Genomic DNA, 72,089 nt, shown 5'->3' with positions numbered 1-72,089 from the left:
ATGATCATCATGCACGAGTTTGTGTCATACTGATTGGAGTCCTTTTGATTGAGAGTTCCTGTAGTGGAACATCTCTTGGTGACACTCCTGCATGACAAAATTTTCCTTGTATGATAGCGACATCACCTCTTATGTACATCATCGTTATTGACAACACTTAATGCAACAACCTACACCATCTTGACACTGGGGCCTAGAGACATAGTCCCTCCCGGACGAACTTCGTTATCAACATCTTATGTTTTCATGTGTTGATGAATGTCATGTTCCTGTTCTTTAGAGTATGCAGATGTATTCATTTATGTTCTTTTAAAAATGCAATTTAACACATCATGAAAGTAAAAGGTCTTGGAAGGGTCCTTTGTCATACCCGGACCCAGATCAAGTGGTATCAGAGTGGTCTTTGCGTGGATGTGAATTGTAGCATGAACAATGGAATGTGCAGTGACAGAGGATGAAAAAGCAATGTATGAGACCATGTTCAAAATTTCCCAAAGAGTGGAAATAATGTATGAAACTCTACAGAAAGAGACAAAGGAAAAGGAGCGATTACAGCTTTAGTTGCAAGCCACAGAAGAGGCCTTGGAGAATTGAAGCACAACAACCAAAGTATTCAAACAGATAACGCTGAATTGAAGATGATTCTACATGAAGAGTAAGAGGAGAAACATAGTTTGCTACGACAGCTGCAAGAAAAGGACGAGGCCTTGGAAAAGCTGTAGCGTGACCCATTTGAGGTAAAAAGTAATTCTATAAGTTCATGTATGTGTCCTGATGATGATTTCGCTGTTTTCGAAAATCATACCATAGGAATTGGCTCCAAACTATTGAAGAAAATGGGGTATGAAGGGAAAGGCTTGGGCGGTAATAGCCAAGGCATTGTCGACCCCATCAAAATAGAAGAATTATCCCATTAGACAGGACTTGGGTATGTCAGAAAGAAAGTTGGTGAATGCATTGAGGCAGCTAGCGAACCACCAACAATAGATGATGAGAAGTCCTCATCAGTTCATTCCAAATCGATATAGGAGGTAAAAGATGTTGATTTCCTTTCGATTTCATCGTCACATAGTATGATTTCTATTGGAGATGTGGAGATCCCAATTACAAGGAAAAACATGAGGCTTCTTACAAGGATGAGGCACAAGGAGGAAAAAGAACTTGGTGTTAATAACCAAGGCATAACTCAACCATTGGAGGTTGTGTAGAGACCTCAATTTGCAGACTTGGGATACACCAAAGAATAATTCTCGAAGGTGTCATATGCTTCCGAGACATCATCAAAATCGTCGAGGAAAGAGAACTATGGGAACACTTCCCCATCATCACATAATAATGTCCATTGCAAGGAAAGAGCTGAGGCAAGCTCTCATCGCCATACTTACAATAGAGACAACAAGGAAAGGTATAACCAGTTTCGATATTCGAATGCACATTTTGATTATAATCATGTTGTTAAAGATGGACGTAAAACATGGCATCAAAAAAAATGTACCTTTTGTGGATTACATAACCATACATTTTCTAAGTGCTGGAAAAGAATAGCAGCACAAACAAGGAGGAGGCATGAAAGACCCTCTCAACAGCATGTAAAGAAACATGTTAAGCAGATCTGGAGGAAGAAGATGTATTACAGTCATTGTGATAAAAGTAGCCATCAAAGAGCCACTTGTTGGAGGCTCCATCCAGAGCAGCGCCTTAAAGACAAACTGTCGGTGCATGAACCAGATGAAACGATTGTTTGACAAGAAAAACCACCACAAAGGGGTGACCCATTCACATTGATAAGTGAAAAATGGTTTCTAAATATGTTGTCTTGTCATGGTCATGCTTTTGTAAATCATTTGTTGCATTTCAAAATGTAAAAGTGATGATGTGTTTTCCATCACCTGTTTAGCAACAATGATGTCTGGTCTTATTTTGAGTTGCATGATAAACTGTGAAAATGATGTTTTGATTCCATCACTTGTCAAAACAAAATAGTGTTTTGCCTTATTGTTGTAAATCATGTGCTGCATGTTTTCCATCACTTGTTGGAGCAACAATGATATGTTGGCCTTGTTTTCATAGTTGGGGTATTGTTTCCATCCTAATGTAAATTTGACCACTGAGTATGTGTTATAAACTTGTGGCAAGTGTGGGACACTTGGGTCATTAGTTGGTCATGAAAGTCAAGCATGTAATTTGTAAAACAATGTACTACAAGTTGTAGAGGTTGTAGGTGTCGGCTCATCGCTTAAGGCTCCGAAGAACAAAGGTGAAGGAGATGGAAGCGAGACCTTTCAGGATGCTTGTGGTGCAGACAAGGTACAGAGAAGTTGCAGATTATTTTTCATGCTTTTGGAGGACCAAAAGCTCCTCAGTGGGGAGGATTGATCCAGGTGGCTCTAGGGACACACACAGGACAAAGAGGGATGATGGAAGCATGAAAATCAAAGTGATCGGAATGCTTTCGAACCAAGACCAAAGCATAGATCTCATCGTCCTGATCACGACTGTGTGAATGGTTTGTCAATTCGAGCTCGTATGAGGGAGAACGAGCCAGTCAAATTTTTGGTTGACTTTTGCTGACTGGGCAGGCTTAAGGAGGTAGCATTTTGGACAAAATCAAACCACCGGATTCTGGCCGACCTGGGCTAGATTCCAGGAAAATTTGTGGCCTATTTAATTTGACTCCTTCAGTCAAATTTTGGAATTTTCTAAACGACCTTATTACTAATAAAAAATAAAAAATAAAAATATATAGGAGGTGGTGGGCCACCACCCCCACCACCCCACACCTCACCATAGATATATAAACCATATGTAATAAATTGAGGAGGCTGGTGGGAGTTGAACCCACGGCCGGCGGGAGGTCCGGCCCTGCCCACACGGTGGCCCAACAATACACCAAAACCAATGCGCCCATGTATAACCAACATACCACCTCCCAAATAAATCAATGAACCCAAAAGAAATTTAATGTGCCAACTCTATGCCATTTTTAATGACGGTTATGGCTAAAATTATAACCATACACCCAATCATAAAATCAAAAGGATTTTTTCATGTTAATTTGGGAGGGGCGGGATTTGATCCCCTGACCCCTCCTCAACAAATTGCTTTATTTACCATTACACCAAATGAAGTTTGGTTGACAACTTTGCGCAAAAAATCTTATATAAACCTTCATTTACCCAGTGCACCCAAGCATGGAGGAACCAAAAGCGGGCATGGAATTCGAGGCAATATTTTTTTAATTAATTTATTCGCAGGTGGAACCATGACTAAGCAAAATTTGCAGGAGGGTGAACTTTTTGCAGTGTCCAAATTGGACAAATTTTATGTTGATTTTACACCTCTCAGCGACACAAACCCAATGGCGCAGTTAGTTTCTTGATATGAGCATCCAATTTGCAGAGGACCCAGAGGAGGGAATCTTTAAGGAATCTAGGGGGAATCTAAAAGATTCCTTAAGCCCCAGATTTCCACTTTCTTAGAATTCAGAAATTTGACAGTCGATTTTGCACTATTCGACGCCAAAAATCTGATGGTGCGTTTAGATTTTCCATTTGCTCATTTCATTTTTCGGCCAATTTTTCTAAGTGGAATGCATTGAAGTGCGAGAAGTCATTTCCATGCGATTTGACACCATGAGATCGATGGTCTGACTAGCTTCAGCAATTTGACATCCTCTTCTTCAGAGGCCCTAAGATGTGAGGTATATGCAATGTGTTCATGTACTTCTTTTTGCTATGCATTGTGCTGCACAGATCCCTATTTGATGTTTGATGTGGGATCTTGTCTCTTACTTGTTTTCATGATTCCTACTTGTTGTGATGCAGAGTCATCTGTGTGATGTACTTGTTGTCATGACTCGTCATGTGTTTGAGATCACTTTTTTGTATGTTGATGGGATACTCATGTGTCGCCATGTATGTTTGCATTGAGATCCCTTTTATGCCATGTTGGCGGGATGCTCATGATCATCATGCATGAGTTTGTGTCATACTGATAGGAGTCCTTTTGACTAAGAGTTCCTGTAGTGGAACATCTCTTGGAGCCACTTTTTCGTGAGGGCATTTTCCTTGTATGATAATGACATCACCTCTTACATACATCATCGCTATTGACAACACCTAATGCAGCGACCTACACCATCTTGACACCGGGGCCCAGAGACATAGTCCCTCCTGGACGAACTCCATTATCAATGTCTTATGTTTTCATGTGTTGATGGATGTCATGTTCCTCTTCTTTAGAGTATGCAAATGTATTCATTTATGTTATTTTAAAAATGAAATTTAACACATGACTAAAGTAAAAGGTCTTGGAAGGGTCCTTTGTTAGACCTAGACCCGGATCAACAGTTTTGGCGCTCCATCTCCTAGGGTTATGTTTTTAATTGTTTAAGGTTTTCCATTGTTTCTTAATAATAAATAGGCCTTTGAGCCTCATTCTAACACAATTCAGAGGCATGTAGATGCCACATCTCTTCTCAGAGATAATCTACCATCACTCGACCTAGTTTATTTCCATTATGTATATAAGCATATTTTAGTTCATTGATATTAATGAAATGAAGTGTTATATCTGCTACATATCTGTATTTATGGGTATATCTGTATTTTGTTGCATACCTGTTTAAGTTCAGATCAGTGGTATCATAGCGGTATTCTCTTTCTCTATTTTTCTTTCCATGTCCGTAATGAGGTCAGGGTATAAGGAGTTACAACTCGAATTGGTTGAACCTTTGAAAGACTAGCCTTGCAAACCCCGACGACCTCCCATGGAAAAAGTAAAGACTCAACAAGGGAGTAGGGGATCCTTTCAAAATATTGCTCGAAGAAAACATCGAGCGAGAAAGGAACACGATGATGGAAAATTTTTCCAAGATCCTTCGACGGCTACCCACAAGCGATGCATCTTCTTCCAACAACCACTCTCAAAGTGCCACTCCCTATAAGGTACAAGTTAACTTTGACATCCCCATATTTGAAGGTCAAATAGATGCGGATGTTGTAGATAAATGGCTAAATTTCCTAGAAGGATACTTTTCGGTTCATTATTTTTTCAACCAGGAAAAGATTACTTTTACACTCCTCAAAGCCGCCCCCCACATCAAATACTGGTAGGAAACCTATTGTGAGAAGACGGACAAGAGTGAACCCTCACTATTTTCAATCATACCAACTTGGAATTATTTTTGGGACACCATCAAGGAATAATATTACCCTGTTGGGAAATATGAGGATAAATACATAAAGTGGACCACACTATGGCACAAAAGGGACCAAGATGTGCCAAAGTTCACAAATATTTTTTGTACCTTTCGTACAAAGTTGGGTATCAAGGATTCTAAGTGAAATTTGGTACTCAAGTACCACCACTATATACACAAGTACATCAAGGATGAGATGGAGTTCTTGGACATCTCCTCGCTTAGTGTTGTCTATCGATACACTATCAATATCGAGAAGAAATTTAAACAGAAGAAGAAAGACTTTGAATCTGCGAATCTGAAGGAATGGAAAGGTGCCCCCAAACTGTAGAATAAAGGACAAAGACAAGGTGGGGTGACCCAAGACAACATGCCGAAGCCAAAAGTGAAGAACAACACCACAAAGATAAGGAAGGACATGGGAGAATCATGTCAGTTCCAGAAGAGCTCCACTCACAACACAAGTGAGTGTTAGGCCAAGTAGTCATTGGTGGCTGAGTTGAAGGATTTTGAATCAAATGCATGTTATGACTTTGATTCAAAACCCAATAAGGGGAATGACAAAGGGAAATAGATATTGAAGCAGATCCTAATGCTATTGTTACCACCACCAATATCCAAAAGGATGAGCTCGAAAATCCAGAGGAGGGGGAGCGCCTCTTCCACTCACAGATGTGTGTGAATGTTTCTTTGCTACATTTGACTATCAATAGTGGGAACCAAAAGAATCTCATTTCAATAGAGGTTGTGAAGCGGATGGGCCTACCAACCATAGCACACCAATAACTATACACCATCAGGTGGATTAAAAAAGGATGTGATCTCTGCCTTAGTTGGCAATGTCACCTTCCCTACACCATCAAGCTCTTCACAGTGGAGGAACTGTGTGATGTTCCTCCTCTTGAAGTTTGTGATGTATTGTTAGGCCAATCATACTTGTGGAAGTGACATATTGTGTATGAGTCTATGCCTCACACTGTTAATACTACTTTGGGAAATAATTTGTACATGATACCAGAGGTAGCACCGCCTACCTCCGTCTCTTTAATCACTGTGAAGGAATGCATTAATATCATTTCCCAGACTGAAAATTTTATTTTCCTTATGATTCGCCCTTAGGGAAAGAAGATTATTATGGCCACGAGCTTTAGGAAAGGCTCCTCCGTAAAGTAGTATCAGAAAAACAAGGTCGTGTAGGATTACATGGACATCTTCACCTCACCCATAGGGGTACCTCTACACTATCAAGTCAGCAATCCATCGATATGACCCTGGGTGTGCCTCTACCCAATGGACCAATCTCTCAATGCTATGTTCTGTAGAATGATGAAATCAAGAGGTAGATTTAGCATTTTTTGCAGAAAGGGCACATTAGTCCAAGTTCATCACCCTGTGGGAGCTCGATCGTGTTGGTAGAGAAGAAGGACAAGACCTCAAGACTCAGTATTGACTATCAGGTGATGAACAAGATCACTATCTGGAATAGTTATCCAATCCCACAGATCGATGACCTTATGGACCAGATCAAGGGGGCCAAATATTTTAGTAATATGGACTTGAAGTCTGGTTATCACCAGGTACAAATTAAACCGTTTGATGTGTGGAAAGCTACCTTCAAATCCAAGGAGGGCCTTTTCAAATGGTTGTTCATGCCTTTCAGCTAGACGAATTCCCTCACAACCTTCATGATACTTATGGACGACATCTTGCAACCCTTCACCAACTCATTTGTGGTGGTTTATTTGTATGACATCCTAATATTCAGCTAGAGTTGGGAAGAGCACCTCCACCATATTTGACAGGTCCTCCAAACCCTGCGGCAACACAAGTTGTATGACAATGTGGAGAAATGCACTTTTGGTATGACCCAGGTTCAATATCTGGGATACATCATTGATGAGCGGGGTGTGCATGTGGACCCAGCTAAGATACAAGTCATTCGAGATTGGCCAGCCCCAACTACTCTAACAGAGCTCTGCAACATTCTGGGTCTTGGAAATTTTTAATTTAAGTTCGTGTTGGGGTTCTCTCATATCACTTGGCCTTTCAGTCAAGTCACCAAGGGAGGAGTAAAAGTAAAGTTATTTTGGTATGAATCCCAACAGAGGGAATTTTCTGAGTTGAAGCATTACATTTGCTCTTCCCTAGTGCTCACCTTACTAGACCTGCAACAACCATTTGATATTGAGACAAATGCCTTTGACTATGCTATTGGTTCAGTTATTACTCAGTAGGGGAATCTAGTAGCATATCAAGACACTTTCAGACACAGTCCAAAAGTATCCCACCTATGACAAAGAGATATATTCCATTATGTAGGCCTGACGAAAATGGAAGCCCTACATTTTGGGGAAGGAAATGATCATCCACACATACCGCCAACCCCTACAGTTCATATAGACACAAGGGAATTTGTAGAATGATTGCCATTAGAAATGGTCCACATACCTACAACAGTTCCATTTGAACATTAAGTACAAGAAGGGCGGTACCAAAAATGTTGTAGATTTCCTTAGCCAACCGTCGATCATGGTGTTGACCACTGTGCTTGACTCTTGTGATCACGAGACTTCGGGGTGGCCACATCTTTACAAGAGTGATCCAGAATTTAGCAACACATACAAACACTCTTGGAAGGCAAGCGAGTTCCAAAATTTCACCTCTAGGATGCACTGTTATTCCATCTGGGACACCTATGTGTTCCTTCAAGCGAGCATACCAAGATGATTTGGGAGGCACACTACAATTAGCTCGCTCGACATTTTGGGGTAGAGAATATAGTGGCAATGTTGCAGAAGTATTTTTATTGGCTAAACCTTTGATAGGATGTTGGAAGTACATCAGATCTTGCACTGCCTGCACCATTTCAAAATCAGCCATCAAGAAGCAAGGCCTATATACTCCTTTGTGTACTCCTAGTTGACCTTGGGAATCCATCTCCATGGATTACATGTTGGGCCTTCCTTATACTAAGAATAGAAATGAATTCATTTTCATGGTCATCGACAGATTCTCTGAGATGGCCATTCTGGTGGTCTGCAAGAAGAGTATCACAGCAGAAGCCACTCCTAAGCTCTTCTTTGAACGAGTGTGGGTACACTTTGGGATCCCACAGTCCACTATCTCAGATCAGGACAACAGGTTCCTAACTACATTTTGGTCAAGTCTCTGGCCAATGTTGGATACCAAGCTCACTAATTCCATGAATTCCCACCCCCAAACTGATGGATAAACAAAGGTCATCAATAGGATGACTGTACACATTCTGTGCATGCACAACTTTAAGCATCCATGCACATGGGATGAAAGCCTCCCCTACATCCAACATAATTACCACAGATCTCTCCATAGATCAACTGGCCACAACCCCTTTTAGGTGGGGTTAGGATTCCAGACACTATGTCCCATTGATGTGGCCATACCATTTGGAGTTACTCAAGAATATTCAGCTCATGTCTAGTCCAAACATGATAGGGCTAACAGATTCATTGAGCACATTCAACACATCCACCAGTAGGTCCATGGTATATTGTACAGAGCCAATGCTAAGTACTAGTAGTGACATGATCAACATCAGGTGCCACACAAGTTTCAGGTAGGAAACAAATTTTGGTTGCATTTTCAGAAATATATCCTTACCAAAGCCCATCAGAAGCTCAGACCACTCTGATATGGGCCTTACACCATTACCAAGGTTATTGGAGAAAATATTTTTTGAGCTCATCATTCCCCCATTCCGTTTTCCTCACCCAGTGTTCAATGTGGACCGCCTTCGACCATACTTTCCACCATTACTGGACACATCAAACATTGCATAACAACTCACACCAACTGAGTTAAACCCAGATTGCATGGAAAATTCCACAATTAATTCGAACATGGAAACACCGATCAAGATAGTTGCCAATAGAAGATCCAACTGTATCGATTTGTCAAAGATGGCCAACTCTTGCACCAAGGCAAGTGGCTCACCAGGGACCCAGTTCAACAGAAGTTTCCCCACCTCATGAAGGAACTCAACACAATGGGGAGCATTTGTTCCTAAGAGGGGAGGACTGATCTAGGTGGATATTGGTGCCCACCTGCCTATTCCACTTGGACCCCCACCATTGTTTCTTTCATTTTTTCATTTTTCATAATTGTAGCATAATTTACTATTTTTGGTAGTTTTTCGAGTCCTAAACTTTCAAGGCTATTTTCAGGCCCTAAATGACGTTGTTTTGGAAAAATGAGCAAACATGATTCATTAATTGATGTTTATAGTCAAAATTGATATTCCTAGGATATATATTTCTAACAAGGTATCGTGCGCTTCAAACAGAGATCATATGCCAAAATTATGACCCTAGGAAGTTGATGTACCAATTTACCCCAACAAGGCCCATAGTTTTGGTGCTCCATCTCTTAGGGTTATTTTTTGGATATTTAGGGTTTTCCTGAATTTGCCTCTTGGTAGACCGTGCCTGGCTACAACTGATGCATTCATAAGTTGTAGATTTGGTGATATGTAAATATCTGATGGAAATTCGACTAATAAATTCACATTGTATCTTCTTGCAAAGACAATAACCGAAGTAGAAAGTGAAATATGGATAGATGATGATGATGAAGACTTTGATAATATGCAACTAGTTTATATTCTTTCACAATTATATGAAGAAGATTAGTTGACAAATTTAATGAATAATAATTCTTCTTCTTCTTACTGTGAACAAAATTAAAGTTTTCAAGAGAAATGCAATATTGAATATCTATCATCTCATCAAATTACTTTACATTCTATGGAAAAGTTTGACAATTCTCAAGTAGAATTTTTTCCAGGAAAAACATTAAATATTAACAATAACTTGGAAGAATCTCAAAAGAGAAAATTAATAAAGATGCTACAAAAACATTCCTCTTCTTATGCATGGGAATATCTTGAGATGAAATGGATTGATCCTAAAACTTGTATGCATCATATTTATATCCATGAAAATTTCACACTGGTTAGATAACCTCATAGTAGAATGAATTCGAATATGAGAGAAATTGTTAAAGAGGAATTACAAAAAATTTTGATTGTCAATTTCATTTATCTAATATCAGATAGTCAATGGGTGTCACCTTCAGTGATTGATCCAAAGAAGAATGGAAAATGGAGAGTATGTATTAATTACAGAGAATTGAATAAAGCCACATTGAAATATAATTTCCCACTACCCTTTATAGATCAATTATTAGATACCTTGGTGTTGTGTAGGTAAATACTATCTGTGGACAGAGACGATCCATCTAGACCAATGAGTGGTTCTAGCAACAAACAAGAAAATCTACAAGACACTTTCCTAGATTACAATCGAAATAAGAGAAGAGGAAGGAGACCTACCTCGCTCTGATGCTATAATGCACTCCTTTGTTGAAGATCTTAATCACTTGCTCCTAAGGCTCAGTCCCTGCTGCTCATAGTGTTTGAATACCTACTCAAGGGGCCAAAGACACAACAAGGAACAAAAGTGGAACACACATAATCAAATATAATCCACTTAACAGTTCAAGGAGCATTAAGATAAATGAAGCATTGACACAAGCATTTATGGAAAGTGAACCAGCAGTTGTATATATTAATAAACAAAAGAGAAAGCATACAACCCAGGCCTTGATGTTAGTAGCCCTCCTGAAGTGAATTTCCAAGCCCAATCTCAAGCATTCCAAGCACTCCTTCTCGGAGCCCAAGTGAATAGTATGTAGGCACTATCTCAGCGTAAGGGTGCAAATAATCAAAGACCGACCATTTGGGAATCGACGAAGGTGAATTTATAGGTAGGGAGAGGGAGTTAGGATCTCACCAAAGGTATGGGAAGGTCCCAATCTAAAGGAGGAAGCTCATAGGGATAAGATCAAAGAGTAATATTGGTAGAATTCGACCACATCCATAACAAACATCATCCAACTCGTCATTCTCGACACCTCTAGATCACAAAGCTTCTCCTCCATTTTTAGAAAACTTTCCTTTTAGGGTTAAACGCAAGTATATAGGCAAAAGCCATGTTGGCAGTGCGAGGTGCATATGGTGCAACCCACCATCAACACGAGAGGGCAGTGTCATAGTCGCGCTGACCTAGAAATTAGGGTTTTGAGCTCATTTTTCTCATGAAAGGCTCAAGGCAACTTTTCATTAGTTCTTCGAGCAGGATATGGACTACATATCAAGATGGGAACACTGCATAGTTATCAAGGTTTTGGCATTCCGGGGTATGACACAGGGAAGTGTAGGAGGTGTGACAAAACACTGTGTAATAGATGCCCCCTAAAGGATGAAGGAAGAACAGGGAATGATGCTTGAGATGTTTTACGAGCTAGTGCAAGGAATATAATAAATACCATCAAGGGACCTGCAAATCAGGGACACATAAACATATACATATCTGATACCTCTTTCATATATATGAAAACATGAATCCACAGTATGGACACAACCATATGGATAGACAAGACCATGTGAAAATATCCATGTTATGGGCGCAACCATCTAAATGAAAACGATCATCTGGAAGTCTAAGACCCACAGTATGGACGCAACCACCCAATATAAAAGGATCATCATCATCATATATATAAGGTCACATGGCATGGTCAAAGCCATCCGTATAGAGGAAACATGTATACAATCATGAATAATAGATAACTCTACGCAACCTGAGTTATATCATACAAAACTCAAGGTCTTGTGCTCTATCCCAACCCGATCAAAGTGTGAATTCTAACATGTGAATGAATGTGTCGAAGTTGAACATGATTGAAAACCACCTGATTATCGATCAATGATGTGAACTGTTAATAGGCACGAGAGAAACCACCAATAATGACAATGGCTGTCAAGGTACGATAATACAATCCGTAAATGTGAAAATGAAGATGAAGTCAAACACTCGTGAAATCATCTAATCAAAGGCCAATGATGAAAAATTGTTGTTGAATGCAAAGAAATTTTCATTAAGGCATGCAAGCTCCATGGTACTAAAAGGGAGTTTCTAAGTCATCTTCCTGGATAATGAGTTGAAGTTGACAGGAAATGACCCATCAAAGGAGGGACATAATGATTCCCTCATCATCAACACGAAACAAGGAATAAAGTGGAATAAAAGAGTATGATCTAGGATTATGGCAAAAGGTCAGACAATGTATAGGTACTAAACTATAGTAAGACTTCTCTTGATCATATTGGTGACACGACTCCAATGTGTCGAAATATTGGACTCAACATAGGACCAAGGGTCATGATGATGAAGTGGAGTAGTCAGATGAGAGGAAAAATGGATCACCCAAACCCAGAAGGACAAGTGACTGAGTGAGGATATCCCAAACCCGACACGAGAAACAGATGAGTGTCATGTTCAAGAGAGACATTCTACCTATATAAGGTATGTTTCACTTTCACATTTTCCCCACTATTTCTAGTGAGTACCCCAATTAGTTTTAATCACAAGCTTGAAGGGAGATAGCATATTCTTATCATATAAGTTCATTGTTCGAATGAATCCATCCCAATAAGTTTTATGAGTCCTAGGAAAGAGAAAATTGATCTCGTCATGGCGATAAGTCTTTCATCGTTTAATTTTTATGAGTCTGATGGAAGAGTAGCTTTGTGTCTTTTTAATATTTAGATATTTTGAAAAGAGACGAAAAAGAAAACACCATTAGGTCCCTTTTCGCAATTTGTCTCTCGAACCTGAAAAGGTAGAAAACAATATTCGAGAGAACCTCTTGACCATGTCGATCAAGGTGTTCCTTTTTCGTAAATAGTCAATCACAACTCGAAAAATGGGTAAACCTATACTAAGACGGCGTCAAGTCATTTAATTCAACGAGTTCGAAAAGAAAAGTACTCTGTGATACTTTCATCTTTTGAGAGTTAGAAAAGAGCTTAAAGATGACTCCAGGGGGGTTTACTTTTAACAAATCCGAAAAAGAGATAAAACAAAACTCATTGAATTGGTCAAGAATGATCACTGTTACCACCAAAAGATCCTATAACTACACAAAGAAAATCACACATCACTGATATCGAGAAAAATAATAAAATATTTTGGTAAAAATGTATTTGAAAAATTATAAATAGACAAAAAGTAAAATTTTTTACCATTTCACTTTGGGTAATGTGGAGAGTGCATTTTACCCTATTTTCTCTGATTCTTCACGCAAGCAGTGTGGCAGATCTGGGACACCATTTCGCAAACCATCCATTGTAGGTAAGATCTCTTCCCTTACTCTTGTTTTTCATACCATTTTTATGTCGTTTCATAGAATTTTTTACTATTTAAGAGGAGGTTTTTTCATTTTTATTATCGGAGGCGATCAACATGAGTCTAATCAGTGCAGATAAACAATCATGCTAGGTGCAGAGATAAGAATAAAACGAGAAATACACCATCTTAATTGGGTTTTTCAAAATTTCAATCCATTGAAATACTTCTAACTATTATTTATGGATTATTTGCAGGAGATTTCAATGGAGATGGCCATCGAATGGAAAGAGAAAGGCCACGAGGCTAAAGACCACCAATCTACTCAAAGCGCAACATGTATTAACGCTTTGAGGGAATGTGGATTACTTAAGTTATTTCAGACCTCGAGACTTAGAGATCATAATGATTTGCTAAAGTATCTCATAGGGTTATGGGACGTCGGTCACAAGATCTTAATTATTGGAGATCAAGAACTTGAAATAGAGATATTTGACATCTATTTCATCACTAGACTGCCCAGGAGAGGAAAGAGGATCCAACTCTCAAGAGCTCACACTAGAGGAGAAAGCACTAGCACACTGATCAGAAGGCATTGCTCGGATGCAAAAACAACCATGAGTGGAAAGGCTAAGATAGAAACCATCAACAAACTACCCTTGAGGACTATTCTACATACTAGGACCCATGTAGCTGGGGCTCAAGTGTTGCATGAGGTAATGAAATCTTAGTTCTAATACACAGTGGACTATCTCACTCCAACTGTGCTTAATTAGTGCGAAGGATCGCTGGTTAGCATGAAAAGGCAGTTGACCAAGTAAAAAGCGGGTCGTTTGAAGCAGTTTGGGTATGGATTAATCGTAGTCACATTCTTCTTGGACCATGTGCCTCTATTTTTTTACCAATGGATAGAGGTGGATGCTCCAACTCCGAGAGATCCGAGGTTACTCAGATGGGGTGAGATTATGCCTTGAGCTAGAGGAGGTCAACGAATGCATTTCCCTCCAGCATTCTTTGGTTGGTTACGCCGATAGATGATCATGGTAGATGAGTATGCCTATGTGGTCACACACTTCAAAAGAGACCCATATCTTCCTCTACTACCTGGTGCACAATTGACCGATGTAGGTGAAAACTTGCCTTTTGGGATTTTTCAAGTTTTATGATTTTTTTTGAAGTGTATTTGAGAGTTTACTTATGATAATTTTGTAGATGTATTACTAGAAATACCTCCTGGAATATCTTTGATAGCTCGGCGAGTAGCACACAAAAAAGAGGAAGAATATTCATACGAGGAAGGAGTGGACCCGGTAGTGGAGATGGAGTGAAACTCGTAAGTCCTTATGCGGGGTATTCTAGAGTACGCTACGATAGATGACATGTCGTTGTGGTACCAGAGGTACACAGTGGGAGTATCCGCGAGACTTCGTTGGTTTTTAGGACAAGTGATTAGAGATATCTCATGCTATCATGAGCATCATGTGGGCGGACAGGCTATTCCTAATCGCATTATCTGCACTATTGTAGGCTTTTAAAGCCATGTTTCTCAGAACACTATTTTTTGAGATTTTGACATAACAAACTTTGACAGACTCAATATATATATATATATATATATATATATGTTTACTTATGTGTTCATATATCATGATGATGTATTCGGTTTTTTACAAATGGCACAAATGTCTATTTAAAACATAATTTTCCAATGCATCTGTTAACATATTCAAATTTCATGGAATGTGGTGATATGTAATGTAATCAAAGTTTCTTTCTAGTAATCGAAAATGTAGATACAAGCACAAAATTTGTGGATTTATTACTAAATAATGACCATTTAATTATAGCATGATGAGTTTAGAATCTAACTTAACAACCAAATTTTTGATTCTGAGAGCAACTGCTTCTGATAACACTTCGATAACTGCACTTTACTCGGCAATATTATTAGTTGTTCATCCCAGGAAAATACCTTGTAAATTGATCAACTTGCCATTAGTGGTGAAGAGTGCCCAAGCCACAGAAGATAAGTTCTGTGTGCTATGACAAGCACCATTAGAAAAACCAACATAATGGTTTGATGACATCTGCGTGGAATGCAAAGTAAGCAGAGCAAACATGTCTGCAAAGCAAACAGTCACACCAAAACTTCAAAATCCACACTAATGAATACACACACTAATGTACAAAAGTAATTATATGGAAATCACACTAGTACTTTTTCATATAAAGCCCATTGTGCGGTTATGCTAATGCATTACCTTCGTAGTCAACCAAATCATAGGTGCCTTTTTGCAAAACTCGTTTAACAATGTATGACCCATGCCACATAGGTTCAAAATTCCCAGCTCCTAAATTATCATTGGCTTGGTCATACAACAAAACCAAGTCACCTTCAGCGAATACTCGTGGAGAAACAATTTTATCATAAAGAGATTTAAATCATTGTTTTTGTGCTTCAATAACCATCGCAACAATACGACGGGTTCATCAAGCCTCTCAAGATAACGTAAACATTCCTCTTCAAGTGAGGTATCAGGGAGTAATTTGATAGCTAGTTTTAACGAAGGAATCTCACACTCGATAGGGAGTGTCACCTCTAAACCATATCCCAACTGGAATGGAGTTAAACCAGTTGTTGTCTTAGTTGAGGTTCAGTAAGCCCAAAGAGCCGAAAACAACATGAGATGCAAGTCTTTTTTATTCTTTCTAATGGTACGTTTAAGCGGAGTAAGTAAGACTTTATTAACCACTCCAACTTGGCCATCAGCTTGTGGGTAATAAGGAGTTGAGTTGTCATCATGTAGACCCAACTTAGTAGTAAGCTCTGCCATCATGTAGTGATAAACATGGGATCCATGGTCAATGACAATGGCTTGAGGGATACCAAAATGGGATATGACATGGTTAAAAAGGAACTGATCAACAATTGTACCATCAGTAGTATATGTGGGCATCACCTCAACCCATTTAGTAAAATAGTTGACGACAACGATGATGTAGACATGCCCCTTGGCTAAGCGAGGGTTATAGGTCATGAAATAAATTCCCCATTTAGCGAATGGGCCTACGGTAACAACTGGGTGAAATGGTGCTGGTGAGGCATGCTATTTATAGTTATATATCTAACATTCATGGCACTTTTGAACTCCCAAAATGTAATCTTTGAAGATAGAAGGCCAGAAATAGCTAGTGCGAAGGATTTTTTGAGCAGTGGCATGGCTTGGCATGTGACCACCACATGCCCCAGAGTGGCATTCATTTAGGACTCGTTCAACCTCTTGAATTGTTTAACATGTGTGAAGAACAAAATCAACACCAAATCAGTACAACGTAATACAAATAATATGATGAGGTTGAGACTGATGCCAGATGTGACAATAGTCAGATCGAAAAAAATCAGATTGAAAAGTCTAGGTCTAAAGATAAACAATAATATCTCCATACCATGAGTCAAGAGTACTGATTAGAAATAAGGTTTCATGAGGAACCTTCTCAGGAAAATCAGTGGAGGTATTTTAGAAGGAAGGGTGCAGATCAATTCGGAAAAAACTAGTGATTTATTTGATTTGGCAGCAGTAAACTTCAAATCAAAGTCTTGCAGGGTAACGATCCATTCAGATTATTTTCCCCCAAGCAACTAATGGGTCAAAATATAATTCATGGGGTTACAGTTAGAAATCATTGTGGTCTTTTGTAGAAGAATATAATGGTGAAATCTTTGGACAAAATAGACTGCTGACAAGGCAAGCTTCTCGACATGAGCATATCGAGTTTCTGTGTCAATAATATTTCGACTCAAATAATAAATCATGTGTTCATTGCCATCGTCATCATCTTGGACTAGTACCATGGTAATAGTACTATCAGCCACAACCAAGTACAAGAAATAATCATGGTGGTAATCGGGGGGATGCAATAAAGGAGCACTAGTGAGTGTTTGCTTTAGAGCATCGAAATATTGTTGAGTGATTTCATCCCAAATGAATGGGATCCCCTTCTTAAGTAAGTGAGTAAATCCCTTGGAAAGCTCAGCATAATTAGGGACAAAATGATGAAGAAAATTGTCCTTCCCTTGCAAACTCTGCAATTGGTACAGGGATGAAGGAGGGGGTAGATTTAAAATAGCCTCTACTTTCAGAGGATCTATTTAGATGCCTTCTTTAGACACAAAAAAACCCAAGAGATAACCAGATTTGATGTAGAAGACACATTTATGTGGATTGAGATGAATATTATAGTGTCGACAACATAGAAACATTGTTTGAAGGTGGTCCGAAAGGTCACGACGCTTAGCAACATGAGCTGGTAAGTCATCCAAATAAGGCCAAACAATGTTTTTAATATCATGAAAGGCATATGACATTGCTCTTTGGAAGGTAGCACCAACATTTTTGATCCCGAAAGGGAGCTTCTTATAACCAAAAGTCCCCCATGGACAGATGAAAGCAGTTTTGTGTTGATCAACAGTAATATGTTAATGTGGTTATAATAAAAAAAACCATCCATAAAAGAAAAGATCTCACTCCTAGTGCAGTCGTCAATGATCTGATTAATAAAGGGAGTGGGATAATTGTCTTTAGGGCATGCACGATTGATATCGTGGTAATAAACACAAACTTGAATTGTTCCCTGCTTTTTAGTGATGGGTACGATATTGGAAACCTAGTCTGTCAATGGGATGGGGTAAATAAAACCAGCCTTTAGAAGTTTTTCAACCTCTCCCTTAATAGCAGTGGCCTTTCTAGGATGCACCAGATGGATCCATTGACGAATGGGTTTCACATTAGGATAAGTGGGTATTTCATGCACCACTATAGTCGGATCGATACCACGCATTTCCTCATACGACCAAGGGAAGATATCATGAAGTTATTTAAAAAGGTCAATGTAAACTCTCATCTCTTCTAGAGAACAAGAAACTCTGATGTGGATGTTCTTGATGATCCCAGGTTTAATGGAAATGTTGATTGGCATCGTAGTAGTAATGTTTACCATATTACCTTCGGATAGAACTTCGTGCAACAAAACATGTGTTTTAAGTGGATGCGTCGAGTTATGAGAAATAAAAGTCTCAAGACACGAAGAAATCTCATTAAGACTTGGAAGAAACGAGGAATTATGATGAGCATCATTCCAGGGAGTTTCATCAAGAGACATAACCTCAACAATACTCTTGTTGGTGGGAAATATCTTGTTCAAGGGGTTCGGAGAATCCCAAGAATCAAGTCAAGGAGATTGCGAATACACGTCTAGGTGCATACTAAGAGTAGTATGACCTTCAGAAGTAGCTTTTGAAGCCAAAATATCTTCTTGATAATCTTTTTCTAAAGGATTTAGTGACATAGCGTCACTGAAAGAATCAACCTGATCCAGAGTAGCGATGATCCATGTATCACATGAGGTTGAGATCATGTCGACTGAGGTGACATGCTGAGGTGGGAGATAAAAAGTTCCCATTAAAGAATAAACTTTAAAAAGACCTGCCCCCATGCTCTCATCGGGAATATCGGTATTTCCCACATATGGGACATTTCCATTTGAAGAACCGGAAGAGAAAAAGGCCAATTGGTTGACGGTGATGATTTTCCCTTCATGAGGAAAATAGAGCACACAAGACAAAGAGGAATCCACATAAAACATGGCTTGATTCCAACTACATCCAAGTAGAAGGTTGTAACTTAGATTTAAATATACGACTTCCACTTGTAATTTGACAGTTTTCCCTTCCAAAGTGATGGGAAAACTTGTGAGATTACAATAAGGATGGGATCCTGTGCCGTCAATGGCTTCTAAGGTGTTTAGAGACTGATTGAGAGGTGGAGAGCCAATGGCTTTCCACCATGAAATAGACATGATGCAGGAAGAAGCACCCTCATCAATGACAGTCTGATGAATCATCTTCCCTAATTTATAATGACTTGGATTAAAAAAGCAATTTGATGGGGAAGACGAGGAACATGGTTTTCCATATCAAAAGTGATCAAATTCGAATATGTAGGATCAATTCCTCCTATGGCAGATAATATTGATTTCTGCTATGTCGGACAAGTTTGGAGAACTTCGAAGGCAGATATCACTGAAGACGCTTGAGCCAGATCTTCGACAATACTGTAATGTTGACTAGCTCTAGTGTTCATATTATAAGATGACTTTTGAAGCACACATTTAGGAGGTGGTCGGATGACGGATTCATTATTAGGTCTCTCAATATGAAGAGGATCAGAAATAGGTGGAGCAATAGTAGAAAGTGTATCAGTGACTTGGTTTTCTACCATCTACTTCTGAGGAGTTTGATTATCTTTCGGCTAGGTGGAAATAGAAATAGGCACTGTTCCACTCATGTATACCCGAGAACCTAAAGAGGTAGAGGATTATGGTTGTTCTATCAATTGGTTTTGCTGTGAAGGAAAGGGATCTTTCAGTACAATCGGGGTCCCTTGAGTGCCTTTCAATAAGCGACTAACTTCCGCATGACACAAAAAATTCTTGGTATAGTGATCTTCCTCACAAATGAGGCAAGAATACGTACGCTTATGTTTGGAGACATCATCGGCAGATGACTTAGGAGGATCCTATTTTGGGGTATCATATTTTGCTTTTCCTTGACCTTTCTTTTTACCTTTTGAGGCTTTATTTACTCTGGTAGATTGAACAACATTAACCTCAAAGGTTTTACCAGGATTGGAAGATGATTTTAAAGTAGAATTGGATGTAGTATTCTAAACATATTTTTGCTTCGAAGAAGCTTTATTGGAAGTTTTAGAAATTGATCCAATAATACCATCGACAGGTGGTACACTTGGAGATTTAGAAGATGTTGGATCTGTAGATGGCCTCGAAGCATCAAGAAAGAGATCATATAATGTGCCAGATTGGGAATATACCAAATCTAAATATTGGGCATGGGAAATGGTTTGATCTTCAGTAACAAAACCTCCCATTTCTATGTTTGCAGAAATTTTGTTGATGAATGATTTGGTAAACCATTCAATTAAAAAACTCATCAATTATTTCAAACTTGATGAGGCGACGCCAATGTCTCCATTCATGGATGTGATCAAACATGTGGGTAGCAGTATCATGTTTTAGAGATGTAATCAAATGGGTACGAGTTTCATAACAAACTGGTAATTGGAAGTGGGTGAGGAAGGCCATGGCCAAAGAATTTAAGTCTGAATAGGCACCTTAAGGTAACTCAATGTACCATTTCGTGGTGCCACTTGTCAAGGTTCGTAGAAAGAGATGTAGACAAACAGAGTCGTCAACCTAGGAATTGGATGAACACCATAAGTGGTAAGTAATAACATGGGCCTCGGGGTCTTCTTTAGCTTTTCCTTTGAATTTTGGGCAATCTCTAAGAATCTTAGTAGGAACCGAAGGCTAAAAATGCGATTGAAGTATTGGATCATTAGTGAGCTTGACACATTCGACAGTTCCAACGTGGCTAGAAATGGAAATGGCGGGTTGAAAGGCATGGGAGGCCTTTGATAAGGCCCAATTTGCAGATTTCATCCTTGTTGGTATGGGTTTTCCCCCCAAAGTGGCGGATTTTGACCACATGGAGCTTGATATTGTCCCCACTGAGGGGTACCCTGACCACAAGGTGGATTTTTCCCCCACAAAGGTGGGTTTTGACCAGGGTAAGGTTGATACTGACCTACCATAGGCTATTGAGAACCATAAGGTGGATAAAAATTTTGCGCGACATATGGATTATAAGGTTTTTGCTGCATTTGTTGGTCCTGCTATTGCAGGGGTTGACCTTGTGGCTGAAAGGATTGACCTTATTGATATAGAGTTTGGTTTTGATGCTGTAAGGATTGACCTTGTAGCTGCAATGGTTGTTGGTAAGGCCCTTGCTAGTGCAAAGGTTGCCCCTCTTGTTGTAAAGGTTGTTGTTGAATAGTTCCCCGGGGAATTCCTTGCTGGTGCTGATAAGTTCCAATTGGAAATTAGACATATGCACTGTAAATAGGATTTTGACTAGGTTCCATATGAGGACCTACTTATGGAATATAAGGTGGATTTTGAAGTGCTTGTGAACCATATGGAACATAAGACTGTTGGTGGGGTATCTGGGCCAAATAAGGCTGTTGATACTGGACATTACTTGCTCCAGCTAGAATATATGATCCAACGGGATTAGGAATACCACTAATAGGTTGAGTCAATCCAACCATGTGAGGTTGTAATCCACTCACATGGGTTCCACTTGATAAAAGAGGGATATTTGGAAATTCCCCCCCATGCTACGAATTAGGTGGTGGCACATTTTGTCCACTTGATGGGGGAATTGAGGAACTTATAGATGTATAAACTGAAACTGTCAGTTGCACCAGGATTGTAGGTTGAAATGAAAGTAATGATTGTTTCGGAATAATTGGTTGAATTAGAATTGAAGTAATGATATTTTTCATAGGGATATGATAGGTCACTTTAGGAATAAACGAACCAGAAGTAGGCATAGAATTCGATGACCAAATTGGATTTTTTATAATGAAGAAGCACTAGGAGTTCCTGAAACTAGTTGATCCAAGGTCATATAACCAATGGAAGCATATGCCCATTGTTTTTAGGAGGTGGTGGAGGTGCAACACTTCCACCAAATGGATAACCTTTAGGTGAAAATTCATATTCAAATCATTATCAACACTAGGAGTGTGTGTAGCTGAGACTTCTGAAGGACCTTGAGAAGAGGCTGGAAACTCACCTTCTGAAGCCATGCATGGAAATAGTTGGCAAGGAGGAATCCAGGATGGTCATATAGATAACTCCAAAGGAATACTAGGTTGGTCGTATGGAATATAAGGTTGTTGAGGAGATATCACCAACGGATCAAAAGGCGGATTCAGAGGGAATAAAACAAACCTTTGTGGACTCTCAGGGGTTTCTACATTAGAATCGTGAGACAATGATGAGTCTTGAGGTGAGGGACGAGAAGCAAGGGGTTGGATACTTAGGAAAATTCCAAGTTCAAGACCTTGAGCTTCAAGTGACTGTGAAAGTTCAAGATGAACTCCTTGTGATGACCCTTCAGTATTAGATGATGAAGGGGAACAGTGAGGTGAACACAGTGGTTCAGTCATGATGACTTTCTCTCAAAAGAAAAAGGAGATGAGATGATTTTGTTCAGGGCTTTTAAAATAAAAATTAGGATGAACTCCTTGTGATGACCCTTCAGTATCAAATGATGAAGGGGAACAGTGAGGTGAACATAGTGGTTGGGCCACGATGACTTTCTCTCAAAAGAAAAAGGAGAAGAGATGATTTCGTTGAGGGCTTTTAAAATTAAAATTTACAAGGAATTACTCAATATGAGGTCAAGAAGAAATTGCATGGGTTCAACATATTATCATTGGTAGTTACTTTTATAAATTTAAACAAAAAATAAATCAAAAAGGGTTATAATAGGCAATAGGGTTTACCAAGTATCTGTGAACCACTATATATACATTAGCTGAAACCAATGACTTGACGTACGATGGCCATTGTCCCTGAATGTTTTGTTCGATGTATCACGTTTACAAGGTGACAAACTCGGTTACCTGTGGCTAAAATATAGAAACCTGGTGGGGTCTCCCAATATATACTCGACGGTATGAGGAGCACAAGTCTGTGTTAGCATTGTCTAATGGATATTAATCGTTCGGTGAGAGAATTACGATATACTTGCCATATTGAAGTTCCTTCGATATACCCAAAAGTACTGGAGAACCTTCGATATACTTCCGTACTGGAACGATATTTCACCCCCGGGATATAATGCAGGGAGTTAATGATATATGCTATGTTTAAAGACGCCAGAACATGTCTCTAGCCTAGACCTCCAGATATTTGCATTAAGTTACAAATTATCGTTACGTTAATTGAGGTAAATTTTAAGTTTATCTTGAATTAGATTTCAACTTTATGGCTCAATGATGTCACCTTAATTCCTATGATGCAACTAAATGGGAAAAATGAAATATTTTCATTCGATGAAAGCTAAACTAATGAGGGAAGAGAGACAATCAAACAACACATCAATCAAGAAAAATGTATTAAAACATATCTCCCTAACTTTTAGAATGCAAGATATGCAAGAATGACATTTTCATATAACTTGAAATTGCATTAGGGTTAACATTGTTTCTAGCAGATATGGTTTCTTGGGGTCTTGCCTGATCTTTTGGGAGCTTCCTCGGATGGAACGATGAACCCTAGCTTCCATGTTTCCGCCTCCATTCCTTCGGCCGCAGTGTGGCCTCTGCTCGGCCTGGCTGTTGATGGAGAAGAGCTTTACAGTCATGGAACGCGAGCTCGACCCTTCATCGATGTACAACAAGACTTCCAATTTCTTCTGAACGTCCCCCGCTCCCTTTTTTTTTTCCGTTCAGATCTCTGGGGCGGCCTGTTTGCGGCCCTATGTTTCTGCTTCTCACACTCGCCACCCCCTTCAGATTGCAAACGCAATGGTCAAGGATGAACAGGCAAATTTTTCTCGCACTTCTCCTCAGATGGCGGCTACGGGGAAGACATTATATGAGTGGGAAGGTTTCTCAACCATATTACTGCCTCTTCAGACCCCCAAAAACAGCCAATACTCTGTTTTTACTCTTCAGAACTCCCTCAGATCCCTGGATCTGCCTGGATGGGCCCTCTGGAAGCTTTACGGGGTGGAATGCAACGACAGGCTCATTAATGATGGGATTTTCCCATCATCTCCTCACTTGCCCCTGCGGCAAGCTCAAAAAAAGAAAGCCCTGCAAATCCCTTGCCCCCTCTCATCTCAGATCTGCAAAAGAAGGAGAAACCCTGAACTTCCTACCTTGTTTTAGATCCAAATCAAGATCATCTCTGGCAAAACTCTGCTACAATGGGTGAGCTCTTCAGATCTAGTGCAGGATCTCAAGCATGCTCTGGAACTCAAGCTGGGGATACCCTCGACAACTCAACGACTTCTCAACGAAGGTAAACAACTTGAGGATCTCTACCCTCTTTCTTTTTACAGCATTAAGAGAAATGCCTCTATTATTTTAGCCCTTCGTTTGAGAGGGGGAGCTGTAGGACAAACTTCCTCAACCAAGGCATTTTCATACAAAGATGTTGTCCATGCACAGAAGCAGGAGAAGACAGCTCCACCAGTACAGGCTCCCAAACCTTTTCTGGTGGACAAACTAGAGGAAACCCCCTCCATTGAAATAGAGCACCCATCGCTGGATGAGCAAACCCAAAAGTTTGCGGAGCATGGAATTATTTGCAGATTCAATGGACTATGGCCACGCACAGCAGACCTCTACCAGTGGATTCACTCTAACTGGACCAACAATTGTAAGGTTCTGTTATGCTCAAAGGGATTTTTCATTACAGTGTTTGCTTTTGAGGAGGACTACCAAAGAGCCTTAAAAGCAGGGCCATGGTTTTGGGGGTCAGCAGGTCTCTTCCTCACCCCCTGGTTCCCAGACTTTGATCCTTCAACAACAATCATCACCAAGCTCCCAATCTGGGTCAGACTTCCTAATCTCCCGTCGCATCTATGGCACTTTGTTGTATTCCAAGGGATCGACAATACTCTAGGCTGCCTTCTAGACACAGACACTTCTAGAGGGGAAAAGGGCCTCTACACCTTTGCCAGAATCTGTGCAGAAATAGACATGAGCAAAGGTCTCCCTAACAAGATCAATCTCAAAATTGGAGACTTCCATTCGACTCAGAACTTGGATTACGAGAACACAGCCTTCCGCTGCCGCAACTGCCATCACACAGGGCACCTTCAGAGCTCTTGTCCCTCGATGCCAGCCCAAAAGAACAGAGCCAATCCTAAGCAGAAATCCAAAAGCTGGAAGCCTCACGACCCTCCCCCCATGGACGATTTTGATTTCAGTTCGGATGAAGAGGAGGGGAGTGAGGAAGACGTGGAAGCAAAGATGGCACAGGATCCGCCCTCGGCTGAGCCTGAGGATCTGTCTGTCTAGCCAAACTCTCAGAAAAGGAATCATGAATCCTCCACCTCGGATTCAGATAAGGAAACCTCACAGTCAGCCCAGCTCAGTTTGCAACTCATGCCAGCTCAGCAAGGCCCACCTGAATGGGTCAAAGTTAGTAAAAAGAAAGGGAAAAAATGCCGAATAGTTGATTCCTCCCATGTTGGGTAGAATCCTATGCTGTTTTTTTGCTCCCCGGTTCTTCTAGTTACTTCCTGCTCTCTTTTATTCTCTTCTCATTTCTTCTAGGAGCCGAGGTGGATAGCCTATCCTTTCCGGCTGCCTGTGTTCTTGCTTCTCATGGCTGTAACTTCATTCTGTACTATACGTTCTCTTAATAGATTTAGTTTTTACCGAGAAATTTTAGAATGCAAGATGTAAAAAATGAAAACTACTCTTTCACTTTCACTAATGAATACAATGTGAAAATTGAATCTTATGAGAAACAAAATCACTTTCTTTCACTCCGATGCACTAATATTTTTGTTCATTAACTTCCACTTTGATTCAAAATGCAAACTAATGCATAAGTAAAGGAAAATTTGATTTAAAAGCAACTAAAATGATGATTTCATTCATTTTGGTTTCAAATAAAACAAAAATCGTTTCAAAACTACGTTAATGAATAAATCCTTTCACTTTGCTTTTCGAAACAATGAAATCAAAACAAGCATATACTTTAAGTTTCACCAAAGCAAACAATTGTAATCTATGTTTGACAATGGAGAAAAAGTATTTTTCAATGTACAAATATGATCCAATACTAATGAAAATAACTTCACAAATATGAACTGAAAGCAACTTGACAAAGGTGTCTTGGTCACAGTAAAACTCCTAAATGGAGAGAATCAATCTCACAAAGACAAGCTAAGTGATGAGTGAAGAGTAACCTATACCTAGAAACCTTAGAGGAAAACCTAACTTCAGTCACACACCAATAGAAGAAAAGAGACAATTGCAACCATTAAAGGACAACAATCAAGGAAAACACTATGAGATCACACTGAAAAAACACTCGCAGAGGTTGAGACACACTAAAAATGAGAAGAAACTCTAAACTTTTGCTAGCCTCTGGGATCAACGTGCTTGTGAAAGGAAAAGTAGCGCTGAAAGGAAATGAAGTGTGATTGTAAATCCAAAATTAGTGTTGGAAGAACTTCTGTACAACCAGAAAATGCGTTGGGCGAGGAAAAGAAGGAAAAAACAAAAAGTTTCCAAAATCAGATCAAACTCAACATTCTCAAGCAAATCCAGTGACTGTATAAACCTACAGTGATGCACACAAGCTGATAAATTGAAGGTTGGTCAAACTAATTAAAAGGGTCAGATCGAAGAAATGGATGGAAAGATTATAGCTTCCCCAGTGGAGTTTCCATTTTCTTATGTAGGTAAATCCTCTTTGCGGACAGAGGAAATACCTCTAGCCCAATGAGTGGGTCTAGAAAGAAATGAGACAATCTACAAGACACTTTTCTAGATTACAATCGAAATAAGAGAAGAGGAAGGAGACCTACCTCACTCTAATGCTATAATGCACTCATTTGTTGAAGATCTTGATCACTTGCTCCTAAGACTCAGTCCCTACTGCTCATAGTGTTTGAATACCTACTCAAGGGGCTAAAGACACGACAAAGCACAAAAGTAGAACAAGCATAATCAAATGTAATCCACTTAATAGATCAAGGATAATTAAGATAAATGAAGCATTGACACAAGAATTTATGGAAAGTGAAGCAACAGTTGTATATATTAATAAACAAAAGAGGAAGTATACAACCTAGGCCTTAATGTTAGTAGCCCTCCTAGAGTGAATGTCCAAGTCCAAGCTCAAGCTTCCAAGCACTCCTTCTCGAAGCCCAAGTGAATAGTATGTAGGAACTATCTTAACGTAAGGGTGAAAATAATCAGAGACCAACCATTTGGGAATGGAGGGGGGTGAATTTATAGGTAGGGAGAGGGAGTTAGGATCTCACCAAAGGTAGGGGAAGGTCCCGATCTGAAGGAGGAAGCTCATAGGGATAAGATCAAAGGGTAATATTGGTAGAATTTGACCACATCCGCAACGAACATCATCCAGCTCATCATTCTTGAAGCCTCTAGATCACGATGCTTCTCGTCCATTTTTGGAAATATTTCCTTTTAGGGTTCAAGGCGAGTATCTAGGCAAAAGCCATATTAGTAGTGAAAGGCTCATATGGTGCAACTCGCCATTAGCACGAGAGGGCAATGTCACAGTCACGCTGACCCAAAAATTAGGGTTTTGAGCTCATTTTTCTCATGAAAGGCTTAAGGAAACTTTTCATTTGTTCTTCAAGGAGGATCTGGATGGCATATCAGGGTGGTTACACTGCATAGTTGTCAAGGTTTTGGAACTCCATGGTATGACACAAGTGCAAGAGGTGTGACAAAATACTATGTAACACTTGGTAGGAAAGAAGTATTTTTCAGTTTTAGATGGTTTTATTGGATATAACCAAATCCAAATAGCACCAGAAGATCAATATAAAACTATGTTTACATGTCCATAGGGAACATATGCCTATAGGGTTCTTCCCTTTAGATTATGTAATGCACCTACCACATTTAAGAGAGTAGTATTAGGTGTAGTTTCTTTATCTAATTCATGACTGTGTGGAAGTATACATGGATGAATTTACTGTGTATGGTGATACATTTGAAGAAGCTATTGAAAATTGTGAAAAAGTTCTTATTAGATGTAAAGATGAAAACCTTTAATTAAGCCATGAGAAATGTTTTATGATGTTTAATGAAGGGATTTTGTAAGGTCACCATATTTCGAGTGATGGAATTAAAGTGGATGCATCTAAAGTAGAAATAATTTCTAAATTTTCAATTCTTGTTTATCAAAAAGATGTCAAAAGATTTCTTGGATTTACTCGATATTATAGAATATTCATAGAAAGTTTCACAAAAATAAGCTCTCCACTTTTCAAACTCCTTACAAAAGATTGTGAATTTGTTTCGATTTTTGATTGTCATAAAGCATTTGAGACATTGAAATAAAATATTACTGAAGCACCAATTTTAAGAGGACCTAATTGGGCTCTTCCTTTCCATATTTCTACTAATGCTTTAGATACAGCTCTAAGATATGTGCTGGGAAAAAAAATTTACTCATGGTATCTATTATACAAGAAAAAATTTGACTTCCGCATAGTTAAATTACATTATAATAGAAAAGGAGTTTTTAGTTGTCATGCATGCAATTAATAAATTTCGTCATTATATTACTAGCTATGAAACTTTCATTCAAACAGATCATTCTGCCATTATATATCTAATGAAAAAACCAATCACTAATAGTAGAATTATAAGATGGTTGCTATTGTTACAATAATTCAACATTACAATTCTTGATAGACCAGGAAAATAAAATACAGTTGCTAATTTTCTTTCTAGAATGAAAAATAATAATGAGGATGTTCTTGTAAAAGATAAATTTCCCGATGAATATCTCTTTGCAGTATCTACTAAAACACCTTGGTTTGTAGATATTGATAATTATTTGGCTACAGGAAAGTTACCTCCACAAATATCAGCCAGATAAAAGCAAAAAGTGATAAAAAGGAGTGCACCTTATCCTTGGATAGAAGGAGAATTGTACAGAGATGGACTTGATTTGATTATCTAAATATGTGTTCGAGAATATGAAGTACCTGAAATCTTGAAATATTTCCATGATGAGCCATGTGGAGGGCTTTTTTTCTGACAAAAGAACTGCTTACCAAATCCTTCTTTTGGGATATTATTGGTCATTCGTTTTCAAGGATGCCAAATAATATGTCAAAATATGTGATAGTTGTCAAATAATGGGGAATCCCATTCCATCAGATGAAATTCCTCTACAACCATAGGTACTTGTAGAACCCTTTGAGAAGTGGGCTCTAGATTTTGTTGGACCAATAAATCCTCCATCTAAATAGAAAAGGTACATACTTGTTTGCAAGGATTATGTTACAAAATAGGTAGAAGCTAAACCTATTTTATTTACAACTGAAAATGTTGTAGTTACATTTCTTTTTGAGGATATTTTTACTCGTTTTGGTGTTCCACGGGAAATTGTAACAGATCAAGGTACTCAATTTACATCCAAGTTGGTGCAAAATATCATGGAGCAATCTAAGATCAAGAATCAGAAGTCTACTCCATATCATCCACAAGCTAATGGATAAGTGGAATCCACCAACAAAGTACTTGAAGCAATTCTTACCAAGACTGTGCATTTGCATAGGAAGGATTGGGCAGAAAATATTCCAGAAGGACTATGGGCATATCAAACTACATGGATAAATACAATTAGACATACTCCTGATGAACTTGTCTATGGAAAGAAAGTTTTTCATCCAATTAAATTCCAAGTGGAGACCTTCAGAACAACAATTAAATTGGGCCTTGATCTATTATAAGCTCAGAAAGAGAGATTAGCACAAATGAACGAGCTTGAGGATATCTGGAAAGATGTTATTCAAAGAATCAACATAGTTCAGTAATGGTAGAAGTTTCCCCAGACACACAATTTTATTAATCAGAAAATAAATTACATAATAATTTTGCAAGAATTTACACCCGAACAACCAAACACTCTTTCAATGAGCTATTTATAAGCTCAATGTCCTAACTACCTCTAATTATGGATCAGTTATAAAATAACAAGTGTCCATTTACAATAAAAACTATTCAAACAATTTACTAACAATTATCCTAGATTAGAGCCTAAGATACGACACATTTGTAGAGTCATATCTTTTACAACAATATTCTAATTCTAAATGTCTACATTTAATAATTAAATATTCTAGATTAATAATTATTAATTTAATATCTTAAATTAATAATCATTTTACTCTAACCTTATAACCTATGATAATATTTTATTTTGGATCATCTAACATTCCCCCCTATGATACAAGGATACATTACAACATATACCAAGTTCATCCCTGAACATAGTAAATTTTATTCTTCCAAGAGGTTTCGTGAAAATGTCAGAGATCTGATTTTCTGAAGGACAATAAATTGGCTTGAGGATATCCTTGGCAATGAGAGATCTGATATGATGATACTTGGTGTCCACATGCTTTGTCTTTGAATGAAAAACTGGGTTCTTGGCAAGCTTAATGGCTGACTCGCTGTCAATGAATAATGACGTAGCTTCTGCCTGAGAAATGCCCAAGTCCTGCAAATTTCTGCACAACCAAACAATTTCACATGATGCTTCCCATGCTGAATGTACTCTACTTTTGTTGAAGAAGTGGCCACTATAGCTTGTTTCTTACAACTCCAAGACACTGCTGCTAACCCCATGCTCATTAAATAACTTGATGTTGATGCTCGATCATCAATACTTCTGGCAAAGTCAGCATCTGAAAATCCACCAAGTACAAAGTTTTTAGTCTTTGTGTAAATAAGACCAAAATATTTTGTTCCTTGGATATATCGAAGAACTCTTTTGGCTACATTCTAGTGGTTGTCTCGTGGTTCCTGCATAAAACGTGAAAGAATACTGATTGCATAAGATTGATCAGGGCGAGTGTTTGTCAAATAAATCAAGTGGTCAATCAACTATCTATAAGTAGTGCTGTCTACCATTCCCCCCTTCAAATTTTGAAAGTTTCAAGTTTTTCTCCATGGGGGTAAGAATGGGTTTGAAATCTTGCATTCCAAATCACTGAAGAACATCTGCTGCATACTTACTCTGAGAAATGAAAATATGATGTGGACGTTGGAAGAATTCAACTCCAAGATAGTAGTGAAGTAATCCCAAATCTGTCATCTTAAAACCTATATGTAACTCTATTTTCACCTGTGCAATATGATCATCATTGTTTCCATTAATGATCAAATCACCTACATACATAACAAGAATCACCAGATATTTTCCCTGTTGTCACACATACAAAGTATCATCAGATTCACTTCATTGAAAACCAAGTTTCCTAAGGTATTCATCCATTTTTGCATACCAAGCTTGGGGAGCTTGTTTTAACCCATATAAAGCCTTGATCAATTTGTAGACTTTATGTTTCTGGCCTTCAATTTCAAAACCTAGTGGTTGTGTCATATATACTTCTTCCTGTAAATCCTTGTTGAGAAAAGAACTTTTTACATCCATTTTATGAACTTTCCATCCTTTTTGAGTGACCAATGCAAGTGTTAATTGGATGGTGTTCCATTTAGCTGGAGGAGAAAAAGTTTCCTCATAATCAATGCCTTCCTACTACACAAAACCTTTAGCCACAATTCTTGCTTTATACTTTTCAAGTTCTCCCTTTTGGTTGTACTTAATTCTGTAAACCCATTTGCATCCTATGGGTTTAACATTTTGAGGACAATCAACAAGTTTCCAAGTGTTGTTATCAATTACTACTCGATATTCTTCAATCATATTCTGTTGCCATTATTTATGTTTTACTGCTTCGTTGTATGTGGAAGGTTCAGTAAAATCATTGGCTATCAAGGCAAAATCTCCTTCACTTCTGTGTGACTTCCTTGTTCCTATTTTATGTTGCTCATCAGGCCTTACATCTTTCAAAAGTTGAACTACCCATTTTGGTAGTTGATGCTCACTTGTTTGAGATTTCGAAAAGTCACCATCATTGTAAAGAGGATTAATGTAAACTGATGTTCGTCAATCAGTTGAAGATTCTGGAGGTGGAGAATCACTTTCTAAAGATCTTCTACTGTTGGGAGATGTGGATGAACTGCTAGAATATCCAGATGGTGTTGTTGAAGTAGATGGACTAGATGAATCATCTTTAGATGAAGGAAAATCAAGTTCATACCAATTTGGTGAATTTGGTTGACTTTGAATATTTCCTTTTCTTTGATTGCCTTTAGTTTCTAACTTTTGAAGAATATTTTCTATTTCTTCAGCACTCTTACTCTCTGTTTCATCAAAAACTACATCCCTGCTCACAATAAAAGACGACACCCTTTCTTCTCATCAGAATATCCAATCATTGTTCATTTCAAACTTCTTGAGTCAATATTATTTCTTTTTTCTTTTGGAACTAAGGCATAACATACTGATACAAAAACCCTAAGATGTTTAACTCAAGGTTTGAAACCAAACCAAGCTTCAGAAGTTGTAATTCCATCTAAAGAAGCAGTTGGAGACCTATTTCTTAAGTAGACAGCTGTATGAATTGCTTCTGCCTAATATGTTGGACTTAACTTTTTGAAAGTTAACATAGATCTCACCATTCCTAACAAGGTGCGATTCATTCTTTCTACTACTCCATTTTGCTGTGGAGTGTAAACATTTGCAAGATGTCTTCTTATGCCATTATCGCTGCAATAAGTTTTGAAATCATTTGAAGTGAATTCACCCCACTATCTATCCTGAGAGTGCCTATCTTTTCTTTGACTTCATTTTCAACAAGTTGGCGAAAAATTTTAAACTTTTCAAATGCTTCTGACTTTTTCTTCAAGAAATAAACCCAAGTCATTCTACTGAAATCATCAATGAATAGTAAGAAATATTTGCAACCACCGAATGAAGTTTGTAGTGGTCCATAAACATCACTATGAACTAGTTGCAGCAGCCTGTTTTCACGCCATGAACTTGTTGGAAAACTTTCTCGACTTTGTTTTCCATAAATGCAAGCTTCACATTTTGCATTTTCCTTTTTGAAAGTTGGAAGTCCCTTAACCATCCCTTGTTTTTGCAATTGAGAAAGACTATCAAAATTTAAATGTCCATATCTTACATGCCACAATATTATAGGTGAAATTCCTGTAGTCACTGCCCCTGCAAAGTCAGAATGCCTTGGAATAACTGTCCCTTTCATCCTTAACAATTTTCCATCTTCATAACCTGTCATCATAGTTTTCAAGCTCTATTTGACTGAATTAATCTTAACTAAGCCATCTTCCATAATTACCTGATGTCCTGCTTGTCGAATTGTGACTAAAGATAACAAATTTTTCTTAAAGGTTGGTACATACCATACATTTGAAATCATTTTCTCTCCAATTCCAAGGAGAGAAACTTTAACTGCACCTTTTCCATAAGGAGTATGTTTTGTATCATCTGCAAGAAAGATGGAATTAAGTTGGCAATCTTGAAAATTCCAAAAGAAGTCACGTCGACAAGTCATGTGCTGAGTTGCCCCTGAATCCAAGATCCAAGCATCTTCATAATCACTTTTAAGATGGGAGGAAAGTTGTAATGTCGGTGAAGAATTAAAGACATATTCTGAAATATCATCATCTTGATCATTTGCAAATTGTGTTGAGTGTTGATGAAACTTGGGGATTTTATCAATAGAAGTTCGACAATCTTCAGCATAATGTCCAACTTTGTTACATCTTCGACACACAATTTGACTTAAGTCTCTTCCTCTTCCTAGAGACTATCCTCTGCCTCTGCTTTGACTTCTTTTTTCAGGTTTTCCTCTACCTTTATTATTATTTCCTCTTCCTTGAGAAAAACCTCTTCCTTGACTGTTTCCTCTGCCTTGAAAATTACTCCTGCCTAAACTGTTGCCACTATTAAAGTTGTTTCCTCGGCTTTGGCTTCAACCACGACTTTGTACATTATGTGTTGCTTGATTCTGATTGAAATTCTCTCTACCTGTGCTTCTAGAACTGTCATTTGATGACTTACTAGTGCCGACCTCTATGAAAAGAACATCTTCATGAACTTTCTTCTTCTTCCCAATGGATTTATCATGTTGGGTCAACATGTCATAGAGCTCATCAAACTTTAGCTTCTCTAACTTTCCAATTAATTGTAGAGTTTCCAAAAAATGTGTGTAGGAAGAAGCAAGTCCAACAATTAAAATTGTGACCATAAAACTATCATCTACTTCTTGAAAACCAACATTAATGATTTCCTACTTAATATTCTTAAGTCTGGAGATGTATTCAAGGAAATCACCTCCTTATGTCAATTTTTGTTGCAACAATTTTAATTGTAGATCAACTTTCCTTGATTCAGGTTGAGTATCAAAGAAGTCTTTCAAAATTCGCAAAGCAGACCATGCATCTGTAGCATTTGCTATATGGACATACATTTCATCATTAACAGAAGATTTAATGAGAGCTAATGCTTTGGCATTCTCAACTTCCCATTTCTCTAGTGCAGCTACATCTATGGGTTTATTTGGCTTAATATCACCATCACATATATCATGCCAAAGTTCATTATAAATGAGAGTGCTTTCAATGAGGCGTTGCCATGTTTTGTAAGATTTTGTGCCTTCAAGTTTGTCGGAATCAAAAAACAAATTAATCAACTTTGACATTGTAGTGTTGAAGCTTCACACCAAGAATCAGGCTCGAAAAAAAAATATCAAGATGAGAAACACAACATGCAACACGCTACGCAAAAACGATCTATTGGGGCTTGGCCTTGATCCTCGTATAGTCGTTGAAACAAGAGAAAAATGACTGAGCTTTGTAATGGCTCTAGTCAAATTCTCAAATATTTACAAAGTAACTTTCGAAATTTGACTTTTACAATGCTCTTACAGATCCTGGTAAAAAAAATGTCACCCCCCCCAAAGTAAAATTACTTTGAGTTACAATGTGATGAACCAAAATTTATAGATTTTAAATAAAAAATCCCAACTCACCTTATTTCTCCATTACAAAAAAAAAACTTTACTTTACCAACTTTTCAAGTAAAAACATTTTACTTTCCCAATGCTGTAAACATGAGGTTGTATGCAAGAAGGCCACTGGTGGCGAGGTAGCGGTTCGAATCCTAGACCTCTTCTACTCCATATAGGGCCTTTGGTCAAATTCTTCACACACTATCTCCCGAGATGAAGCCGCCAGTTTTGGAAGATTCGAACTCCAAATCCCCAAATTATTTTCGGTATATTTGTGTTGCGTTTGATTGCAATTGGTATCTATAGGAGCAGGGGGCAGTGACCATGGCAACTGTTGGAGGATTATGCGATGTGAAATATTTTCAGAACTCAATAGAGACACTCGAGCTTGCGTGCTTTGCTGGCTTCACGTTGGCTGCTTGCTGGCTGGCTCACGTTGCTTCATGGCCATCCTTCTCAGATCTTCTGTGCCAAATTCACCGTCAAATCCACGCTTCTATGACATGTTTCCTAGATCTTTTAGCATACAGAAGGCCGGAAAGCAGTGGAGCTTGCTGGTGTTGCGGACCTATGAGGGAAAGGGACGATGAGAATCGAAACGCAGACCTCTAGCGAGGGAGATCCAACAGATTCGTAGAGGCGTCGTCGAGGCGGGGATGCGCGAAGAATGGTTAAGGTGAGAGAGATATTCACTAGTCTACCAGGAAGGGGCCTGCAGGGATGGAAAATAAATTTGTGATAACCAAACAGAGGTTCGGATTTGGATGGTTAATTGATTATATAGAACATTGGATCGATCTCCTATGTGTATGGCAATACTCCATTCCCTTCATCATTAATTTGTCGGCTTTAGTTGGGTTTTTTTTCATGTTGGGGGACACCCCAATCTCCCTTGCAATGCCTATCACCAATGTGATTACTTTTGCAACAACAGAAGTTGCAGGCTCAGTTTTGTTGCGTGAGGATATTCTTATCATGGCCAAAAAGTGTGTTGAAGCAGAGAAGATAACATAAATTCAAGACACAGGAGCAAATTTGGATAATAATAAAAAATTCATTTTCAGATTTAAAAATCTAAAATCAATAAAATAATAATTTCTTTTCCTTTTGAAAAAAACTGTTTATTTTTCATACCAATCATTTGCTGGCCAATTCAATGGAGTTTTCCAAAAACTTGTAGAGCTGGAATCTCCTCCTCACATCAGCTGCATTATTGGAGCTCTGATACGACAATAATGGCAGAAGTGTCCTCAAACACACAATTTTATTAATTAGAAAAGAAATTGCATAATAATTTTGCAAGAGTTTACACCCGAACAACTAAACACTCTTGCAATGAGCTATTTATAAGCTCAATGTCCTAACTACCTCTAATTATGGATCACTTATAAAATAACAAGTGTCCATTTACAATAAAAGCTATTCAAACAATTTACTAACAATTCTCCTAAATTAGAGCCTAAGATATGACACATTTGTAGAGTCATATCTTTTACAACAATATTCTAGTTCTAAATGTCTACGTTTAATAATTAAATATTCTAGATTAATAATTATTAATTTAATATCTTAAATTAATAATTATTTTATTCTAACTTTATAACCTATGATAAGATTTTATTTTGGATCATCTAACATTCAACAACAAATATCTAAGTGGTATGAAAAATTAATCAAAGCTAAAAAGGTCAAGCAAGGTGACTCAACTCTTCTTTTTTATTCCAAGTTCAAATATTTTCAAGGGAAACTTCAAAATCGTTGGCTCAGTCCTTATGAAATTGATACTATTTTTTATAATTAAGCAGTCAAAATCAAAACTATTGATGATGAAAAAATTACTTTCCTTAATGGTGATAGATTAAGGTTGTATCATAAACCACTAACAAAGGAATAATGTGTCAAATATTTGAAAGTGAATTTTGAATTCAAGTTGGTCAAGAAAGGAGATTGTTCTCCTCACCCTCCAACTTCATTGTAATTTATTTTCAATAATAATAATAATAATAATAATCATAATCATAATAATAATAATAATAATAATAATAATACATGAAAACCAGCTATGATGGCATGTTATATGGGAATTATTAACTGAAAACCAAGATCTTTTGGTAGTTTAGATTTTCAAAACCTCCCCTTTCTTGTCCTTATTTCTTTCTATCCTTATTTTTCTAATTATTTTTTAGGTGGCAAGTTATATTCATAAATATTAGTATTTTCTCTGATCATCGGAAGAAACGACAACAATAAAGAACTCTTCTCCTGATTAGACAAAGAAAAACTGAGAAATGATAAGTAGAAGAAAACAAATTTCTATCATTCTGTAGTCGATCTTCAATTCTACAGAAAAATTTGAATTCTACAACAAAAGAATATCAAGGGAATCACAAAAACAAAGCTATGTAAGAATGTCAAAATTATATTTCATATAGGAAGATTAGGTTTTAATTTATGGATGGTTGTATTAAAAAGTTGAGGACCTTATAAAATTGCTATCACATTCATAACCGTTATACCTTATCCCCTCATTATTACACTGCCAATCATATCAAGTATGATCAGAATCAAACACATGACACCAATCCTTTGAAATTGGATCTGGGAAATTGTGGAAGGTACAATCAGGACACAACACAATTTCTTCCATTAGTTCCTTATCTTGTTGTCTTTTAACTATGTTTTGTATTAATTTCACTCACTTCCAATTTTCATTTCACTCATTCCATTTCTCAAAGCCTCCATTATCCTTGTCGAAAGGAAACAATCAAGGCCAAGACTTCTTCTCACCATGGGAACACTTGTTCGATCTAAACCAAATGGGGTAAAATTTCTTCAGGCATATCCAAGGGTTAAGGACCAATTGCAACAAGTAGGATGGCTTCCGTTTTTTTATAATTTTGACGGGTATGAGACAGAACTTACCAAATCCTTTGCTCGAGTATTCAACAGAATTGAAGTAGAGATAGGACATATTAAGCTCATACTCACATAATATATTGTAGTAGAAGCAACAAGACTATCGAGAAATAGGGAAAGTTGGTTCAAGAATAGGAGAATTAAAGAGAATGAATAGGTCCATTTCCTCAAAGAACCAGCTATGGGTTTATCCATTTTCAAAAAGGGTATTCTAGTTACAACACTAAATGGAAAATGGAGAAATATGTTGTTGGTTATTCAAAAATTTGTAAATTGTGAAGGTAGATTTGGGACTATGTTTTTCTACCATGATAGGCTCATGATGCATTTTTTTGATGCGAATGAGATTAATATTCCTTACTTTCTTCTTCAAAGTCTTAAGAAAATGGCATTGAGCATACAAAGAGAGTCTAGGTCCATTGATAACTCTCTTTATCATCACAGACTCATCAAAATTCTTGTAGTAGCCCATTTGGAAGCTAGGGGATACATTTCACAAGATTTCTTAGTGAGAAACCATTTTGTAGAAGTCCAAGAGGAAGAAACAAGTTGTAGCGTTAAAATAAGTCGACGGAATTCAAACCCTAACTCTCGAAAAGAGAAAATTAAAGAAGAAATTCAAGAATAGAATATGACAGAAACACTAGAGGACCCATTTGAGGATGATACCCCACTTTCCCAGTACTTTGATAAGTGCAAACATAAAAATGACAAACAGAGTCTTAGAAAAGAAAGCCAGATCAAGCCTAAAATTACCTGAAGAAAAGAAGGAAGCAGAGGTTAGTAAAACAAAAAGACATGACACTGAAAGCTCATAAGTGAAATTGAGGGGAAGCAAAAGAATTTCAAAACTTTCAAGTACACAGTCACCAGAAATGATTGATCTCAAAGAAGAAGGGTATAAAATACCACCTCACATAGTTAGTCCAACACAACAAACTCCATAAATTGACCCAATCCAGCAAGATATTTATGATTATGTAGAATCCCTAGAACAAAGGGCACAACAGAAGGAATTTTTTTCTCAAAATGAAATGGGTGAAACATTAGCAACAAAACAAACTCCAAAGAAGGAACATAGAATCGAAGAAGATCTAAAACAAGATATATATGACTTAGAGGTTGTTAAAAAACACTTAACATAGGAAAGGGAAGCATCAAAATTTAAGAATGTGATATGTAGAACCCAAAATGATAATATACTTCTACACCTCTGTCATTGGTTTAAGAAGAATAAGAAACTTAAGGTTCAAAACAATTTTCTTAAAAAAAACCATAGCATTACAAAGCATAATTCTGATGAAGAGACCAAGGACCACTTTTATCGTTAATATGAAGAAGGAAAGCACTAGTCTAGATCTGCTTGCACAAGATTCAGAAATCATACAAAGGAGAAAAGAAGAACCAATTTTGAACTTTTGGTGCACGAGGACATGCAAAACCTTTGGTGTGGGGCAATGTGTAAGTCTGAAATTATTTCTCTTTTGCTATCGTTTTACCATCTTATTTCACCTTTTTGTCACCATTTTATAGCAAACTTAGCATGCTTTAAGGTTAAGTTCAACTGTTAAAAAGTCATTTATCATCCATAATTAGAATTTATGTTTCTTAATGAATTATAATTAAAGCATTCTTATACTAACAGAATCATAAACATTTTGCAGCTAATGTTGGTTTCCGCAACAATATTCATTGTTAGACAGGTTGCAACACTTCAATAAAAGGATGAAGACTAACTGGAGATGAAAAATTTCCACCATATGGATGACCACCTATCAACATGACTTGACAATCTACGAGGATTGAGAAATCTAAAAGTCAAATTTAGAGTCAAACTTTGAGAATAACGTGTAGTGGTCAAATAAAGGCAACAAAAGAATAAAATGACATTAAGCGGGTGTTTTAAATATTCATTCAGCTGTTACGAAATGGATAGAGATGAATCTTCTATGAATTTCTCTTTCAATAGTAAGTCATAAAGAGATTGAGTTTCAAAGTGAATCTATTTCATAGATGTCAAGTTAGCTCATTTCGTGTCAGCTTAAAACTCAAAAAAAAAAATTATGGAGTTTGTATAAAGGTTGAATGCCAAAGACCTTAAAAACAAGTTCAAATATTAAGTTTATAAATGTTTTATTGTGAAGATTGGTGATACTTTGTTCCAGCTTAATATAATTACTCTGTTCTCAATGCGTGCGTGGGATATCTTGTGATTAATAGTTGACTTGCACTCATGGGAGGGCCCCCTGTTGAGCTATGAGGTTTTGTTTATAGTTTTTTTTTTTCATTTCTAACTTGTTTATAGTACTGTAGCTTGTTTTAAGAATTTTTTTCATCATAGTTACATTTTTATAATTGTCATTTTGATTGCAAAGTGACTCATAAATAGGAAAACACTAAAAAGATTTGATTCTTGAATGCATCTTCTTTCCAATACTTAAATGTCTTATAGCTTAATTCAATTTCTTAAATGAGAATGAAATACTCTTTAGAGGTTAAATGCGCACACAAGTAATCATTCTAAAGTTATAAGTTTTTCGATTTCTTCAAAAAGGAATTAGTTCCTTTTTATTGCCATTTCTCTTTCATGCAATTAGCATAGAATTTCCTTACTGTAATTAAGTGTAGAAGTTTCTTTCTGCAAGATAGTATAGAATATTATTAATTCTGCAAAATAGAACTATATTTTTTTTTGAAATTGGTTTTCTAGCATTGCTTTTCATGCCATTAGAAGTAAGTTTGAATTCCACAATTTAGATAGATTTTCAATTTATGCAAAATAGTGAATTTCAATTTGGTTAATTAGGATTTGATATAACTTTAAATTGAAATAACATGTGCATAATTATTCTCTAGATTGCATAAAAAACATTTGCCTTTTCGTAGATTAATTTCATCCTTAGAAACAATCCATCCATAGAAAGAATCTTAGCATATACAGTGCAAATTCATCTCACAAGTACACAAACCTTGGTTGACAATTAATGAAGTAATTTAAGAACAATTAAATTACCCAACATAGATATTCAACAAAGTGTCCCAAAGGCTTCATCCATCCTAATGAAGCATTTTTATTTCTTAATCCTTGATGTAGGCTCAATTTTAGTACCCATTGTAATCTTATAAAGCCCCCTATTACACACGAGCATATCCTCTATTGTTTTTTTTAACCTTATAAAATCTTCATTAAAGTATCATTAGTTTTCACAAACTCACTTATTGTATAATACCCTATTGGATTTAAGTACAATCACATAATATAAGTGTAAAAATGTACTAGATTAGTTACTTGTAAAATAAGAAAGAAGAGAGAATAAAATTGCTAAGAAATGAACCAAGGAGACAATTTGAATTAATCATAAAATGTCATGATGTATTATTGCTAAACATGAATACTATATATAGACTATCTAGGTGGAATAACCAATTTGAATGAGCTTGGGGTTCCATGTGCATGCACTCAATATAACTTAAATGTACTTTCCATAGTTGGAAAGTAGGTCAAAACTAGACTAGGAGACCCAAAATTAGAAAAATATCCTATGGAACAAATTAGAAGAAACTAGACTTATAAATCTGTTCTAATTGATGAATAATTTTCACATGCAAAAAAATTAACTCAATTAGACTCAGCTAGACTCCAAAATAGGACTAGAAGTTAACTAACAAGGGGAGGAGAGAGAAAAATGGTAGCTAACTACTACAAATTGTTATACATTAATTTGTCACACTCTTAATCTCATATCCTAAGGGTAACACTTTGTGTTGTCAATGTCACAACTATTGCAAAGTGGTGAAAGATTTCAAGTCCACTCACCATGAAGCACATAAAAAACATCCCCGAAAAACTGAAGGAAAACTGCCCTGAGTCAATTCTAAAGAAGGTTAGCTAAAATCCTAATTTTTAGGGCTAGCACTCTTTGCTCCACTGTTTGCCCGTGCTGATGGCATGTTGCACTGCTTTACCCTAGCACTTCTAGCATGGGTTTTGATATGAAAACTGTGCTAAACCTCTTCTGGAAACTTTTCTCGAAATGTGGGAGAAGCTTCATATGCTAGAAAGTTCGAGAACAATGAGCTGGATATTGGTTGTTGTAGATATGGTCGAGCTCTCCTATTTGGAGATATTCATATTTTCATTATGGGCCTTCCCCTTGAGATGTGGAACTTTCTCCCTCTTTTGTGGATCCATAACTCCCTCTCCCTTCCTATAAATCAACTACCTTCCATCCCCAAATGGTTGGTGCCTCCATTCCTATACTGAGATTATGCCCAAATCCTTTCCATTCTAACTTGGAGAAGAAGTGCTTGAAGAATATTTACTTCAACTTGGACTTCCACCAAAAGGAGGTCTCCAACATCAAGGAATAGGTTGTATGCTTCCCTTTTAGCTTATTAATATATACATCTTATGTTCAGTTTCCATAATTGTGTAAATTTTTATGATTTTAGCTTAATACTCCTTGATATATTAAGTAGTTTATGTTTGATGTATGTCATATATGCTCTTGTACCTTTTATTTCTCTTTGATATTTCTTGTAGGTACTCGGACGTGAAAGACAAGTAAAGAGAGAGCATGGAAGCAAACGAATCAAATTCATCTCCAAAGGATTGAGTGATTAACATCAGAACGAGGCAGGTCACTCTCTCTTTGCATTTTTTAAACATAAGCTAGGAAAATATATGTTAGTTTGTCTAGTTTGTTTCTAGACCCACTCATTGGGCTGGAGAGATCGCCTTTGTCCGCAGAGGGGATTTCCCTTCACAACAAAATGGCGACTCCATTGGGGAAGCTATAGCCTCTTCAATATATTTTTCGAACTGATCTCTTGATCAATTTGACCGACGATTGCTTTCTCAATTAGTTTGAGCCTGTATAGGTATGCACAGTCACTGATTACTACCTTAGAGTGCTGAGTCTAGGGTGTTTTTTGAAATCTTTTTGTCTTTGAATTATTTCCTTGCCCAACGCGTTTTTGACTTGGACAGTCGCACTTCCAACACACTTTCCTTTAAAATAGTGACGTTGAACCCCTGTTCAACATGAGTTTGGCCATTACAGGCGCGCTGATCTTAGAGATTGGTGAAAATTAGGGCTTCTCTGTCAAAATTTGGTGTGTCTTACTCCCTGAGGTCATTTTTATTGTCCATTGTGATTGAATTTATTGGTGTTTTGTCTGCTTATCTTATTTGATTAGAAAATTATTGTCTTTTGAGCTTTCAATTCTTTGGAGTGAAATTGGATTGATTCTAGGGCTTTTAGGTCATTTGATTGTCACTTGCCACTTGTAAGTGTCACTGAGTTTGTAGTTTGTTGATTGATTAGATATGGTTATCTGTTTTTTTTTTTTTTCTCGGCAAAGCTAACTAATCTATTGTATTATATACAAGTAAACAGTACATTCAAAAAGACTTTCCAAAAGACTGGCTGCCCAGGGCCAACTGTGGCTCCTTGGGTAGCTCTGCTAGACTCCAAATTCTCCCTTGCAGGGCAGCATTTCCATTTTGATCCCAAACCCATGACACAGAGATGTTCCCAGATAACAACAAAACGGCCCACGCAGGGGCAACCAACAAAAAGACGCATAACAGACTTTGCCTAGCTTACTTCCCATACTACAGTAACCGTGAACATGACCAAGAACTAAAGGGAAACAAACAAAGATATTAAACATAAGCCAGACACCAACGGAGACCTCGAACCTATACCCGACCTGAGAGAGAGAAGTGTATGCTGGAGAGCGTCTCTGAGCATTAGTCTTATGGTTTTTCTTCAAGGATTCTACACGAGCCTTGGCCTTCTGGGATGCCATCCCACATTGCCATAGGATCTTGCGCGGGGACTGACGGCTCTTGCTCTTGAGGTTGGGTGGGGGCTTGCTGAAGCTCACCTTTTGAACCACCCTCTGCATTAGATGGCTGCCCCATTGGGCTTTTCTCCCTATTGCCCTCTGGCAGTACTTCATCAGGGACCGGATGCGTTCCTTCTCCAATCTCCTCCGAAATTTTGGTGAAAAGAACTGAGATATGTGCATTAAGGCCAACATTGTCCCGCGAGCTGCCCAGGGCAAAAATGACCGAGCCGAACGCTGGGAGCCTGGGCGCACCATCATTGGAGCTGCCGGCCTCCAGAAACTGACTGGCTGGAATTGGTGTGGCTCCTGCCCTCCTGTAACAATAGCAGCAGCAGCAGTGATGGTGAACATCCGCTGCAGGGGGACGTGAGGACGCACCACGCCCAGAACGCCCAGTGCCTCTTCTGCACGGCATCCTTTCACGCAGTCGCGCCATGGATTCAACGACGCCCTTAGCTTGCTCTAGAGCCGAACTTGAGGGCCGTTCACTCCCAATTGAGTGCTGTCCACAGATTGGCGTAAGGCAGAGCTCAACTGAGCATAAACAAAGGCCCAAATAAGCAAGCAGAGAGCCAACCTCGTCCAAATTAATGTCTTTACTCTCAGCATCAACAACACAACATTTTCTTGCGGGTATCTGAGTGTCTTTCTAGACATTCTGTGCCCAGAACAGCCCCATTCCATTCTTCTTAAACCAGCTAACATTCTCTTCAAACTTGCCCGCATTGAATGCTCGCTGCAGGCTCTCCATCGTTTCCAGTGTCTCCATTAAGGATTCCATGATGCTTCTCCCGTCTTAACGTCTCGGCGGCGAGGAGCATTGAAGTCCCTTGATCTTCACGTGGCGGCATATGCTGGCCATGTGGCCCTCCAAGTCCTTGCTCGATGACACCCGCATCCGGGGCGACAGCCTCTTCTTGGATCAGGCTTTCACATTCCTGGAGCTGTTGCCTGTTAGGAATGATATTCGTGCTTCCAAAGAGAAGGGGGAGATCAGTTTCGACCCCTATGTTGGCTAGGAGGTCAGCTATTTTGTTGCCTTCCCTTTTAGTGTGTATGAAGGAGATAGCTCTAGTGGTGCCTAACTTTTGTGCTATGTCATTTAACCTTGCTTCTAGCCTCCAACTGGGTGCCACTTTCCTCACTTGCGAGCCATTCTGTATTCGGGTAGCCATGCTGATAAGAATCTGGGAGTCACCTTCTACAATCAGGGGTTGAAGGTTGAGATTCCAAGCTTGCAGAAGGCCCTGCCATAGCCCTTCCAACTCTGCTGAGTTATTGGTATCCCACCCTATGTTCCCAAAATAAATTTGCACAGGAGTGCCTTCATGGTCCCTTAATATGCCACTGAATCCAGCTGCTCCTGGATTGCCTTTGGAAGCCCCATCAAAATTCAGCTTAAATGAATTTTTAGGGGGAGGTTTCCAATGGCAGATGTGCTTGAGGTTGCTATTCGGTGTGCTGATCTTGAGCGAATCATGAGGTAACTGCAACTGCCAATTGTCTAGAATGTTATGCTCATTATCTATGGATGGGAGATCTTCCTTAGTCCATACTTGAAGCGCCATCGTCTCTTGTATGTGCCTGTGAATCCTACTCCAGGTTTCTTCTGAAGGCGAACGTTTGTTTTTGAATATGCGTTGATTTCTTTCCTTCCAGACATTCCATAGGACGATCCCCGGAATGATACTCCATAAATGGTTGAGGATCTTGCTTTTGTAGGGATGCTTTGGCCATTGTCTTATGGAGTTGATGATGTCGCTTTCCCCTCTGCATCTTCTTTGGCACCTGAAACTGACCTTATCCCAGAGTTGGTTGGCTAGAGGACAGGTATCCAAGAGGTGTTGGAGAGTTTCTTCACTTTGAGAGCAATTAAGACATATCGAGGGGCCATGAAAGTTCCGCTTTCTAAGCTTATCCCAAGTGAGAATTTTTTTGTGTCCTACCAGCCAGAGAAAGTAGGAGATTTTTGGCCAGGGTCCGAGCTCCCATATTTTGCTCCACAAAGGGTCTGGAGGTGAGGGGAAATTGCATATCAGCTTGTAGGCTTCTGAGGTAGTATAGGATCCCTTAGGTAGGTATCCCCATCTGAGAATATCCCCACCATTATCCTGCCTTATACATCTTTTCCTTAGCTCGATCCGCAGCTCTTCTTCCTTCCTGGCATCTGTGCTATTGAGAATTTGGTTGCTCTGTTTCCATTTTCTGAAGCCATGCTCCATCTCCGGCAACCAGAATTGGTGAACTTTTTCCTGCTGCTGCTCCTGCCTATCTGGAATCAAAGAAGGGTGAAGAACATTTTTGAGTTTGGGTAATTGATTCCATGCATCAGTCCAAAATCTTGCAGTGCATCCATTCCTGATTTCCCAGAAGCTGTGCTTTTGAATTAACTGATAGTGCTGTTTGGCGGCATTCCATATTGGAGATCCCTTTTCGGTGGGAATGAATCTGATAAGTTCTTCTTGAGGTCTATTTCCGGCATATTTGGCTGTCCAGATTTTGCCCCAGGGTTTATCTGGGTTAGTGATCCATTGCCACCAGATCTTGGCATTCATGATAGAATTTCTGTACTCAGGGTCCCTTAGCCCAATGCCTCCCTTGTCTTTGGGCATGCATACATTGGTCCATTTAACCAGGGCCCACTTGCGGTTAGTGGCTGAGCTGCTCCATAGAAAATTACGCTGAAGGTTTCTTATGCCTTTTAGAACCCATTTTGGCGCTGCTAGAATAGAGAACAAGTACAGAGGCATTGCCTGCAGGATCGATTTGATGAGGACAATTCGACTGACTAAGTTAAGAGATCTATAACTCCAGAGATTGAGACGGTTTTCAAGTTTCTCAAGAAGGGAGCGCCATGCGGGTTGTTTAATGGCTGAAGCCGTGAGGGGTGCGCCCAGGTATTTGGAGGGGAGGGTAGCAGAGGGGAAGCCCAGGATGCGAGAAACAGCAGATTTGACCGAGGGTGGAGTATGAAAGAAGAAAACCTGCGATTTGGAACAGTTGATATGCGTGCCCGAGGCTTCCGAAAAATCCTGGAGGAGGGATTTAAGATGGAGGGCTTCTTGAGCAGAGGGATAACCAAAAAGCATAGTATCATCAACGAACTGCTGATGAGAGGTGGCTGAAGAGTTATGCACGGAGATGCCTTTGATCTGATGAGAGTGGAGAGCCTGTTTTATGTGTCGCCCTAACCCTTCCGCCATGAGAACGAAGAGAAAGGGGGAAAGGGGATCCCCTTGCCGGATACCCCTGGAGGGTTTGAAAGGGCGGGAGGGAATGCCATTCACAAGGATAGAAAAATGAGTGGAGGTAATTAGGCTCATGATCCAACGGACCCAGGAGGAGCAGAAACCAAAAGCTTTTAGCATATGATGAATATAATTCCAACTGAGTTTGTCAAATGCCTTGGAAAGATCTAATTTAAGAAGCATACCTGCTTGCTTTGAGTGCTTGAGGGAATGAATAATCTCGTGAGAGAGTAGAATGCCATCCATTATGTGTCGCCCTTCCACGTACCCTGACTGTTCCGGAGAGATGAGCCCGGGAAGGAGAGGTTTGAGTCGATTTGCTATGACCTTTGATATAACTTTGTAAATGACATTGCATAAAGCAATTGGCCTGAATTTATCAGGGGTGATGGAGTCCTCCTCTTTGGGGATAAGAGTAATAAAAGTGGAGTTGAGAGAGGGAAGAAGCCAGCGCGTGGCCCTGGATTCTTCGACTATCTGCCATACTTCCTCCTTTATCATATCCCAGAAAGAGTGAAAGAAAGTGGTAGTAAATCCATCTGGGCCAGGGGCTTTACCTTCTTTGAGCTGCGTCATGGCTTCATCCACTTCCTGGGGAAGAATAGGGCGCATTAGGAGTTCATTTTGTTCCTCCGTAATGAGCTTTGGAACATTGCTGGTAATTTTGCGAATGGCCTGTCTCCGATCTTCTCTTTGCTCTTGATGGACCTGTTGAAAGTGATTGAGGAGCTCCTCTTCAATTTCCTCATGAGTCTCTACTTTTGCCCCTGATTGTTTTTGGATGAAGGGAATATTGTTATGCATTCTTCGCTGAACTGTAGTTCTGTGGAAGAATTTGGTATTACGTTCCCCCTCCTTTAGCCATCTGACTCTTGACTTTTGCCGCCAATAGATTTCTTCCTGCTTCCTTCTATTCTCCAGCTGGCTATGGATGAGTCGCTCCTGCTCCAGAGTGGTTTCTGTGTGCCCCTCCGAGATAATATTTTGGTGGAGAGCCTCCAGATCCTGAGTTAACTCTTGCTGCGCCTCGAAGATATTTCCAAAGGTTTCCCTGTTCCATCTTTTTAGGTGACTTTTGAGAAATCTTAACTTTTGCTGGAATTGATACATTTTTGCTCCTTCTGGGGGATTGAATGAGGCCCAAGTGGTCTTGACAAAGTCCTTGAAAGTGGGATGCGTAAGCCAGAATCCTTCAAACCGAAAGGGTCTTTTGATTAAGTTACCTGGTCTTTGCCACTGTAGAGCTATTGGCCAGTGATCCGATCCGGTGTGAGCCAGAATGGCTGTTGAGAAGTCTCCTCCTAAGTGGACTGCGTTGTCTGAGAGGAGGAAGCGATCCAATTTGGAGGCGATTTGGTGTTTTCCTGCCCTGTGATTGCTCCAGGTGAAGGTGCCATTACAGAACGGCATATCAATAAGAGATGTCGATTGAATGAATTCCTTGAAGCGATGGACTTCAAGCTCCATTCTACTCCTCCCCCCTAGCTTCTCTTCAGCTTTAGTTATCATGTTGAAGTCCCCAGCAACGATCCAAAGTGGGTACCTTCTGCTATTGCTTAGAGCTTCAATCGTGTCAAGGAGCGCTACCTTACTTCCAGTATCTTGTGGGAAGTAAACATTTGATAGGTTGTCGTGGATATTGGTTCCCACAATATGAAAGGTCGCCTGTATAAGGTAGTGCGCTGCATGAAAATCAGAGAGGGATACCGCTTGGGTATTCCATGCAATTGCCAGCCCTCCTGAAGCTCCGGAGGCGTCTACTGCAACTGAACGACATCCCGGCCAGGCTTTTGATAGTATGCTGCCTAGCGTAGTACTATTACACTTAGTTTCCTGGAGAAAGCACATTTGTGGCTTTTCCTTTTTTATCATGTTTTTTAACATCCTGAGTTTTCCGGGGCTGTTTAGCCCTCTTATATTCCAAGATACCAGCTTCATGATTAACCGTTAACAGAGGGATTATAGTACTTTGTTAACTTGGCATATCTACCTGAGTCTACCAGGATTTTCCCAATCTCTATTGTTCTTTGCAGATCTGTCTTTCTTCCTCTTTTTTTTGAGTCCTTTGGGCGCAGATTTCCATCCCATTGGCTGCCTGGTTGTATCCCGAGTTGATTCTGATGATAGGCTCGCGAGATGATCACTTCGAGCTTATTAAGTTGGAGCTCTGGAATTGTATCATATGCTTTCTTTTTGCAAGCAAGTTCTAATTCCAAGATGTCTAAGCCATTCAGATCTATACTTTCTGGCTCTACTTCCATTATTTGCACTTGATCGTTGTCTTCAGTGCTGGTCTCTGGATTCTGGGGAAGGTCAGCTTTACCATCAACTTCCATTTCTTTGAAAATCTCTGCAGTTTCTTTTTGATCTCTTTTAAGGATGGTAGGGATGACGATGGGGGGCGGCGATTTGGGAGGGGATTTAGATGGAGGGGGAGGTGAAGAGGAAGATGGGTGATCCGGGTTGGCTTCCACATTGGTAGGGATCTCCTCAGAGGATTGCCCAAGAATATCAAAACTGTTCTTGGTTACTGGGCCATGGGATTTGTTGGGCTGGGGTTTGTACCCATTTTGGAGTTTCTTGTGGGAGCGCTTCCTGCTAGCGACTTTAGTAAAGCCGTCCTGGGCAGGGGAATCAGAAGAGTCAGGTATGCTGTTTTGGACATTTTGAGGGCAGTCCCTAAAGAGATGTCCTAGGGCATGACATTTTCTACACCGAAAAGGAACGTGTTCATAGTCAAGAGGTTGGATCCATTCTTCATCTCGATGGGCGAGAGTAACCGACTATGGAAGAGCTTCATTGAGGCGAATGAAAACACATATTCGAGCGTAGGAGATGTACTTACGAGATTTGGTTTCTTCTGCCACTCTGATGTACTCTCCTATCCCGTTTCCGATCCCTCTGAGTAAGTCCTCATCCCAGTATTCATCCGGGAGAGAGTATAATCTGATCCAAACTGGTGCCCACGTCAGATCTTCCTTGTCTGGGTTAAATCTGGGGATCCAATCCCGCAGGTATAATCCAGCTGAATTAAAAAAGTAGGGCCCTTCTACTAGTATTCTGTATTTGTCCTCCAGGCAAAAAAAGATTGCTGTGAAGAAGCCCTTCGGCCCTAGCTGCAGTGTGACATCCCCTTTTGGTTTCCATTTCGCTGCTATCCATCCATATAGGGCTTTCTCAGTAGGCCAGAACCCTATGAACTTCCCAATGAGGGCATGATCTCGCATATATTCTATTCTTCTGTCAATCTTGTCTCCCGGCAGCTCTATTCGTGGCCTTTCCTTGGCTACTGGTCTGCATGTTGTTGAGGAAATTTTCGGACCTTCTTCAGGCTTTTCTGTTCCTTCTGGTGGACCGCTTTCTCCTTCTTTTCGTTTTCCATTGTCTTTGTTGTCATTTTGGGATTTTTTCCCTCCGTTCAGGATTTCATTGTCCACTGAACCGAAGATGACGTTTTGCGCAGGATCTTCCTGTGACGGGGAGGGCTCAGGCGCGCCCCCCCGAGGCTGTGCCATAGCTTAACCTTAATGCTCTGCAGCTCTTGTACGCTGCAGAGGCTTGCTTACCCTCTACGATGTTCTTGCCTGGTGTGCTGTCGGCGCCGTTGGTGGGTCTCTCAGAACCCTAGCAGAGCCTGTTCTTCCGTCCGAGGAGATATGGTTATCTGTTAAAATCATTCAAAATGTCAATTTGCATTAGTTTTGTCTTGTCTTTTGAAAAGTTAATTTTCTATTGCATTAGGTCATCTTGCACTTGAAAAATCATTTGTTATTTATCGAACATAGATTACATTGTTTGGTTTACAAGTTGAAAAGGGTGCATTGTTTATTCATTCAAAAGAGAAAAGTGAAAGACATTTTCATTTAAGTGATTTTGGATTTGAGTTGGTGTTTCTTTGATTGGTGCATTGTTTGCATTAGAAGCATTTGAATCAAAATCTCATTTTTGTTTTAATTGAAGCTTTGATTGCATTAGAGCATCTGAAAATAAAATAGAACATCATTTATATAAAGTGCATCTTAGTGAAGTAAACATCATTATGCTTTCGATAGATTGCATATAAGATATTGGATATTGTCTTTGCTTTTGCATACTACATTTGGAAAGAAAAGTTAATGGAGGCATGTTCTTTGATGCATTAATTGATTGAATTATCTTCCCTTGTTAGTTTATCTTTCATTGAGGTGAAAAGTTACATTTTCTCATATAGTTGCATGTTAGGATTCAGGTGACATCGTTTGAGCCGAAAAATTGAAACATAATTCAAGAACAACGTTAAAATTTTTTCAATTAACCTAAGGAGAATTTGGAATTTAACACAAACATTTAGAGGTCTAGTCTAGAGACGTGTTCCGACATCTATAAACCTAGCACCTGTCGTTAACCGCCTACATTGTATTCCAAGGGTGAAATCCCATTCCACGTATGGAAGTATATAAGATCGTTCTCCAATACTCTCGGGTATATCGGAGGCACTCTACGTATGGAAAGTATATGAGAACGCTCTCATCAAATGATTATGCATTATACAGTTCTAACATGGACTTGTCCTTCCCACACCGTTGCGTATATATTGGAAGACCCCACTAGGTTGTTATCCTTTAGCCACAAGTAACTAAGTGAGCTGCCTTGTAGACGTGATACACTGAACACAACATTTGGGGAGATTAGCCATTGTACATTAAGTCCTTGGTTTCGGCTAAGGTGTATATTGTGGTTCACGTATACTTGGTAAAGCCTCTTGCCTAGCATACCCCTCTTTTATTGTATTTTGATAATTTCTAAAATCAATTAATTGACCATGGAACAACATCCTTCCTGTGGAAATACTCCTTAGTAGATCTTAGGTTGATACTGATGGTAACATTTCCTGAGTCTGCTAGTCAAAGAAACCCCTCTAATGGGAATCCTAGTCCTTTTCATTATTTTGGAAATAGAAGTGCTCCTTATATGGCAATGTTGTCCCTTCCTGGATTGACCATTGGTCTTCTAGTTTGGTTATTTTCAGCCTTGGTGATTCCGAGTGTCCAAAATTATTTTCAACCAAGTTCTCCTCCACTTGAACAACATCAACCACATGTTGGTACTAAAGTTGACCCCTTACCTTCTTCACTTATTTCTTCACCCTGTTATTCCTCTTCGCCTAGTTGAAGTTTGGATTCAAATAACCAGGAAGCTAAGAAGAAGAAGAAGAGGATGATGAAGAAGAAGCAAAATAAGTTAGGGGGCAACCAAGCAGCCATTGCTATGGATGCAACTGATGTAGAAAAATATTCCAACCAACCCCAGAAAGTAAAATTCCCTTGCATGTTATGTAAGGGTGACCACCTTCTTTGAAATTGTCCTAGTATTCCCAAGGTATTATAAGCAATTTCACATCAACCTTTGTCATCAGCCTCTGGAGATCACACTAGTGATAAACCTTCAACTAGTAATAATAAGGTCCATGGGAAAAAGGGAAAGTAAAATTTCTCTGTAATTTGTGTGAAGGTAATCATCCCATTCACCTTTGTCCTCTTTTGGATGAGGCTTCCAAAGAGTTGGAAAACCTTACATCTTCCCAATCTCGTCTTCCAGTTAGTTATTGGAAGCTTTCCCCTGATCCTTCACTAGTTGATCAAGTGATTTATCAAAAGCTATATTTGGTCAACTCCACTCTCTTTGAAAGTGAGTCTCATGAGTCCATTCTTGACCAACCATTGGTTGAGAAAATAGTATACATGGCTCCTTTAGTTAATCGTACCTTTCCGGTAGAGAGTGAACCTCGTACTCCTTAGGTTCTTCTAGTTTCTTTAGTTTTGAATGAACTAGAGGGAAATCCTCCTATTCCTGAGGTGTGTGAGAGACATTACCCTATTCCCATAGATCAAGAGGGAAGCTCTCACATTCCTACGACACCCCGTCTGAGTAGTTTAGTCACTTCTTTTGATTGGAGTCGACTGGGAGGATTTCATCTTCCATCTTATGTGCCTTTCCAGATTACAATACATGCTTACAATATGGCTGTACCTAGCACAATCATAGACGAGGGCACATATTTTAGCAATCTATCCTCAACTGCTTAACAAGCTTTAGGTTCTCCTCATCTTGTCCCCGTCACCCAGAATCTGTTAGCTTTTAAGAGAGGAACCAATCAAATGTTAGTGGTTCTTCCTAAGTTGCCTATTACTTTGGTAGGAAAGACTGTCTACATAGACATGATGTTTGTCCAAGGCCTGTTTGATTTTAATCTAATCCTTGGCTATGACTACATTTATATCATGGGAGCTCTTGTCTTCCCTCTTTCGAGTGATGTGTTTCCCAAATGAAGGAAGCATTGCGATCATTGATCAACTTAGATTCATTAGTCCTGAATCAACTCCCAATCAACCATCATCCCTAAATGGTTCTTATGTGCAAGCGGTATCTCCCCCACCACGGGTTAATTACATGGCCACTTGTTCCATTCCCACATCTACTAATGATCTAATAGGTGATGTAGTATGCCATGTACTGGGGATATTGGAGCCCAATTTTTCCATTGTATCCCTTGACATGTATCCCTTCTAGAGTGTTGTTCTCCCATCTAATGAGAACTTGTTGGAAGCCATGGCCTCTTTTGGTATGTGATCAAGGGCTTGGAGAAGAGTTCCTTGTCTTGTGTAAAGCTCGTTAAAAAATGAACCAAGGTCCATGAGGATAGTTCTTTTACTATGTTAACCTCATTAAAAAAAGAAATAGGTCCCTTGGAGCATGGTTCTTTTCTTGTGTAAATCTCGTTAAAAAATGAAGCAAGGTGTCATGAGCATGGTTCTTTTCCTGTGTTAAGTTCATTAAAAAATTAAGCAAATCCTCTTCCAATTTGAGTCTTTGATTAGATCTGGTAAAATCCCAATCGAGTCTTTCACTTGATCTCATAAGTGAATCTTCATTCCACCTACCTGTTAGTAACCAGTAGTCTACTTAGGTGAATGAAATGAAGCTTGGGGGGCATGTACCTCAAATTGAGTCTTTATGTTGGGGGCATGAAAACTTATCTCAAGCATAGTTTATATTTGTTTCAAGCTTGTGAAAAAATGAAACCATATTCAAGTATACTCAAGAATAGTTTCCCATGTTTCAATCTTGTGTAAAAGTGAAACCATTCCCACTTTACATCTCATGATTGCCATTTTTATCAGTTGGTTTTTGCTGGATGAGCCTTGGTTTTTTCATTCCATCGTCACCATCTCTTTGGTCAATCATACACTTTCACTTGGCTATTTTACCCTTTATTGAGGAACATTTGTGATGAGTGGTCTTATTAGCTAGCCTCTTGACCTTTACATGTTTTGAGGAGTTCCATCATGACCGAAACTAGTTGCTATCCTTTTATACCACTCGTTCTTCCAGGCCGGGTCATATTTCAACTCTTTTTTGACTCTTGATATATGAAAAGATTGCATAGAACTTTTCTTTTCGAACTCATCAAAGTAAATGAAAAGACATCTACTCAGTATAAGTTTAACCCTTTTTCGAACTGAAATGCACTACCTATGAAAAAGGAATACCTTAGTCAAACATGGCTAAGAGGTTCTCTTGAATATTATTTTCTACCTTTTCGAATTCAAGAGACTATCTATGAAAAGGGACCTTTGGAGTTTTCTTTTCCACCTCTCTTTAAAACTCTCTGAATATGAAAAATATGTTGAGTTACTCCTCCACTAGACTAGCAAAACTTAAAAGACGCAAAAATTGTCACCATGACGAGACCGAGCTACTCCTTCCTAGGGCTCGTTAAACCTACTAGGATGAATTCATCTGAAGGATGAACTTATATGACAATCATATGGTATCCTATTCAATATTGTGATTAAAAATAAAGAGGTACTCGCTAGAAATAGTGGGGAAAAATGAAAGTGAACATATCTTGTTTTTGTGTAAAGGCAACATGTCGCTCTTGAACATGACACTTATCTATTGCTCGTGCCAGGTTTGGGTTATCCTCACTTCATCACTTGCCTTCCTGGGTTTTGGAAAATCCATTTTCCTCTCATTTATTATATTGTCACTATGAACTCTGATCCTATTTTGAGTCAAATGATGCCAAACTCCAGAGTTGTGTCACCAATATGTTCAAGTGAAGTCCCATTTTCAGTGCTTTACTGCTTATACACTATCTAAATTTCTACCACAGTCCAGGATCACACTTATCTACTCTACCATGTCCTTTGTTTTTTGTCTATGATGTGGGATTCATTATGGACCTCCTTTGATGGATCACTTCCTTTCGACTTCAACTCATTATCCAAGAAGAGGATCTAGAATCTCCCTTCCAGTACCTTAGAGCTTGCATGCCTTAATGGAAATTTCTTCGCATTCGACGACAGGTTTACATTATTGACCTTCGATTGGATGATTCCATGGGTGTTCAAATTCATATTCATTATTCATGTTCGTGGATTATGCTTGTTGTACCTTGAGAGCCATTGTCATTATTGGTACTTTCTCTTGTGCTTGTTAACTATTTACATCATTGACTAGTAATTAGGTGGTTTTCTATCATGTTCGACTTTGGCACATCTATTCACATGTTAGAATTCGTACATTGATCGGATCAAGACAGAGTGCAAGACCCTGGATTCTATCATATAAAATCCAAGTTGCGTGGAGTTATGAGTTATTCATGATTATACACATGTTTTCCTCTATACGGATGGTTGTGACCATGCTGTGGGTCTATACACATGATCCTTTCTAGTCAGATGGTTGCGCCCATGATGTGGATTCATGTATTATATTTTGATGCATATTTAGAGATGTGTCATTAGGCATATTTGTACTAGAGATGTCAGATATGTACATTATATCATGCTTGATTTGGAGGTCTCTTGACACTATTTTTCCAGTCCTTTCCTTGACTTGTAAAGAATTTCATCCATCACACCCTATTCTGCCTTCATGATTTAGGGGGATCTATTACACATTAATTTTTCACACTCCCAGTCTCATATCCTAAGTGTCGCACTTTGTGTCATCAATGTCACAGGTGTCGCAAACTGACGAAAGCTGTCGAGTGTACTCACCATGAAGCACTTACAAAAACATCCCTGAAAAACCAAAGGAAAATCGAGCTGAGTCAATTCTGAAGAAGGTTAGCTAAAATCCTAATTTTTAGGGCCAACGCTCTTTGCTCAATTGCCTGCCCTTGTTGATAGCAGGTTGCATTGCTTTACCCTAGTGCTTCCAGCATGGGTTTTTATATGAAAACCCGTGTTGAACCTCTTATGGTAGGTTTTCCCAAAATGGGGGAGAAGCTTCATATGCTAGAAACTTCGAGAACAACGAGTTTGATATTAGTTGTTGTAGATATGGTCAAGATCTCCCATTTGGAGCTCTTAATATTATCATTATGGGCCTTCCCCTTGATATTTGGACCTTCCTCCCTCTTTTGTGGATCCCTAACTCCCTCTCCCTTCCTATAAATAAACTCCCTTCCATCCCCAAATGGTTGGTCATTTATTGCCTGCATTCTTATACTAAGATTATGCCCAAATGTTGCCCATTCTAACTTGGAGAAGGAGTGCTTGAAGATTCTTTTCTTGGAGTTGTACATCCACCAAAAGGAGGTCTCCTATATCAAGGCATAGGTTGTATGCTTCCCTTTTAGCTTATTAATAAATACATATGATGTTCACTTTCCAAAATTGTGTAAATGTTTATGCTTTTAGCTTAATAATCATTCATCTATTAAGTGGTTTATGTTTGATGTATTCCATATATGCTCTTGTACCTTGTATTTCTCTTTTATCTTTCTTGCAGGTACTCGGACGTGAAAGACTAGTAAAGAGCGAGCCTAGAAGCAAAGGAATCAAAGTCATCTCCAAAGGATTGAGTGATTAGCATCAGAGCGAGGTAGGTCACTATCTCTCTGTATTTTTTAAACATAATCTAGGAAAGTCTATGTTAGTTTGTTTAGTTTGTTGCTAGACCCACTCATTGGGCTAGAGAGATCTCTATCCGCAGACGGGATTTTCCTTCACAACACGAAGTATGGGAGGAAGTGTGTGCTCACTCTAGGAAGGCCTATGCGTGAGCTAGTTTGAATTTATGGAGTGGAAACAACCATGTCATCCTCCATCTATTGTCTCGTTAGCACCACATGTCATTCTAGGCAACATCCCTTACTAAAAATAGACCTACTAAAAATAGAAAACCTCAAAAATAAAAAATTTGTGCCAAATGATGGGGAATGTCTAGTAGTAAATAAAAAGTGGTCATCTACACCCATAATAATGTATGGAAGAGATTCTAATGATGGTGATAGTGTAGTTCATAATGAACTATTGAGTGCATTGTAACCCAACAACCATAACAACATTGTTGGTGATTAAATGCGATATCATGTATGGCTAAAAATTGGACAATGTGTCTTTTTATGATTCCTAATTCATTTCCATTAAACATAGGTATACCACCTAGTGGAATGGTTGAAAACAAATGTTGTCCCCCTTTAAGGGCTAGACAACCAATTGTGAATTGTTATCTTCAATTCCTTGGGTATTCATGCTCTATCTGTCCTTGTTTGACCATTGCTACCTCTCTCCTCCCAATAGGCCTACTTGGTAGAGAGGAATTTATGGATAGGAAAGATGGTGACCACAATGGTTTTTGTACCATCAAGGTCTTGCCCTCAACATAAATATTTATGTCATTTCTAAGATATTTTCTTTGGCCTCTAGTAAAACCATCCATTTATTTTTTTGATCTAACTAGAATAATATAAATTATGTCAAACTTGAGATCCTTTACTGGTTAATCAAACTAATGGAGTTGTCTATCATGCAAGAAACTATTTCCTTCTTGTTATGCAAGGACTTGTCATGAACACTAAATCTTTATTTGATATTTCTTAGTTTGAAGGGAAAGGTGAGATAATTGATTCAAGAAACTATGTTGATGCTCAAATATCACCTGAAACAATGGAATACAAATGTTTTTGGCAACATCTTTCAAGCCAGAAAGTGCTTGAACAGAAAATGGATAAAACTCAACAATGCATGATCCTCCAAGGCAGAACTAAGGAACTGGTGGTAAAGGAGGAAATCGTTCAAACTCAACTGAAGGAGCAAGAAATCTAAGAGGAAGCATATTAGAAGCATAAATCAAGAGTTAATTGGTTGAAAGAAGGGGAAATAAATACAACCTTTTTCACCCTTATACCATACAACACCTGCTCCATAATTGCAAAACTTCCCTCAATGATGGTCATGGAAACAGGCTAATGAAACATGAGGACACAAAGATGGAGCTTGTTGGCTTTGACAAAGATCTGCTGACAAAACTAGTCAGAGACCACTCTCAGGCCATTAATACCATCATTGACTACATTCCTTTGTTGGTTACGGAAGAGCGTAATACACTCTCATGAGACCCTTCGAGATGCACAAGGTTGAACTAGTGGTTCACCAGATGGTGGAAGGAAAGCCACCAGGGCCAGATGGCTTAATGTCTATTTTTTTCCACCACTATTGGTCCTTCATCAAGCAGGAATTTATGGAAATCATTTAGGAACCAAGAAGCACTGTAGAGGTTCTTCTTTCCTTCAATTCCACCTTTCTAACCCTCATTCCTAAGGAAGAGAATGCATCCACTCCAAGTAAGTATCATAGGATCTCTCTTTGTAATCTCATTTATAAACTTATAATTAAAGTTATACCTAATCTACTCAAGCCTCTCCTCCCCGCCATCATCTCCTAGAGAAAATAGGATATGTCGAGGGATGGTAAATATTGGATGGGATAATCCTAGCCCATGAAGTTATTCATTCTCTCAAGAAAAATAAAAAACCTAGGATTCTCATCAAGATGGACTTATTCAAAGTTTTTTCAAAATGACATTCAGCCTATATGAGAAAATGCTCTTAGTCTTTCGATTTAGGTCAACCTAGACCCATTGGATTCTCTATCTTACTTCCTCTACTTTCTTTTCAATCTTTCTCAATGGATCTCCATTCAACCCTTTCAAGTCATCTAGAGGTATTATACAAGGTGACCCTTTATCCCCATTCCTCTTCATCCTCATGACGAAGGAATTGGGCCATGCCCTTAAATATGTAAATCTTCATTTTTCCATTTGTGGCCTTGCCTTACATGAAAATTATGTTTCTCTCACCCACAAATAATGGAAATTTTTGGCGTTGCTCATTGGATTCTGTGGTTGATAATATTTGTCAAAATCACTAGGGTTGCAATGGATATTGACATGAAATTCAATTTACATAGTAGAGTGGCCAAGCATAAATGTATATTTTTCTAGCGATAGAAGTAGAACCTTTGATTTGTCCCTATCTTGGACACCAAAAATATTAATATCTATTCTTTTCCAAAGGAAAAAGGATTAACATGGGATGGGTCATTGGAAATATTTAAGAACCACGTCCTTCATTTTAAAGAGGCTCCACTCTTCTCTACCAAATTCCATATCTTATCGATGTTTCTTTGACGTATACCATGGGTGAATAACTAGATAAGAAACCCCAAATAACCTTTTAAGTCATAGAAATCTCTTTGAAATAATAGATTTACTTCATTAATAATAATTCCATATAATAAGGGACCAAGAAATACTAACCTTTGACAGAAAAGAATGTAGAAGAAGCTACATGATTATTGAACTACCAAGGATTTCTCACAACACATATTTTCATTCTACTAAATAACACATGCCTAGAATAAGCCATAACTGTGTAGGATGGAAGAAAATAAATATGGATAGGTCATCAAACAACCTTAAAATAATACTTCATTTAAGATCAAACAAGTTGAAAAAGTGCCATTTACTCAAGATTCCATTAACTTTTTGATCCCAAAAAATTCATAAAAACTACTTGAGCCAAATTTTGTGGAGCTAAATTAAAAAATACAATCCCAAGTGTAACAAGTTCCATATTTTCTTGAAAATTTTATCACTCCCCATGGTTAATATTTCTAATAGTTTCTCTCATGGAAACAACCACAGGGGGGTGGGGACATGTTCCCCTCCTATAGAAATATAGTATTTGGAGACAATTATATCCATAGGAGACATCCACGTGATATAGGAATCTCTACATCCATACCACCTGTTATAGCTCCATTTACCACCCTTGGTATTTGTGATGCTTGGTTTATGGCCTAGGGCAAACCCTCCTTCCAAACTTGGTCCAAATATTTTAAAACAATATTTTATTCCCTGTACGCTACTTTTCCCTGAGATAAAAGCATGTACACGCGGGTTAGTCAATACCCAACCCAGGTATATGTGTTAAAACACTTAAAAAAATTAAATTTCCTTAAGTATGGGTGGATTTCACGGGTTTTACCTGTTGATTACCTCCTAGTGCTCATGGCCCAACTATTTCCCAACTGTTTCCCAACTAAAAAACTAATTGGGAGAAGTATAAATAGACTTCTATGGGAAGGCCTTAAGGAGGAGAAGAGATAGAATTACTATACTAAGATTATCCTTGATCGAGTCTAAAGTATCCCTATTCTTGAATCACTTCCCCAAGTTTCAGGAAACCCTTGTTTCCTTGAGTCTTGATATTCTCCCACTTGCTTGAGATATCATGTTATTGGTTATGGAAGGAGGTTGTTGAAGACTGGGATTGGACAGATCTGGAGGATGGTTCCGCTTGGAGCTGGAAGAAGAATACTCAGGTGAATTCTCTGTGTGTTGGTTAAAGCTTTCTACAATAAAAATAAACATTGTCTTGTTCCTAAGATTAACTTTGTTTATGCATTAGATACTGTTGTAATTCATGTATGAATGTTATTTTGATGTATAACTAATCATTTGCTTATATGATATAAAGTTAGTTTCATTAAAATTCTTTATCTATATGCTGCTATGTATGTTCAAATTGGTTGATTTGCATATTCAAAGATCATTAGGAGTTGCAGAGGGTCTGAACCCTGCTGGAGCTACCCAAACAAAGGACATCTGGTTATGGTCGCTATCTCATAGTTTGTTTATATAAGCATGTTGTCTGAGTTTTATAAGTGTTTGTTACTGTAGTTTTCTCTTGCTCTATTGGGGTTTCAACCCAAAGCCCTAGGGTACTTATTCCCGTAACAGAATTGGCGACTCTAATGGTTTCTAAAAATATTTACAACCTGAGATCTCCAAGGACGTTTCTCTTTCTGGGGTTTATTCAGAAGAGCAGGCTATTTTTCGAGCCTAGAAATTAGAATTGATATATTCTAAGTCTGGGACTCTTCAGAAAATCCTACCTGACGCTCCTAGATCCAAGGTTGATTTATCCAAACCAAAGCCTAGCCCTCACGCCGATGGTATAGTTGGATCAATTAACACAAATACAATGAACCTTTTGAACCAATTGTAACAGTTGTTCTATAAACTACTTCTTCTAATCAAGCAGCATTGTCTACACCTTTTCCCTCCCAACTTACCTCCATTAATGCCATCCAAGCTTCTAACCCTAAAGGAAATCAAAAATCTGATGGGAAGAAGAAGGGACGAGGTAAGAAGAAGAACCAGGAAGGGAAGGGTAATACAAAAAATCCCAGTAACGGTGCCGGTGAGGGTAGAAAAGAGTCCAAAATGAAGGTTAAACTTCCATGCAAGTTATGCAATGGAGATCATTTGACTCACCTCTGCCCCAAGATTTAGGATGCTTAGCGCTTGTTAGTGCAGCAAGGGTCCTCTAGCTCCCAAGATTTCCTGAGGGCAACAATTACTTGTTGGCGTGAACTCGAATGCTGGTACCTCTGCAGGGGGCAACCAGGAAGGGGAAAATTCCTCAAATGTGTATATGATGAACTCTCATGTCGACATTTCCACACGAGCACGTGATTATGGTGAAACAAAAACATCTAAGGCAAAATCTGTTCCCGAAACCACAAACCCGCTTCATATTGAGTGACCCTCTATTGAATCTATACCTTGGATACCGAAACATTTTGCTAAGTGCTTGACTATTAACCCTAATGCTAGGGCAGCCCAAAACTACTCGATTGTAGAAGATCTGGCTCAAATTCCTTGTGCTATGTCTACATTGGAGGTACTCCAATCGTGTTTTGCTCAAAAAAGTGCTTTTCTTTCAGCAATCAGGGTAGTAGATCCAAAAAATTCTTTAGTACTCACTTTTGATATGATGAATGTCAAAAAGAGACTTCCTCACCATATGGCTTTCCAGATAAAGTCTACTTACTGAAAAACCAATATTTTCAAACAGTTATAGATGAGGGAGCTTCCACATGCATAATGTCTATGTCATGTTGGAAGGCCATTGGATCACCTTTAGTTGTTCCTTCACCGAGTCTCTTAACAGCATTTGATGGTCATTCTCATAGACCACATGGAATTATCCTGGATTTTCCTATATGTGTTGGAGGAAAGGTCGTTAATATTGAAGTAGAAATCGTTGATGCCAACCTGGATTACAACCTCCTCTTGGGAAGGAATTGGATTTATGAGATGGATGTAATAGTTTTATCTCTATTCTGCATCCTTTGTTTTCCTCATGAGGGGAGAATTATTAAAATTGATCAATTACATTATTCTTCAGGTGATTCTTGGTAAAATTCAGATTCTACTGTTCCATTGGTGGATAATCCTCGTCAACCTATAGAGAATTTAGGAGTTTGGATGTACTCTTCCTTGATGGGTATATTTGATCTTCCCCCTCCTACAGCTAGAATCAATGCAATTTCATCCTCCAAGGGGCCTTCATGGAAAGAGTTCTTTCAAACTCATTATTTTGCAGGCTCTTGGACCTTACCTTCATCTACGACCACATTAAATGGAGGCCAGGTTGGTGGAATGGCATCTCCCATGTCTGCAACAGAGCTTAGTTATCAATCTATCATTAACTCTACAGACAACCATCCCACTCCTTTTTCAAAGGATGAGTTAGATGGTGATGTGGCTCCAGCTTGGACCCTTGACTCTACCTCTGCTCTGGATTGCTTAGATACAGTTTTACCATATGACGAAGCAATTTTATAAGCGATGACAGGTGTAGATGGACCTTGGGAAGATTTACATCATCAATCATATTTTCTTCAACCATTGTAGGAAGTCGAATCCAGGTTCTCCAATCTGTGTACTAGTGATGTTTGTACAGTGTCAAACCTTTGTCTCCAACACAGTTATTTGCCAAAGGTAATATGTCGATTATCTCAAAAATTGTACCTATAAACATCTCTAGGAATCCTGACATTATAGAAAATGTCTTCATTGGAGCTGATTGTTCCCCTGAAGAGATTCAAATTTACACCGACCTCTTTAAAGAGTTTCGAGATGTGTTCTCTTGGTCTTATGAGGAAATGCCTGGTATTGATCCATCCATAGTCCGACATGAAATCAAGACATACGAAAATGCCAAGCCGATTCATTAGAAGCTTCGGTTGGTCAATCCTAAGAAAGTAGTAGCTATTAAAGCTGAAGTTGAGAAGCTGCTTAAGGCAGGTTTCATATACCTCATTCATCTAATGGAGTGGGTTTCCAATCCAGTCCTGGTAGATAAAAAGCAAAGAACGATCCGAGTCTGCATCGACTTTAGGGATTTGAGAAAAGCTTATCCAAAGGAAAATTACCCCACATTATTTATTGATCAGATAGTTAATGAATGTGTGGGTAATGAAATTTTCTTGTTCATGGACGGATTCTCTGGTTATAATAAAATATCTATCCGTCCAGAGGACCAGCATAAGACAAATTTTATCTGTCCCTGGGGTACCTTTGCATATAAAAATATGCCTTTTGGTCTTAAAAATTTTGGCGCTACGTTTCAACGGGCCATGTCTTATGCTTTCCATGAAATCAATCATGTCATTGAAGTACACTTGGATGATTTAGCTGCTCATTCTCGAAAGAGAATCGATCATCCTAGCCACCTTCGGTTAGTTTTTGAGAGATGTCGATTTTACAAAATCTGGTTGAATCGAATAAGTGCGTTTTCGCGGTCACATCTGGTCGGTTGTTAGGATTCATTGTATCAACTAAAGGGATTCAAGTTTATGCCTTCAAGGTTGAGGCAATAATTCAATTTCCTCCCCCATCTTCCATCTGACAACTTCAAAGTCTCTAAGGAATGGAAAATTTCTTGAGACGATTTATAGTAAATTACGCTGAGATAACTAAAGGATTTATGCATTCGCTGAAGAAAGGAGTTCCATCTTTATGGGACGACTTTGCGCAATGATTTTTTGATGCCTTGAAGCAAGCATTAATCTCTGCCCCATTTTTGAGTCCACCAGATTATGGCAGAGATTTCCTTTTATATCTTGCAGCGGCAGAATCAACCATAGGTATGGTTCTAGTTCAGGAGGATGATGCTCTCACGGAGCATGTGATTTACTACTTGAGTTGAGGCTTGGTAGGTCCTAAACTATGCTATTCTCTTGTTGAGAAATTGGCCTTGGAAGCTGTCTGTGCTGTCCAGCGGCTTCGTCATTATATTCTGCTACGCAAAACGTTCGTCTTAGCGGCTGTCAATCCTTTTCACTTTCTCCTTAGTAGGCGAGTGATTGGGGGCAAATACAATCGATGGATTATTATTTTGCAAGAATTTGATCTCGAGTTCTTGTCAGCCAAGTCTAAGAAGTCATTTGTTTTTGTGGAATTAATTTCCGAGTTGCCTTATGAAGAAGACATTGTTTATGAGGAAAATTTCCCAAACAAACATGTATTCCTCATTTCTTCACAATATCCTTGGTATGGAGATATCATCATATATCTCTAGACTTTGAAGTTTCTACCTGCTTCCTCCAAGGATGAACGTCGAAAGTTACGTCACCTTGCTAAAAACTATGTTATCATTGGTGATACATTATATCGCCGAGGGGTTGATTCAATCCTTATGCATTGTTTAACTCTGGATGAAGCAGAGTCTGTACTCAATGATTGCCACAGTGGAGCTTGTGGTGGTCATCTATCAAGGCTTGCAACAACCCAAAAAATCTTGAATTCCGGCTACTTTTGGCATTCAATTTTCAAAGATTGTATTGAAGCGGTCAAACGTTTCCACCCTTATCAAGTCTATACTCAGAATATGTGCACGCATCCAGCTCCTCTTTTTCCTGTTATCACTGTCGGTCCTTTTACGAAGTGGGGAATTGATTTTACCACTTGTAATCTGCCTTTGGCGGCGAATCACAAGTATGTCATAGTGGCTGTAGACTACTTTACGAAGTGGGCTGAGGCCATTCCTATTACAAAAACGATAGTGAAACAGCGGCATTATTTCTCTTCAATTAGATTATTTCACGTTTTGTTATCCTGAGAGAGATTGTCATTGACCATGGCATTCACTTCCAGAACCAACTGATGACCAAATTGGCTCTTAAGTTGGGCTTCCGGAAGGAGCATTTGTCTCTGTTTATCCTCAGGCCAATGGGCAAGTCGAAGTCGTGAATAAGTCCATCAAGACGATCCTACAAAGGAAAATTGAAAAAACTCGCTCCAATGGGCACATCATGTTGTAGTCGGCTCTCTGGGCATACCGAACCTCGGTGAAGATTGCCACCGGTTTTACACCTTTTTAGTTAGTTTATGGGCTGGAATCTATTTTTCCTATTGAATGTGAAATTCCATCCCTTAAGCTAGCTATCGAGCTTCTTCCAAAGATGTCTAGTCTCGAAGAGTGCCTCATTCATTTGGAACATCTCGATGAGCAGTGTCGAGATGCCACCATAATAAACGAGGCCCATAAGAAAAGGGTTAAAACTCAGTATGACAAAGCTGTCCATCCTCGGGTCTTTTCTGAAGGTGACCTTGTCTTGGTCTATGACCAAGATAAAGACGCCTTGGGGGCAGGAAAATTCAAGTCTATGTGCTATGGTCCCTTTATAGTAAAACGAGTTTTAAGAAAAGGGGCTCATGAATTAGTTGATTTTGAAGGGAACAAGTTGGCATAGCACCGAAACAGGCTCTACCTCAAGAAGTATTTTTCTTAGGTTACGATCTTGCAATTGCTTCTTTGTATATTTTGTATTTTTGTACATATTTTGTCGGGCATTTTGTTATATCGACATTTTTTTTATATGCTTTGGCAGGTGTTGATGGATGATGTGATATATTTCAGATTTGTCGATGGTGCTAGTCGGCACACTCGAAATCTCGCTTCCACAGCTTGGGTGATTTATTATCCATCTGGTCAGTTGATGGTGTCAAGGGGAGTATTTATTGGTCCTGCTTCAAATAACATGTCTGAATATACTATCGTTATTAATTTACTACCCGAAGCAATTCTTATGGAATTGATTCATTGGTAGTGTATCTTGACTCACAGCTGCTAGTGTCACAATTAAATAACATTTATCAGGTTTAGGATCCTTATTTATATCGCCAATTTTTTAGAGTGATGGTGTTGCAACGATCATTTGTTTATATTACATATGTGCACATTCCACGATCTGAAAATTCATTAGCGGATTCTATCGCTAATCAAGCATTAGATTGGCATATCAATCATTCATCAAATTAAAAACAAACATAAAAAATTTGGAATGGTATATATATATATATATATATATATATATATATATATATATATATATATATATATATATATATATATATATATATATATATCATAAAACTTCCTGTGTATACATAAAGTGTTCAAAAAATAATATGTAAAATCGGGACTAAATTCCCATAATCATGTCCAGTCTGTCTATCGACACAGCTCAGGATGAGTGACTAAGAAGTTAACTACTGCATTGGCCACACGAAGAAGTATGCGGACCCAGTCCCATGGTACTCCTACCATGCGGCATTGCATGTCCTCTATGGCTATCATAGGTACTTGGTGAGTCAATCTCACCAAGTTTCTTTGGACTACATATAGGACATTCTATGTCTCAACAGCTGCCTCTTCGGCCCCTCTTCCGCGATGCTTGTGCCGCGGGAATCCATCTGGTCTCATTGGACCCACATTTGGAACATGATCATTTTGTCAGTTTTTTGTCCCATAAAAAATATTTCTAAGTTCATTTCATATTTTAAAAAGGAAAAAATATTAAAAATTGACAAAAACTTAAAAATTGTTACCTATGTCTCCCCATGCTACGTTTGGTGGCAACACCAATTCTGGATCTCCTTGGAAATCCATGCTAGCATACGGGTAGTCATTGACTGCGATGATCTGTTGGTCCCACCAGGCGAAAAACTTGTCATCGAAAGTCATCCTCGGCACGTCCCCACCTCCAAGGCGTTTCATCAAGTCAGCCCATCTACCCATCCGTGGATCTTGCGGGCTGCTGATAGAGACGGATACCTTGGAACGTAGCCCAAGTACCTTCTCGAAGAAGAAGGAACATAGAATGCTCCCATATCCAAAGTTTTTTGTTTGACCTTTCTGAATGGAGGTCAGCTGGCTCTTCATGTTAGTTAGAAAATATGTGCACCAATCAAACACAGTGGTTAGGCATTCTACTGCCAAGCACATGGACACCCATTAAGCTTGATGTAATGAAGCTAATCTGTTTACCCTCGCAATGGTAAACAACAAAATCCTCAGAGATAAACTATCTACGTGTTTGATTGGAATCTGACTTCCAATCTTTTTCAGATGCCCAGGACAGTATATGTGTACATATTCTTCTACTGAAGGACTATTCCTTGTCCTACCAGTGAAATGCACAACCTCCCCTCTTTGGGAGAGACCTATTATAAAATAGATGTCATCCACCTCAATCCTGAGAGGCATCTAATTTATCATGAAGGCATCATCCTCTACACCACAGTAGTGGATCAATAATTCGAGCAGGCGTGTGTTGGCTTTCATGTTCGGCATTTTGAATAATTTCAACAAGCCGCATGCTCTCAATGCATCCAGTGCAGTTTGGTCATTCATTACCTCATTGTCAATTGTGGTATTCTCTCTCTCTCTCCATGTGATGGTCATCCTGAAAAGAAATGAGTTTCAACCGTTAGAATTTGTGTTTGAATTACAAATCGCATACACGTGGGTTCCCTTTACACACAGTCACGAGTATGGCCGTTGTATACACGGGTTGGTCACAACCAACTTGTGTGTATGCAGAGTTGGATTTTTTGACATGAATTCCCACAGTCAAACCTTAATAAAAACTTCTAAAAAGTATCACAAAACAATGCAAGTATGGTTTAAGGGCTACCTAGTAACCTTGGTACGATTTGAATGGTCAAATTCTTCATAGGTAAGTTTGCTCCCTTTTTGATCCACAACTTTTTTCCAAATACAAATGAAACATTTGTGGGTCTAAAATTCAATATATAGCTTTGAAATTTCAAAAATTTTCTCAAAACTTGATTTTTTGTCTCATGAACTTTTTGACTTGTGGGCTTGGATTGTCGAGAATGGGTTATTATTTCAAGATATTTTGGACACTTCTTCGAGATCCTATTTCGGTCCCATGATCGCTGACCTGTCATGGCAGGTTTCATTCACTCACTGCATATAGGTTAGGGAAAACCATTTTTTTTTTATTGCATCTTGCATACTAGCCTTCGTTCAACGATACATTAGCCATAGGGTCGACCCCATCGTGTCTTAGTTAGCAAACCATGTTCACTCGCCGATTTTTAAATCATGATGTGATAGTAGAGCCATCCTTTACATGGGCATTGTAGTTAGAACCTGACTGACATTGGTTGCCCATGCTATTATACTGAGTAGGATCGGGAGTCCTCTTTATTCCCACAATGACTTGTGTGTTGAAGACACATTCTCCTTGCTTCTAAGCTTATTTCTGGTCTTATACCCTAGAGGCTCCTTTGTGTTGAGTTGTACTGCTGCGTTGCATTTTGACTATTTGCACCTTTTGGCCTTGAGCCAGCTTCACTTGGACTCATTTAAGCCACTTATTTGACCATGTCTTCTACAAAATCAACCATGCAATCACTTAGCTTCTGCAACTTGACACATCCTTTGACCCATGGAAGGAACATCCCTTTGAGTGTCCTTGACCAGTTTTGCCTCCCTGCATTGACCATAGGATTGCTCCCATCCTAGGAACTAGATCATCTGTTTCTTTGACACTCATTCTTTCCATTGTACTATAGCATTCTTTTATTCTTTTTCTAGCTTAAAGAAAAAGACAAAGAAATTATATATTCCAAAAAGAGCGGGAACGAGACAACATTTCCATATATTGTTGGCAGCTAGAGTTAGTCATGCCGCCCTTGAACAAAGCACTCAAAAGAAAGTCTCTCCTCCATTTTTGGGCGAGATTTAGTTTGACTTAAGTACGCCTTGACCTTGTTATTGAGTCAGTTCTCCTCCGATTGGTTACCTCTTCCAATCATATGGAGAGTTCGATTGTGCCTCTTGCATGACGAACTTATACAGAGTTATCATATGCTGCCATATAGTCATCATTGAGTCGTGCTTTTGTTCAAGGGAAGTAAGCCTGAGTCAGCCTCTCTGCGATGTCTCTTGACCTATTTTTCAGTTGGCCATCCCTGGTTGTCAGTGTCGTGTTTGTCATCACATCAGTTATATTGGTCCTTTGCTCGTGTCGATTTGAGAAGGTATCCATTGACTTCTTGTTGGCGGGTCTTGTCCTTATAAACAATGACATATTGCTCTGAGGGCAGGCCTAGAGCCACACCCTGACCCTATTTTCATTATTGATAGGTCACCTTGTTCTCAACATCGATCAGTATCATGGGTCTTTTACTGAGTGGTTTCCCTTGTGTTTGTAGGTTTTAACCCTGTACAGAAATTATCTGCATACAAATTCTAAAACACATAAAATAAACAATGCGAGAGCATAACACATAAAACACATATACACAAAGATTTTCCCCTGGATCCCAAAATGGGGACTACCAGCTTGATTTTTCATTATGTTCCTTTCAATGTTACAATACATATTTATACATGCCGAAGCATCCAATACCATGGACCGAAAACCATTGCATCCAATACCATGGATTGAAAACCATCGCGTCCAAAAAACATGTGCAAAAATCATGCACAAAACCATAGGCGGGTCCACCCAACCTAACATAGAGTCCAAAACCAAAATTTTCCAGGGCGCTACCCTAGACCCCATAAAGTGGGGTTACGAGTGCCCTTCAAACCCCCTATTAACTACGTGGAAATAATATAACATAACCCAACATTCTCCCACTCGTTGTTTTCTTTCCACAGGGGGCCACAAGAGAGCTTAGTCATTTTCCCAGCCCTGAAATGCCCATTGTCTCTCTACATCAAGAGAACTTCTCAGAGCTCACAGATTTTGTCAATGCATCTATAGTATTCTTCAAATTTTCCACCTTTACCAGCAACACCTTTTTGTCCTCTATCATATCCCTCACAAAGTGATATTGAACATCAATGTGCTTTGTCTTTGAATGATATGCAAGGTTCTTTGCCAAGAAAATTGCACTTTGGTTGTCACAGTCTATCCTTATAGCTTCCTGTGCTAACCCCATACTTGAACATAACCTCTACAACCAAACTTCTTCCTTGCTTGCATGGGTGGCTACCATGTATTCTACCTCTGTAGTTGATAGTGCCACTATAGATTGTTTCTTACTCATCCGACTAACTGCACCTCCAAATAGGTTAAACACATACCCACTTGTAGCTCTTCTCTGATCTAGATCTCCAGCCCAGTCTGCATCAACAAAGCCATGAATATCCAACACTTTGTCCAATCCTAGTCTTCCTTGGTAGCACAAACCATAATCACTAGTGCCATGCAAATACCTTAAAACTCGCTTCACTGTTGTCCAGTGCTCCTTCCTTGGTTTTGACATAAACCTGCTCAAAACTCCCACTGCATGTGCAATGTCTAGTATAGTATAGACCATTGCATACATCAGGGTACAGACCGCACTTGCATATGGAACACGGGACATGTCCTCTTCCTCTTCTTGTGTCTTGGGACACTGTTCAGCAGATAACCTCACACCTACAGGAATAGTGTTACAGGGAAAAGTGTCTACACAGAACTGCTTATCCCACTAAGGTGTGATAGCTACCTTAGAAACAAACAAAGTAAAGCTACTTTCATTTTTCCTTTATGAAGTATAGATGAGAGAAGAACAAAGAAGACCAACCTCTGTCTTGCGCTAATCTCCTAGTTCGATTCCTCTCTCTCTTGATAGTCTTTCGCTACTTGTTCCCTTGCACGCCCAGCTTCACAAAGTACCTGTAAGATCACAATAGCATAGCACTATACAAGAACATGGATCTATAATCATAACAATCTAGGATCAAATGTAAATTGACCATACAAATGCAACAAACATGAATGACACAAGAGTATGGAGGAAAACTTGAATAGCTTTTATTGATAAACAAGAAAGAGCCAAGAGGAGTTACAACCAGTTGTTCTGACCCAGCATCATCCTCTCAACAAGGAAGCCCCTCTTCACCTCATACAAAGCTTAGATCACCCAACAATCTGATGTTGTCTCAAGAAACCAACATCAATTCCTTACAATATGCAAAATTCCAGCCTTTGGATCTCTGGGATGAGGGATCCATATATAGATATCTGTAACGGAGATGAGTCAGCTTGTGATTTGATTAGTGTCTTCCCTCTAATAGTTCTTGCTTCCACTTGGAAATTGATGATCTCTTAATCATCCTTGGTCGAATTCAGAGAGGCAAGTGTCATAGGAGAAGTTTCTGGAAGTTTCCATGCCTCTCCACCTTGCGGAATGACACTACCATTTGTCACTTCTCGCCCATCGCACCCCATAGAAGGGCTTTTTGAAATGCAACACACCCACACAGTGTGTTTAGGTGAGACGCAACGCACTTTGCCTATGGAGCAGCTGAAATGATCCTGTTTTGACCAATTCTGAGCAGTTTTTCATGGAGAACTTCTGGGAGAAGCTGTAATCAGTTGACCTTGTTCCTTTAGTGGTTAGAACAACACTTTTAGGGACTTAGGAGCCCTTGGTTTATGGAAATTTCATGCTTGGGGTTGTAGTGCCCAAAAATGTCTATAACAGTTGCCCCCAAAGAATGAGGTCGTTAATCTTTTGATGTCGTGTGAAATGCTTTATTATGAGGATCCGAAGTTCTTTCAAGGTGGGAGGAGACCTGTAATAAGATACAATACAATACATTATCTTCATAATATTTTCATGATCTAGCTGAGGCGGGCATTCCCATGCTCAGCTTTATA

At 38.8% G+C, this 72,089-nt stretch overlaps 1 protein-coding gene across 1 annotated transcript; it reads right to left on the bottom strand.

The window, feature by feature from the left end:
* Positions 1–43,646: 43,646 nt before the first annotated feature.
* Positions 43,647–48,861, bottom strand: LOC149219283 (uncharacterized). The gene is made up of 3 exons (XM_089386772.1): positions 47,317–48,861; positions 44,458–46,725; positions 43,647–44,243 (listed from the first exon to the last, which is right to left on the bottom strand). The coding sequence occupies exons 1-3, from the start codon at positions 48,859–48,861 to the stop codon at positions 43,647–43,649; spliced, it is 4,410 nt and encodes a 1,469-aa protein (XP_089242898.1).
* Positions 48,862–72,089: the final 23,228 nt, after the last annotated feature.

The sequence above is a fragment of the Pinus tabuliformis genome, chromosome Q (genome assembly GCF_031772625.1).
Source record: "Pinus tabuliformis cultivar Carrire ecotype Pingquan chromosome Q, CPIR1, whole genome shotgun sequence".
NCBI lineage: Eukaryota > Viridiplantae > Streptophyta > Pinopsida > Pinales > Pinaceae > Pinus > Pinus tabuliformis.
This window is presented reverse-complemented; position numbering and strand designations above follow the sequence as displayed.

Excerpts from the sequence above, each read along its gene's own strand:
- LOC149219283 (XM_089386772.1), bottom strand. The coding sequence starts at position 48,861 with ATGATAAAAAAGGAAAAGCCACAAATGTGCTTTCTCCAGGAAACTAAG. Across the intron at positions 46,726-47,316 it reads TTTACAAAGTTATATCAAAG|GTTTTCTTCTTTCATACTCC; the intron begins GTCATAGCAAAT and ends TCCAAATCGCAG. Across the intron at positions 44,244-44,457 it reads CGAGCATTCAATGCGGGCAA|CACTCAATTGGGAGTGAACG; the intron begins GTTTGAAGAGAA and ends ATCTGTGGACAG.